We start from the raw sequence: 72,089 nt of genomic DNA on the forward strand, positions 1-72,089 counted from the left end.
TAGCAGCTATCGTGACACCAATAGCAGCAAAACTCTTGCAGCAGCAACAGCTATAGCAAAACGGCGGCAGGCGAGCTCGAGGCAGCGCGACACTGGCGAGCGGACACAGCCAGCGAGGTTGAGGGCGGCCGCGGCACGGGACGACCATGGCGGGGCGGCACCGGCGGAGGCGAGCAGCCCGGCAATAGGCACGGCAAGCACGGGGCACGCGGGGAGGCCCTGCTGCAGGGGCAAGCCGGTGGGGGCAGGAGGAGCCATGGCCGCTCGAGGCGAGCACCAACAGGGCGCGGGGGCGCGCACGGCCTGGCGGACGGCACGGCGGGGCACGCGGGAACGGGACCAGCACGGGGGATGCGGGAAGACAAGGGCGAGGTCGGGGCGAGCCATGGCGGGGCGAGGGAGGCAGGGAGGTGGTGACCACGGCGCGCGGAGGAGACAGGGAGAGGCCATGGCGGCGGATCGGCCAAGGAAACGGGAGATCGAGGGGTTCGGGAGGAACGGGGAGAGGAGAGGCTGCGCGAGGGGGAGGAGAGAGGGGATCGGGCGCTAGGGTTGTGCCTGGGGTGCTTGGGCCTGGCCTGGCCGGCTGGCCCCCTCCTCTATTTAGTTTTTTTCCCCCTTTTTTTAAAACAGAAAACATCACACCCAAAAATAAAAAGAAAAAGAAAAAGGATTTAACAAATTTAAAAGAAATTCCTTTGACTCCTTTGAAAATAAAACCCCAACTATAAGAAATAGATTGGGCCTTTTAAAAGAAATAAAAATGAAACCTTTTCAAAGAAATAAATAAACCCTTTTCTTACAAAAGATTAAAATCAAAACCCTTTTATTTAAAGAATAAAATAAAGGCGCTTCAAAGGAGAAAAGAAAAGAGTCTGTTTTAGAAAATAAACAATGGAAAAGAAATAAAGGAAACCCAAGGGGTTGTCCCCACATTTAATAAAAAGGACTTTTATTGAAAAGAAGAAGACGAACCCTTTTAAATAGGGGTTTAAAACAGGAAACTTTAGCAAACCGCAAAAACGAAATAAGAGGGGAGAGGGGGAGCTACTATCGCACTACAACTCGGTGATCACTCGAAGCACAACACTCAAAACACCACACGTGACAGACGATGCAAGATGCCATGCATGATGCGACGATGCAAACTAAATGACGATGCAACTAAATAAAACTAATCACATGACGGAAACGGAAATAAGGGGGAATCTTCCGGGGCGTCGGTCTCGGGCTGTCACAACTCTCCTACACTACAAGAGGATCTCGCCCCGAGATCCAAGAATGAAGGGGGAGAGGATGAGAAAGAACAAGAGGTAAGAATTTAGTCGCTTCTTGACAAACGAGTGAAACCAATGATCCTTGAAGGTTGCAAAGAGATGAGGAATGAAATGAGAAACAAGCAAGAATTCACGGAAAATTTCGGCAGCACTTCGGTAGGAAAATGGGACAAAAAATTCGATAAGATGGTAGAATTAGACAATATTCACAACAAACAAGTAAATAGAACAAGGGAGCACCATGAACTTGTAGAACAACATAATATACCCAAAAGAGCAACATCACAATGCCTCCGGAACAATAGAATATGAACTAGCTCATATGGAAGCAGAGAATGAAGAAAAGAATGACAACTATCATCACAATAGAATTGAAGAGCCTCCGGGCAAAAGAATTGACGTAGTAGTTGGAAAACCAACAACGAAAAGAACAAGAAAGTAGTGGGCTTATGAAAATCATCTCAACATATATGAGGTGACCACCAACCACTAAAAGAAACAAGGACAGATGAAAGCAAAGATATCACAACTTCTTACACCAAGAGGATACATTGAGAACTGGGATTAATGACAAGCACCATGATAGCACAATCCATAGGAAAAGCTTTATGTGAAATCCAACCCAAAATAGCTCAATGAAGAAATCATGGGTTGAAAATATCCCATGAACATAGAATTGGTGGGTTTAATTATCTCATTCTTGAAGGAAAAACTCTTCGAGGCTCCTACACTAACAAGAATGTTGTAATACCACCTCAAAGGATAAAGAAAGAACAATGCACTTGGAAATGCAAGAGAAGAAAACTTGAGGTACTCCAACAGGAATCTTGAAGAACACTTTGAGAATGGATTGAAACCTTGATGAACCACCATGAAGGACCTCCGTATACAAATGAATGATGCAACTATAAGAAGGTAGAAAAGAATAAGATTGAAGCCTTGCAAAGCCTTCGATGAAGCTTCACGAAGAGATACTTGAGAAAACTTGGAACTCCAGAAAAGAAAAGATAAGAACACTTGAGAAAAAGGAATTGATATCAAGAGCCATTCTGGAAGAAGAATTCAGATTACTATGAACAAGAATAAGAATTATGTTATGCTCATCCTTCATCAAGTTTAATTGATGACAAGCAACGGATTTAGCATATCACTTATTCTACTAGAAATGAATCTTGAAGAGGCAGAGAGATAAGCACCACTTGAGGCATGATTGCAGGACGCACCGGTAAGAATTCACAACTGAATGGGAATTCCAATAATGCATGGAAACACCTGAGAATGAAGAGATCATGAGCCACCTGAGAGAAAACTTGAACAAGGCACCGGATAATCAAGAGACGAACGAAGAGACAACAATTGAGAATAATTGAGGATGAAAGCTGAAAGCTGAGAACGAAGAATCTTCTAAAATGATGGCCTTCGGAGGAACGAGAAATAAAAACAACTCAGAACTGCACCGGATAGCAAGAAAGGGATTACTCATGATTGAAAACAATTGAAGATGATAACACAAAGCTAAAATGATGAATCTGCAAGAGAATGGACCAAGATTGAGAGCAACACTCCTTCAAATCTTCAGTGGAGAGAATGACGAGAAGAACATCACCAAGAATACTGAGGCACTCCAGAATAATGAAGAATGAAAGGTTGAGCCAAATATGAGAATTAATTCAAATAGGCCTTGGAGAAGGGATATGACTGATGAAATTCATACTTACGTCATAGTTGAAAAGAACAAGATAACTCCGGAAGGATTACAAGAGTGAGATAAGATCCTGGGAAAGAATATGTGGGTTATGGGCCCACTAAAAGAAATCACCGTTGAAAAGATTGCTAGAACGGGAGATATTGCACCGGTACAAGAAAACTAGATGAGGTTAGCACCTCGAAATAACTGAAGGATTGAAAACCAGAACTTCCGAAATATCTTTAACACTCCGGATAGAAAGAGAGAGGAATTAAAAAAACAAGATAGGCTGAAAGAATTTCCAACGTCGAAAAGAATTTAATGGTTAAAAAGGATATGATGACCATGGATAACTGAACTGAATTCACCGATAAGGATGATAAGAATGAATAAAGATGAACATGAAGCTCCTGAGAATCTTCACAACGAATCACCGGGTAAGAGAGAAAATAACACACAGCGGAAGCACAATGAAAAGAAAACTCTTGGATGAAAATTGAATCATTGAAGAAAAAGGGTGGGAGGGCGGGGAAAAACAAAGACAACTTGAGACAGATGAGATAACTCCGGAAAGAATTGAGAGAATGATCTGCAAAATTAGAGAGGATTGAATTCACTGAAGAGAAGCACACCGGTTGAATGGAATTGATACGATGACTCCGGTTGAAAAGGAATTGACATGATAATTTGATTTGAGCAACAGAATTAGTACTCTCATAAAAATATGAGAACACCACTTAGGAATGATCTGAAATCACCACTTGACATCGAAGCAACACGATTTTGTTGGAAGATCGTCCTATAAGTAACTACTTGAATTCCCACCTGAGAATTCCCGAAATATCTGGTCATGCAATGTGGTACACGGATACAAGGAGTAATAATCACACAACTCCTATACTAACCCATCACCTATATCACATCCGTCAACATACAACCAGAATCTCGGACCTTCATCTACTACAGACCCTCGTGATCACAACGATATAAAGTATGGCAGTACTCCCGGACAATCTGCACCAGTACCGGGGACATCGGGGTTATCTCGCCACTACTAGTATTGAAGCAATTACGAACATCCTTCATTCTGAGATACTAAGAAACCTGAATGATAACGATGTGCTCAAGAATCCCCTCGAGCTCAACTCCCCGGAAGAAAATCAAATCATACAGGAGGCACCAAGACAGAACTCCGTCACATCGGCATCATATAGATTCCAAAAATATCCGCGTGATCCTAAATTTTTTTTGAGTGAGAAGAGGAGTAGAATTAAAATATTACGTCAATATTCCTCACCAGAGCATAGAAAAGGAGAAAAAAGAATCCTACTCTCCGATATATACCTAGACTCAAAGTAGTTTTTCACTAGACTCGACTCGGCCAAGTTCGATCAATCAAGGGGGCTCCTAGGTCGGTACTGCTGTGATACCAACTTGTCACGCCCAAGATGCGACCCTATCCTCAATTTGGCACGACGGCCTCGTCAGGGATAGAAGCGCATCTCGTCGTGTCGCAAGAATGGATATCGTTACAAGTACATGTACTGAAAAGAAGAGAGAGATATATAGAATTGGCTTACACTCGCCACAAGCTACATCAGAGTCACATCAGTACATTACATAATCATCAAGAGTAAGAGCAACTACGGAAGAAAACAAACGAGAAAACAAGAACGACGTCCATCCTTGCTATCCCAGGCTGCCAGCCTGGAACCCATCCTAGATCGATGATGAAGAAGAAGAAGAAGCAACTCCAAATGAACAATCAACGCGCTCGCGTCGAGTAACCTTTACCTGTACCTGCAACTGGTGTTGTAGTAATCTGTGAGCCACAGGGGACTTAGCAATCTCATTTCCAAAGGTATCAAGACTAGCAAAGCTTACTGGGTGAGGCATGGTTAAGTGGTGAGGTTGCAGCGGCGGCTAAGCATATATTTGGTGGCTAAACTTACGATTACAAGAAATAAGAGGGGGAAGATCTACGCATAACGAACGTGTCTACTGATGATCAAATGAATGATCCCAAACACCTACCTACGCCAGACATAACCCCACCGTGTCCTCGATCGGAGAAGGAACTCACGAAAGAGACAGTCACGGTTACGCACACAGTTGGCATATTTTAATTAAGTTAACTTCAAGTTATCTAGAACCAGTGTTAAACAAAGTTTCCATGTTGCCACATAACCGCGGGCACGGCTTTCCAAAAAGATTTCACCCTGCAGGGGTGCTCCAACTAGTCCATCACAAATTACCACAAGCCGCATAGAAATCCTCAATCATGAAGCTCGCGATCTCGTTAGATTCCCTAGTGGAAAACCTCAACTCTGAGATTACCCAAAGCATCACCGGAATCCCGATGCACAAGATATTTCATCAAAGGTAAAACTAATCCAGCAAGGCCGCCCGACGTGTCGACGGTCCCGATAGGAGTCGCGTACCTCGTTCTCAGGACACGACGGATGGGTCACACTAGGAGATACCAAACCTCGGGTTGCCCCGTGGTGGCCCCGTAGTCTGCCAATTTGGACCAACACTCATGAGGAGCACTGGCCCGGGGGTTGATTAAATTTCCTCGGGTTAATTACTCCCTATGCAGTTCATTAGTTATTAGGCAAATGTAGTACCAAAGTTGGGCCTTGCCAGACCAGCTTTAATCTAAAACGAATTATCAAGGGGGTCCCCATAACAACCCCGATCGTGTTAGGAGCGCTCATTTATGGAACATAACACCGGTAGCCGAAAACTAAGGGGGCAAAGGTGGAACAAAACACCAGGCTAGAAAGGCTGAGCCTTCCACCTTTTACGAAGTATATAGGTGCATTAAATTAAATAGCATTTAAATAGGGTGATATAACAAGGAACCCATGTTATCACATGGAAGCAACTACACCTGCAACTAGCAACGCTATCAACAGGGTTAAGCAAGCAGTAACATAGCCAATTAGTGGTTTGCTAGGTCGAACAGGTTGAAGGTAATCATGGCATTGTTGAGAGGCTGATATTTAACAGGTGGTAGGCAACGAGATATAATCGAAAGCATCAAAATAACTAGCATGGCAATGATAGTAATGGTATATGGGGAAATGGTCATCTTGCCTGAGATCCCGCTTGGAAGAAGAATGACTCCGTGAAGCAGACGAACCGACGTAGTCGAACGGTCCTCACATCCGACACGCTTGCGGAACTCAATCGAGACGGAAGAAACCGGAAACAAACATCACAAATATTCACCACACGATGCACAACATGATGCATAACCTACTATGATGCATGATCAGTTCATTGATGCAAGGGTTGGCATGGCAATTCACCTCACGCAAACACTACACATTAAGTGAAGCTCGATAAGCAACGGGTTGCATATCGACGAAACTCCACGTTTAATTATTAGTTCACTCCCGTTAATTTACACGGGAATATTAAATGTTTTTAACATGGCAAGGGGTGAAGCGGTGATCCTACAAGACATCCTAGTTGGGTAACACGCGAAACATAGAGCGGAGCTACGTCACAAGAGGCATGCAACACAAGATATCATGCCATGACTGCGTCATGCATGCGGTTCAAACATCACGGCAAGAAGAGAAAGAAACAAGTGTCGCCACGACGAACAAGAGGGAACCATGGCGGCAACACGGAAACGATGCCACGACAACGTTCCTATCCCGATAACTCATCGAGATAACGTGCCAACGAATAGGGAGCGTGTGCAGGAACGATAAATAATGATGGGTGATCCCGTCTATCGGGTTCCCATGTGTCGGGGCTCAACGAGAGGAACACGTGCAACGGGCAACATAAGGCGCAAACATACATTCAACTCATACAACACATGCACACGGTCACAACACGTCTCCTCGGTATACCTTTGAAGCGTGCAAATGAAGGGGTTCGGTTCGAAGCGGACGTCGTGGAAGTCGTGGTCGTCGTGGAAGTAGGGTCTCGTCGACGGTAGTCGTTCGCTCGGCGTTGGTACACGGTCTTCACATTGGTAGTCGAACACGGGTCTTCGGCGTCGTCGAGGAAGTAGTAGCACACGACGATCTTGTCAGCGACCCACGACGGTGGGGATGGTGCGCGCGGCGACAGCACAAACAAGCAACTAACTAGCATCAGCTACCACTAGCAACTAACAACCTAGCCTATCAACTACAGCTAGCAGCAGGCAAGCAGCAAAGCAAGCTAGCAGCCGGCTAAAGCAACAGCAACAGCAATACGCAGCACAAGCTACATCTAGCCTCGGCTAGCAGCAAGCAGGGCACGCAGCGATCAAGCAACACCTAGCTCGGCAAGCATCTACAGCCAGCAACAGCAACAGGGCAGCAGCAAGAGCGACAGCTAATTAGCAGCAGGCCAAGCAACCTCAGCAAGAGCAGAACGGCACGCAGCAGCTGCGGCAGCCTAGCACCTATCGTGATAGCAACAACAGCAAAACTCTGGCAGCAGCAACAGCAAAACTCTGGCAGGAGCAGCAGCTATAGCAAAACGGCGGTAGGCGAGCTCGAGGCAGCGTGGCACTGGCGAGCGGACAACGCCAACGAGGTTGAGGGCGGCCGCGGCATGGGACGACCATGGCGGGGCGGCGCCAGCGGAGGCGAGCAGCCCGACAACAGGCACGGCAAGCACGGGGCACGCGGGGAGGCCCTGCTGCAGGGGCAAGCCGGCGGGGGCAGGAGGAGCCATGGCCGCTCGAGGCGAGCACCGGCAGGGCGCGGGGGCGCGCATGGCCTGGCGGACGGCACGAGGGGCACGCGGGAACGGGACCAGCTCGGGGGAATGCGGGAGGCCAAGGGCGAGGTCGGGGCGAGCCATGGCGGGGCGAGGGAGGCAGGGAGGCGACGACCACGGCGTGTGCAGGAGACTGGGAGAGGCCATGGCGGCGGATTGGCCAAGGAAACGGGAGATCGAGGGGGTCGGGAGGAACGGGGAGAGGAGAGGCTGCGCGAGGGGGGGGGAGAGAGGGGATTAGGCGCTAGGGTTGGGCCTGGGGTGGTTGGGCCTGGCCTGGCAGGCTGACCCCCTCCTCTATTTGGGTTTTCCCCCTTTTTTAAAAACAGAAAACATCACACCCAAAAATAAAAATAAAAATAAAAAGGATTTAACAGATTTAAAATAAATTCCTTTGACTCCTTTGAAAATAAAACCCCAACTATAAGAAATAGATTGGGCCTTTTAAAAGAAATAAAAATGAAACCTTTTCGAAGAAATAAATAAACCCTTTTCTTACAAAAGATTAAAATCAAACCCCTTTTATTTAAAGAATAAAATAAAGGCTCTTTAAAGGGGAAAAGAAAAGATTCTATTTTAGAAAATAAACAAATGGAAAAAAATAAAGGAAACCCAAGGGGTTGTCCCCACATTTAATAAAAGGACTTCTATTGAAAATAAGAAGACGAACCCTTTTAAATAGGGGTTTAAAACGGGAAACTTTAGCAAACCGCAAAAACGAAATAAGAGGGGAGAGGGGGAGCTACTATCGCACTACGCCTCGGTGATCACTTGAAGCACAACACTCAAAACACCACACATGACAGACGATGCAAGATGCCATGCATGATGCGACGATGCAAACTAAATGACGATGCAACTAAATAAAACTAATCACACGACGGAAACGGAAATAAGGGGGAATCTTCCGGGGCGTCGGTCTCGGGCTGTCACACTAATAGATCATACATATTAGAGAGCAATTTTTATTGCTTGCACCGATGCTAACTTACTTGAGGGATCTTATTCAATCCATAGGTAGGTATGGTGGACACTCATGGCAAGACTGGTTTGAAGGTTTATGGATGCACAAGTAGTATCTCTACTTGGTGCGGGAGTTTTGGCTAATATGAGGTGGAAGAAATCGTCACATGCTAAGGGATCTCTAAACATATAACATTGTTTGGAAACAAGCAAACACAATTCATTATGTTGTCTTCCTTGTCCAACATCTACTTCTAAGCATGTAATAGTTTGGTGAGTTCTCACAATTGTAAAAGGTGTCTAAGATAATATATTTATATGTGAACCTCTCTTTCCTTATTACTTCTTATTAATTGCAACAATTACTAGGGTCTATGTTGGTCTATTCTCAACAAGTTTCAATCATCATACTTGTTATATGTGAAGCTATCACTTTCCATAAGATCATCTCATGATCTTTCATGCTATCGTTCTTTTCATACTTTTGATCACGGCACAAAACAAAGCCCTTGACTAAGATACTCTTTATTATACAGCTCGCAAGCTTGAATACATCGGGGGGAACACAAGGCAAAAGACTCAAACTAAACACTAAAGACTTGTTCCACTAAGAGAAGAAATAAAAACTGAAAAGGAAAGAACCAAAACAAAGGTAAAAGCAAAAGATAAAAAGGTGATACGATACCAGGGCAACTCCCCCAAGCTTGGCACAAACCAAGGGGATTGCCCATACCAATGCTTAGTTGTCTTCCTTTGGTGGTGATGGAGGAGTTGTTGCAGAGGTCTTGAGCTTGTCTAATTTCCACTTGAGCATAAAATTCTGCTCTCTCAGATCATCATTTTCCTCCTCAAGCTTCAACACCCTTTGACAAAGTTCCTGCTTACTCTCCTGCAAGAAACGAGAAGGGATAAACAAGTTCTTGGGCTTCTTCCTTGAGTCACGGAGGCTTGACTTCTTGAACTACACATGAGTGCCTCCAGGTTGAGGTAGAGGAGCCTCCTCTTCATCGGAACTCGTTTGTTCCTTCCCCTTGGGATCACAGTCCTCTTCCTCATGAGTGGTCCAGCCATATGGTTCCAAGTCCCCATAGACCTTGGGGTTAGCAAGGTAATCCGCCACATAGCTCTCCCCCTCTGAATCCTGAGAAGACATCTTGACCTCGATCTGCGGCAGAAAACAGGCTTGAAACGAAAACAAAGGAAAACTACGCGATACGGAGATCAAAACCCTCGGGCGTATATATAATGATTTTTTCTGGACCAGAAGGAGTGCTCCGCAAGAAAACGGAGTCCGGGAGGCACACGAGGTGCCCACAAGCCCTGTAGCCGCGACCAGGGGGAGGCCGCGGCGACCAAGCTTGTGGCCGCCTCGTGCGCTCTCCGGACTACTTTTTATTTTTCTAATTTTCCATAAATTCCAAAACAGAGGAAATTTCCTACTCGAAAAGTTTTGGAGTCCAATTACTTACCGAAACACATACCTCTTCATTTTCAGGGTCCGAAACAGGCTGATAAACATCCCTTATATACTCCTCTGGAGTTATGATATTGATGATATTGGTCTCAAAATTTGTGGGAGTACCAGAGATATAATGCTTGATTCTTTGCCCATTTACCACTCTCGGAAAATTACCTTCCGTGTTATTGATTTTGATGGCACCGGAACGATATACTTCCTCGACAACGTAGGGACCTTCCCATTTAGAGAGAAGCTTGCCTGCGAAGAATCTTAAGCGAGAATTGTATAGCAGGACATAATCACCTACATTGAACTCACGTTTTTGTATTCTTTTATCATGCCATCTCTTAACCTTTTCCTCGAACAACTTGGCATTCTCATATGCCTGGGCCCTCCATTCATCTAATGAGCTGATATCAAACAACCGCTTCTCACCGACAAGTTTGAAATCTAAGTTGAGCTCTTTGATTGCCCAATAAGCTTTGTGTTCTATCTCAAGAGGTAAATGACAGGCCTTACCGTAAAGCATTTTATACGGCGACATGCCCATGGGATTCTTATAAGAAGTCCTATAAGCCCATAGTGCATCGTCAAGTTTCCTAGACCAATTCTTTCGAGATCTATTGACACTCTTTTGTAAGATCAATTTGATCTCCCTATTACTCAACTCCACTTGACCACCAGACTGAGGATGATAAGGAGATGCAACTCTATGGTTGACATCATACTTAGCGAGCATCTTGCGGAAAACACCATGAATGAAGTGTGAACCGCCATCAGTCATCAGATATCTAGGGACTCCAAATCTTGGGAAAATGACTTCTTTAAGCATCTTAATAGAGGTGTGGTGATCAGCATTTCTAGTGGGGATAACTTCTACCCACTTAGTGATGTAATCAACGGCAACTAAGATGTGAGTATATGCATGGGGTCCTCCGTAGGCTTCGGAATGACACTTCTGCAGGATTTGTCCCTGTTCATGTTCAGGCACACAACGTCTAATAACACCATCTACTGCTTCCTTATAAAGGTGAGGATCATCCAAAAAGTAGTGTCTCAAATCAAAGAAGAATTTCTTCTTTTGCTGATAGGTGAAACTGGGTGGTATGTATTTGGCTACGATATAGTTTGCGTAATCAGCATACCACGGTGCACTATGTGAAGTGCGGATGACATTCAGTTGCTCATCGGGAAAGCTGTCATCAATAGGTCATGGGTCATGAAGGACATTCTCTAGCCTGGACAAGTTATCTGCTACAGGGTTATCAGCACCCTTTCGGTCAACAACGTGCAAATCAAATTCCTGTAGCAGGAGAACCCATCTGATTAGCCTAGGTTTAGTGTCCTTCTTCTCCATAAGGTACTTAATAGCAGCATGATCAGAGTGAATAATGACTTTGGAGTCAACTATATAAGATCTGAACTTTTCACATGCAAACACGACTACTAAAAGTTCCTTCTCCGTAGTGGCATAGTTTCTTTGGGCAGTGTCTAGAGTTTTACTAGCATAGTGAATAACATTCAACTTCTTGTCAACTCTTTGTCCTAGAACAACACCAACAGCATAATCACTAGCGTCGCACATGATTTCAAAGGGCAAGTTCCAATCAGGTGGTTGAACAATAGGTGCGGTTATCAAGGCCTTCTTAAGTATTTCGAAAGCTTCCTCACAATCCTCATCAAAAACAAAAGGAACATCCTTCTGCAAGAGGTTGGTAAGAGGCCTAGAAATCTTAGAGAAGTCTTTAATGAACCTTCTATAGAAACCAGCATGACCTAGGAAACTTCGTATACCTCTGATATCTATGGGGCAAGGCATTTTCTCAATTGCATCAACCTTAGCCTTATCAACTTCAATGCCTTTCTCAGAGATTTTGTGTCCTAAGATGATGTCTTCATTAACCATGAAGTGGCACTTCTCCCAGTTCAAGACGAGGTTGGTATATTTGCATCTCTGTAAGACTCGATCAAGGTTGCTGAGGCAATCATCAAAGGAAGAACCGTAAACGGAGAAATCATCCATGAAAACCTCAACAATATTTTCACAAAAGTCAGAGAATATTGCCATCATACATCTTTGAAAGGTCGCAGGTGCATTGCATAAGCCAAAAGGCATACGTCTATAAGCAAAGGTACCGAAAGGGTAGGTGAAAGTGGTTTTCTCCTGATCAGATTGTGCAACAGGTATTTGCGAGAAACCTAAATAACCGTCTAGAAATCAGAAGTGTGTGTGTTTAGATAGCCTTTCTAGCATTTGGTCGATAAACGGCAAAGGATAATGGTCTTTCCTGGTTGCCTTGTTCAGTTTCCGGAAGTCTATCACCATCCTATAGCCAGTAATAATCCTCTATGGGATTAGTTCATTCTTATCATTAGGAACAACGGTGATACCTCCCTTCTTGGGTACGCAATGCACTGGACTTACCCAATCACTATGAGCAACAGGATAAATGATTCCTGCTTCCAGAAGCTTTAATATTTCTTTTCTCACGACCTCTTTCATCCTAGGATTTAACCTCCTTTGATGATCAGCAACTGGTTTGAATTCAGGATCAGTTTTAATCTTGTGTTGTCATAGAGTGGGACTAATACCCTTAAGATCATCAAGAGTATGTCCAATAGCAGCACGGTGTTTCCTCAAGTTTTTAATAACTTCTTCTCTTCGTGATTCGAGAGGTGAGAACTAATAATAACAGGATATATCTCCTTTTCATCAAGATAGGCATACTTAAGTGTATCTGGTAACTGTTTTAGCTCGAACACAAGATCACCCTTTGGTGGGGGAGGATCCCCAAGAAGTTCAACAGGCAGATTATTCTTAAGAATAGGATATTGTTCTAAAACAATTTTATCTATCTCATCTCTTTCATCCATATGCATATCATTTTCATGCTCAAGCAGATATTGCTCTAAAGGATCCGTAGGAGGCACGGCAATAGAGGCAAGAGCAATGATTTCATCCCTACCAGACGACTCTTTTTCATGGGGTTGTCTTCCAAACTTGGAGAAATTAAATTCATGAGACACACCCTCGAAACTAATAGTGACAGTCTGTTTAACGCAATCAATATGAGCATTGACAATGTTGAGAAAGGGTCTACCAAATATGATGGGACAAAAGCTATCTTGTGCAGTAGCAAGGACGAGGAAATCAGTAGGATACTTCGTCTTACCACACAGGACTTCTACGTCTCTCACAATTCCCACAGGGCAGATAGTGTCTCTATTAGCTAGCGTAATAGTGACATCAATGGGTTCTAACTCAGCAGGTGCAATCTCATCTTTGATTTCATCATATCGGGACCGGGGTATTGCACTAACACTAGCACCCATATCACATAAACCATGATAACAGTGATCTCCTATCTTGACAAAAACAACGGGCAGGCCAACTACAGGTCCGTATTTGTCTTTCGCGTGAGCTTTAGCAATTCTAGCGGAGTCCTCACAGAATTTGATAGCATGCCCGTCTATGTCTTCGGCTAAGAGATCTTTGATAATAGCAACACTAGGTTCAACTCTAATTTCCTCAGGGTGTGCAAGTGGTCTAATGTAACCCCTAGGTATCACAGTTGGAGCTTTAGAATAATCCTTTTTCCTAGCAGGGTAAGGTGGTTTCTCAGTGTAGGCACAAGGAACAATAGGATCATTATAGGCAATGACTTTCTCTTCAACTAGATTGGGTTTAACTATGTTGACTTCTACAGGAGGATGATACTTAAACCACTTCTCTTTGGGAAGATCAATATGAGCAGCAAAAGATTCACATAGAGAAGCTACTATCTCAGAGTCAAGTCCATACTTAGTGCTAAAATCTCTAGAAGTGTTTGTTTCAACAAAAGATTTAACGCAATCAAACTGGAAATTCATACATGACTCCTTACCTTCTTCAGGCTCCCAATCTTCAGAGTTACATTTGATTCTTTCTAATAAATTCCACTTGTGGTCAATAACCTTCTTCATAAAAGAACCGGTACAAGAAGTGTCAAGCATGGTACGATCTTCATGAGAAAGCCGAGCATAAAAGTTTTGAGTGATAATTTCTCTCGGGAGCTCATGATTGGGGCATGAATATAGCATTGATTTAAGCCTCCCCAAGCTTGAGCTATGCTTTCCCTGTCACGAGGCCAAAAGTTACAAATATAATTCCGATCACGATGTACTAAATGCATAGGATAAAACTTTTGATAAATTCCAATTTCAACCGATTGTAGTCCCATGATCCAGTATCATCACATAGCCTATACCATGTCAGCGCCTTATCCTTCAAAGATAAAGGAAAGACTTTCTTCTTTACCTCATCCTCGGGCAAGCTTGCAAGGCATAAGTATGGTACCACAAAGTATAAAAACAGTCCATAAAGTGATAAATATCAACATGAAAGCATGATGCAAAATGGACGTATCACTAGGTCACCTATATTAGAGTATTTGACTTGAGGAGTCAAGCAATAATGCTTGATCATAGGTCATACTCATCGTTAAGCACAAAAATGGGGTTACCATTTTTCGATTAAGCTTTGTAATGTTCACATATCACTTGAGTTGCTTTACCTCATGACTTGGTGTAAAACTTTATCAAGGATATGATTACATACCTTCGAATGATGTTGATGTCGTGGCATTTATGTGAACTTGTCGTTGATGCTCAAAGTTGATGAAGATCGTCTTGAGTTGGGAGCTATCCTTGTCGTTTTGGTTCACTTTTCACCTACAATGGTTAGTGATAACCCACAAGTGTAGGGGATCGCAACAGTCTTCGCGGGTAAGTTAACCCAATTTATTGCTTCGACACAAGGGGAGCCAAAGAATATTTATAAGCTTTAACAATTGAGTTGTCAATTCAACTGCACCTGAAAGATACTTGTTTGTCAACAAAATATTAGTAGCAACGGTGATATGGAAGTGATGGTGGCAACGGAAATTAAAGTGGCAAAGCAACGAAAGTAAAACGGCGGAAGTAAAGCTACTTGTGACGAGCAGGATTAAAACAATGTAGGCTAAGGAGATGGATGGTGGGTCATGCATGAGAGATATCATGTATTTAACTTGGGGCAAGGCACATAGAAAAGTAATGATCATCTAGGCATATATCAAACATTAGGCATGTATCCCGAGGTAGTCGTACGTGCTTGCAATAAGAACTTGCACGACATCTTTTGTCCTACCATCCCTCTGTCAATGGGGCCAAATGGAACTTATGGATATTAAGGTGCTCCTGTCAAAGCGCACCGGAACAAAGCATTAACAATCAATGGATACATGGAATACTCAAACTATAGCCCATCCCCTTTGGTGTCCCAAGTTGTCACCATTGGGATCGCCGGTTCCGGACTATAATAGGTGCATACTACTCATAGATAGGATCTAGAACACAAATATATTCATAAAAACATAATGAATTCAGATCTGAAATCATGGCACTCGGGCCCAAAGTGACAAGCATTAAGAGTAACAAGTAGTAGCAAAGATGATAAACACCATAGTCGATGATAGGCAACATGCCCCCAACAATCCGACGAATTATTACATGGTCTAACTCATCCAATCTATCCCATCTCCTTCGCCTACAACAGGGAATTACTCACACATGATGGGAGAAGCCATGGAAGGATGATGGAGTGGTGATGGTGATGATGATGGCGATGATTTCCCCTCTGTGGAGGCCAAAACAGCCTCCAGATTAGCCCTCCCGAAGAAGAACCGAGGGTGACGGCGGCTCCGCGTCGAGAACTTGCAAAACGACTTCTATTCTAGAATTTCCTCGTCACGGGTACAAATAGGAGTCAGAGTAGGGCACCAGAGGGGTGGGACCCACCCAGGCGGCCTCCCAGCATGGCCAGGGGGCAGGCCGCGCCAGCAGGGGGCCTAGGGGGCCTATGGCTCCCCTCTCGCCCATCTTCTCGCCCATGGTCCCTCCCGATGCATGGATTTTCTCTATTTTTTCTGGGAATTTTCCAGGACATCTAAATATCCATTTTCCTGCACACAAGAAAACCATAGAGACAGCTCTGCTGAAAACATCGTCAGTCCGGGTTAGTTTCATTCAAATCATGCAAGAATGAGGCCAAAACAATAGCAAAAGTGTTTGGAAAAGTTGATACGTTTAAGATGTATCAACTCCCCCAAGCTTAGCATATTGCTTGTCCTCAAGCAATTCAGTTCAACGAACTGAACGCGACAAAGAAAACTTGACAAACTCGTTTGCTTCATCAGATGTATACAAGCATGCACTACGAACAAGTCCAACAAGTATTGAAGTAATGATACAAAGACAATGCACGAAGCAATCCTTCAATCATGTGAAGAGTTTCAAACAACTAAGAAATAATAATATCTAACTGAAAATCATAAAGAGATCACAATGCACATGACTTGGATATACTAGAGTGGTATCTCGCTAGCCCCGCGCGGGTGAAGCAAAACATAAATGCAGACGCTCCTTCGGAGTATTAAAGGAGACTAGAAATAAATATTTCAGAATAAGCAATATCACAATCATGCAGAAGACAATGTGGTGCTTTTGGACAATGCACATTACACTTAGAATTACAATTATGCTCTCTATAGTTTGTGCTTTTATGAGAAGAGGACGACTCAAACAGAAAAGTAAAATAGATAGGCCCTTCGCACAGGGAAGCATTGATTCGCACAGGTGCCAGAGCTTGAGTTTTACAACAGAGATAAATCAACATTTTGAATGGCATGCTTTCATTGCCAACGTAAAAACTAAGAGATCTCAATATGTTCCATGCTAAATACATTATAGACGGTTCCCGAACAAAAAAGTAAAGTTTTAACTCCCCCTCCACCAATCGATCACATTCCACGGCGGGCCGAATCCACGGGTACCTGACACGTCTCTAACGTATCTATAATTTTTGATGGTTTCATGCTATTATCTTGTCAAACTTTGGATGTTTTGTATGCCCTTTTATATATTTTTTGGGACTAACTTATTAACTCAGTGCCAAGTGCCAGTTCCTGTTTTTTCCATGTTTTTGACCCCTTTCAGAGGAGGGTTTTGAACGGAGTCCAAACGGAATGAAACTGCCAAAAAGATTTTTTCTGAAACAGAAAAAGATCGGGAAGCCGGAGAATCAGGGCAGGGGGCCTGCACGGACCCCACAAGCCCTCATGGCGCGGCCAGGGGGACCCGTGCCACCCTGGCTTGTGGGCTCCCTGGACCACCTCTGCCCTAGGTTTTGCGCCTATATATTCCCTAAAATCCCAGAAAAAATTAGGAGATCATCGAAAGTACTTTTCCGCCGCCGCAAGCTTCTGTCTCCGCAAGATCCCATCTGGGGCACGTTCTGGTGCCCTGCCGGAGGGGGGATTCGGATACGGAGGGCTTCTTCATCAACACCATGACCTCTCCGATGATGCATGAGTAGTTCACCATAGACCTATAGGTCCATAGCTAGTAGCTAGATGGCTTCTTCTCTCTCTTGGATCTTCAATACAAAGTTCTCCATGATCTTCATGGAGATCTATCCGATGTAATCTTCTTTTGCGGTGTGTTTGTTCAGATCCGATGAATTGTGGATTTATGATCAGATTATCTATGAATCTTATTTTGAGTTTCTTCTGATATCTCTTATGCATGATTTCATATCCTTGTAATTCTCTTCGAGTTGTGGGTTTTGTTTGGCCAACTAGATCTATGATTCTTGCAATGGGAGAAGTGCTTGGTTTTGGGTTCATACCGTGCGGTGACCTCACCCAGTGACAGAAGGGGTAGCGAGGCACGCATCGTGTTGTTGCCATCAAGGGTAAAAAGATGGGGTTTTCATCATTGGTTTGAGATTATCCCTCTACATCATGTCATCTTGCTTAAGGCGTTACTCTGTTTGTCATGAACTAAATACACTAGATGCATGCTGGATAGCGGTCGATGTGTGGAGTAATAGTAGTAGATGCAGAAAGTATCGATCTACTTGTCTCGGACGTGATGCCTATATGTATGATCATTGCCTTAGATATCGTCATGACTTTGCGCGGTTCTATCAATTGTTCGACAGTAATTTGTTCACCCACCGTGATATTTGCTATTTTGAGAGAAGCCTCTAGTGAGCACTATGGCCCCCGGGTCTACTCCACACCATATTTTCAGCCTTACACTTTTTACTTCGTTGCACTTTCCGCCTTCAGATCTCACTTTGCAATCAATCTTGAAGGGATTGACAACCCCTTTAAAGCATTTGGTGCAAGCTCTTTTGTGTTTGCGCAGGTACTATGGACTTGACGAGATTCTCCTACTGGATTGATACCTTGGTTCCCAAACTGAGGGAAATACTTACTGCTCCTGTGCTGCATCACCCTTTCCTCTTCAATGGAAAAACCAACGCAAGCCCAGTCTCCGTCAACGTGTCAATTTCTGGAGTTGTTATCTGTTGACGTAGAAGAAGAATTTCTGGCGCCTTTGTCGGTGAGGATCAAGTCAATAACTCATCCAAGTAAGTGTCGCAAACTCATCTCTTGCATTTACTTTTTTGCCTCTCGTTTTCCTCTCCCCCACTTCTGAAAAACAAAAATTTACAAAAAAATCTTTGCCTTTTTTGTTTGCCTTTTTCGCTCGCCCTTTTCTTTCGCTCTTCTTCCGTTCGCCTGTGTTGCCATGTGCCTTCAATATGCTTGCATCTTCGCTTGCTGAAAATCTATTGATATGGATCCTCATCCACTTGCTAATCTCTTTAAGAGATCCACTTATGTGGAACCAATTGCTAGTGAGTTGAGTGCACTTGACTTTCTCTATGGAGTTTTGCTTGAGATGCGTGAATCTGAAAATCGTGATGAAGAAATTTATGAAATGATTCACGAGGGCTCCTTGAATGAAAAGCATGATTGCAATGATTTCATTATAAATTCTATTAATGACAATCATGCTAAAAATATGCAAAACCCTAAGCTTGGGGATGCTAGTTTTGCTATGTCCACTACTTGATGCAATGATCGTGATTGGGGTAATAAATTTTCTTATGATATTGAATTTTTTTTCAAACCTCATGATGAATATGATATTTGCAATAATATTGAAAGTGGGTTTGGAGAAGTCATGACTTTAGTTGATGATAATCCCACTATTCTTGAAGAGCGTCAACTTTGCATGCATGTGGATCATGAAAAGAATATCCTATGGGATAGCTATATTGTTGGATTTGAATATGATCCTACATGTAATTGCTATGAGAGAGGAAAATATTGTGGTAGAAACTTTCATGTTACCAAATTACCTCTCGTTATGTTGAGATTGCTATTGTCTCTTTCTTCTTCCTTGCATATGGTAACTATTGGTTGTCTTGACAATCTGTTTTTCTATAAAATGCCTATGCATAGGAAGTATGTTAGACTTAGATGTGATTTTAACATGCTTTATGATGCTCTCATTGTGCTTCAATTCTTGTCTTTTGTGTGAGCATCATTGAATTATCAATGCCTAGCTAAGGGCGTTAAACAATAGCGCTTGTTGGGAGGCAACCCAATGAATTTATTTCTTTTTCTTTCTGTTTTGTTGCGTCCACACTATCATAATTCTGTTATGATTGTGTCTTTTGTGTTTATTTTTGTGTTTGAGCCAAGCAAAACCTTTATGACTAGTCTTGGTAATGGTTGTTTGATCCTACTGGAAAAAGACAGAAACTTTTCGCTCACGAGATGATTTCTCATTTTTATTCAAAAAGAGCGTTTGAGTTGGTTCTTTTTTCTGCTGGTTGATATGCCTTTTGCCCAGGCAGTCGTAATTTTTCAGAACTTTTGAGGTACATAAGTATACGAAGTATACAGATTGCTACAAACTGGTCTGTTTTTTATAGATTCTGTTTTTGTTGAGTTGGTTGCTTGCTTTGATGAAACTATGGTTAGTATCGGGGGGTACTAGCCATGGAAAAGTGAGAATACAGTAGCCCAACACCAATATAGATAGAATTCAAGTTTTATACAGTACCTAAAGTGGTGGTAGTTTGTTTTCTTGTGCTAATGATATCTCGAGTTTCTGTTTAAGTTTTGTGTTGTGAAGTTTTCAAGTTTTGGGTGACGTTCTCATGCACAAAGAGATAAGGAGTGGAAAGAGCTCACGCTTGGGGATGCCCAAGGCATCCCAAGCCAAATTCAAGGACACCAAAAAGCCTAAGCTTGGGGATGCCCTGGGAACACATTCCCTCTTTCGTCTTCAATCCATCGGTAACATTACTTGGAGCTATATTTTTATTCACCACATGATATGTGTTTTGGTTGGAGCGTCTTGTATCTTAGGAGTCTTTTATTTTTGTTGTGTCACAATCATCCTTGCTGCACACCTTTTTGAGAGAGAGAGAGAGACATGCACTCATCGTGATTTTGCTAGAATGCTCATAGTGCTTCACTTATATCTTTTGAGCTAGATAATTTTGCTCTATGTGCTTCACTTATATCTTTTAGAGCACGGCGGTGCGTGACTTGGTAGTTGGCTTATGCTATGAAAGTAGTCCCAAAGGTTATAGGTACCCAAAGAGGATACAAAAACCTCCATCTTCATGTGCATTGAGTAGAAAGAGAAGTCTTGATTCCTCTCAATTAGTTTTGAGACGTGGATTCGGTAATATTAAGAGTTATGTTAGTAGGGTGTTGTGAATCTAGAAATACTTGTGTTGAAGTTAGTGATTCCCGTAGCATGCACGTATGGTGAACCACTATGTTAGGAAGTCGGAGCATAATTGATCTATTCATTGTCATCCTTTGTGTTGAGGTCGGGATCGCGCGGTGGTTAACACCTACCAACCCTTCCCCTAGGAGTATGCGTTTAGCACTTTGTTTCGATTACTAATAAAAACTTCCGCAACAAGTATGTGAGTTCTTCATGACTAATGTGAGTCCATGGTATAGATGCACTTTCACCTTCCACCATTGCTAGCCTCTCTAGTGCCGCGCAATTCTTGCCGGTACACAAACCCACCAAATGCCTCCCTCAAAACACCCACCATATCTACCTACCATGGCATTTTCATAGCCATTCCGAGATATATTGCCATGCAACTCCCACCGTTCCGTCTCATGACTTGTGTCGTCACTCTCATATTGCCATTGCATGATCGTAAGATAGCTAGCAAGATGTTTCAACGTCATACGCCAAGCTAGATCGTTGCACATCCCGGTACACTGCCGGAGGCATTTCCTATAGAGTCATCATCGTTCTAAGCTTTGAGCTGTGAGTAAATAAAAGTGTGATGATCATCATTATTAGAGCATTGTCCCATGCGAGGAATAAAAAAAGAAAAAAATAGACCTGAGAGCCCAAATAAAAAAGAGAAAAAGAGAGAAGGGACAATGCTACTATCTTTTTCCACACTTGTGCTTCGTAATAACACCATGTTCTTCATGATTGAGAGCCTCTCGTTCCGTCACCACCATATGCTAGTGGAAATCTTCATTATATAACTTGGCTTGTATATTCCAATGATGGGCTTCCTCAAAATTGCCCTAGGTCTTCGTGAGCAAGCAAGTTGGATGCACACCCACTAGTTCTACTTTTGAGCTTTCACATACTTATAGCTCTAGTGCATCCTTTGTATGGCAATCCCTACTCATTCACATTGATATCTATTAATGGGCATCTCCATAGCTCTTTGATACGCCGAGTCAATGTGACCATCTCCTCCTTCTTGTCTCACAACCACAACCACACTCTATTCCACCTATAGTGCTATATCCATGGCTCACGCTCATGTATTGCGTGATAGTTATAAAAAGTTTGAGAAAGTAAGAGTGCGAAAACAATTACTTGGCCAATACCGGGGTTGTGCATGATTTACATTAGTTGTGTGAGGATGATGGAGCATAGCCAGACTATATGATTTTGTAGGGATAACTTTCCTTGGCCTTGTTATTTTGAAAGTTCATGATTACCTTGCTAGTCTACTTGAAGTATTATTGTTTTCATGTCAATAGCAAACTATTGTTTTGAATCTTACGGATCTGAACATTCATGTCACATGAAAGAAGTTGCAAAGGAAAACTATGCTAGGTAGCATTCCACACAAAATTTCATTCTTTATCACTTCCCTACTCGAGGACGAGCAGGAGTTAAGCTTGGGGATGCTTGATACGTCTCCAACGTATCTATAATTTTTAATGGTTTCATGTTATTATCTTGTCAAACTTTGGATGTTTTGTATGCCTTTTTATATATTTTTTGGGACTAACTTATTAACTCAGTGCCAAGTGCCAGTTCCTGTTTTTTTCATGTTTTGACCCCTTTTAGAGGAGGATTTTGAACGGAGTCCAAACGGAATGAAACTGCCAAAAAGATTTTTTCCGAAACAGAAAAAGATCGGGAAGCCGGAGAATCAGGGCAGGGGGCCTGCAGGGACCCCACAAGCCCTCATGGCGTGGCCAGGGGGCCCGCGCCACCCTGTCTTGTGGGCTCCCTGGGTCACCTCTGCCCTAGGTTTTGCGCCTATATATTCCCTAAAATCCCAAAAAAAACAGGAGATCATCGAAAGTACTTTTCCGCCGCCGCAAGCTTTTGTCTCCGCAAGATCCCATCTGGGGCACGTTCTGGTGCCCTGCCGGAGGGGGGATTCGGATACGGAGGGCTTCTTCATCAACACCATGACCTCTCCGATGATGCGTGAGTAGTTCACCATAGACCTACGGGTCCATAGCTACTAGCTAGATGGCTTCTTTTCTCTCTTGGATCTTCAATACAAAGTTCTCCATGATCTTCATGGAGATCTATCCGATGTAATCTTCTTTTGCGGTGTGTTTGTCGAGATCCGATGAATTGTGGATTTATGATCAGATTATCTATGAATCTTATTTAAGTTTCTTCTGATCTCTCTTATGCATGATTTCATATCCTTGTAATTCTCTTCGAGTTGTGGGTTTTGTTTGGCCAACTAGATCTATGATTATTGCAATGGGAGAAGTGCTTGGTTTTGGGTTCATACCGTGCGGTGACCTCACCCAGTGACAGAAGGGGTAGCAAGGCATGCATCGTGTTGTTGCCATCAAGGGTAAAAAGATGGGGTTTTCATCATTGGTTTGAGATTATCCCTCTACATCATGTCATCTTGCTTAAGGCGTTACTCTGCTCGTCATGAACTCAATACACTAGATCCATGCTGGATAGCGATCGATGTGTGGAGTAATAGTAGTAGATGCAGAAAGTATCGGTCTACTTGTCTCGGACGTGATGCCTATATGTATGATCATTGCCTTAGATATCGTCATGACTTTGCGTGGTTCTATCAATTGCTCGACAGTAATTTGTTCACCCACCGTGATATTTGCTATTTTGAGAGAAGCCTCTAGTGAACACTATGGCTCCGGGTCTACTCCACACCGTATTTTCAGCCTTACACTTTTTACTTCGTTGCACTTTCCGCCTTCAGATCTCACTTTGCTATCAATCTTGAAGGGGTTGACAACCCCTTTAAAGCGTTGGGTGCAAGCTCTTTTGTGTTTGCGCAGGTACTCTATACTTGACGAGATTCTCCTATTGGATTGATACCTTGGTTCCCAAACTGAGGGAAATACTTTCTGCTCCTGTGCTGCATCACCCTTTCCTCTTCAAGGAAAAAATGAACGCAAGCCCAGTCTCCGTCAACGTGTCAATTTCTGGCACTGTTGTCTGTTGCCGTAGCAGTACCGTCCATACAAACAACAATCCTGGGGGAGTTTTGTTTCATTAAATTTGATTTGACTCCGAGCATGGAACCGGGCATCCCGGTTATTAGCCACTTTCTCGTGAATGACAGTGAATCAACACATATCTTGAGAATAACCTACTTAGCATGGAAGATACTGACGGCCCCTAGTCACTACATGAGCGATTCAGGCATATAAAACAAAAATATTTATTTGAAAATTTAGAATACGTCACATGCAAATTTACTTAGAACGGCACATAAATACGACATATAGGTAGGTATAGTGGACTCATATGACGCAACTGGTTTCAAGGAAATTTTTATTTTGAATTTTCTGGAATTTTTCTGACAACTTCACTTTTGAAAACAAAATCGAAATACTAAAAGCTGCAAAACTTCCAGTAAGCTCGAAACAATATTTAAACATATGAAGTTTCAAAAACATTAAACTTTGGTACAACAAGGAGGATGAAAGATAAAGGAAATGAAAACATACCAAGCTTCTCTTTTTACTCATATAAAACATATTTGTTAGCAAGCTTGATCAAGTCTTACTACCAAATAGGTGTTATATTTGAGCAAAAAGTTTCACTTCATATAAAGCAATCATGGTACCTTTATTTCAATGGATATTGTCCCCACCATAATGGTTTTGTATTTATGGTGCACATGTAGAGGACAATCCCACTCTCCAACCTTTACGGTCTCAATATTCTTAATAGAATCAAGGCCATGCCTTTTATCAATCTTCTTCAGAAAATATACCGTGTGCTCCTTCTCATTAACATTGAAGGTCACCTTTCCTTTATTGCAATCAATAATAGCACCCGCGATGTTAAGAAAAGGTCTACCAAGAATAATAGACATGCTCCCATCCTCGGGCATGTCAAGCACAACAAAGTCAGTAAGGATCAAGCAATTAGCAACTTCGACGGGAACATCCTCACAAATACCTACAGGAACGATTGTTGACTTATCAGCCATTTGAAGAGAGATATCTGCTGGGATTAGTTTATCTAGACAAAGCCTTTTGTAAAGAGAGAAAGGCATAACACTCACTCCTGCACCAAGATCACATAAAGTAGTTCTGACATAATTATTTTTTATGGAGCAAGGAATGGTGGGTATACCTGGATCACCAATCTTCTCACGAATCTTGCCACTGAAAGAGTAATTAGCAAGCATAGTATATGTTGCCTCATTAGGAACTTTTCTTTTATTAGTGACAATATCTTTCATATACCTTGAGTACGGAGGCAGCTTAATAGCATCAGTCAAAGGAATTTGAAGAAAAAGAGGTTTCATCCATTCACAAAATTTATTGTAATGCTCTTCTTCTTTAGTTTTGAAGGACTTGCCTGGGAAGGGCATTGATTTTTGCACCCATGGTTCTCTTTCCTTCCCATGTTTTCTTGCAACAAAATCTTCTCTATATACCTTTTGCGCTTGTCTGGTGCTTCTTCTTCTCGTATCTCAGGAGGATCAATCTTCTCATTATCTTTATCAGGTTCAGCACCATCCTTAGTTTCAGCATCAGAAATAGATATACTATTAGGATCAACATTAGGTTCTTCCTCGGTTATGGGATCATTAGAGTTGTCAGATTCCTTATGTTTCTTCTTCTTCTTCGGGGAGCTAACAATGTCTTCTTCCTGCAATTGAGAATCTTGCTCGATCCTCTTTGGATGCCCCTCTCGATAAAGGGGGTCCTGGGTATGTGTACCTACTCGGGTCTTTATACCATATGCCTGCATATCAACTTGTTTGGCATTGTTAGCAAGCAAATATTTTTGTACATTAGAATTTTGTTCAAGCTGAGTTTGAACCATATGAAAGTGCTTAACAAGACCTTTAACATCATTGACAGTTCTACTTAAAACATCAATCAAACTTTTGATAGCAAGGGAATTATCATGCAATTGGCTTTGAATCTGCTCATTAAAGTGATTTTGCTTGACAATGAAATTATCAAGCTCATCTAAACATTGATCAGGAGTCTTACCATGAGGGACGTCACTTGCATTGAATTCTAAAAGAGAGTGTACCTCTACCATAGGTGGGTGAGTGATAGGCTCACATAATTGCTCAATAGGAGGTAGATTATTCACATCTTCAGTTTTAATACCTCTCTTTTTCATAGACTTCTTGGCTTCTTGCATAACTTCTGGGCTCAAGAAAAGCATACCTCTCTTCTTGGGTGGTGGTGGTGGTTCAGGAATGGACCAATCATCATGGTTCTTAGCTATCTTGCCCATTAATTCTTCGGTATCGTCCGATGTTCTTTCCCTGAAAACACAAACAACACAACTATCCAGATAGGTTCTAGATTCATCGGTTAGACCGACACAAAATATATCAAGCAATTCATTCTTAGGAATTCCATGTACCGGTCTAGCCTTAAGCAAAGTGCAATACCTCCCCCAAGCTTTAGGGAGGTGCTCATCCTGCAACTGTTTAAAGTTATAAATTCTTTGTAAAGCAGCATGTTGCTTACGAGCAGGAAAATATTTAGCAACAAAGGATTGAGCTAAATATTGAGGACTCTTAATAGAACCACATGGTAGTGCATCATACCATGCTTTAGGGTCTTCCTTCAAAGAGAAAGGAAGTAGCTTAGTAACATAATAATTTCTCTTCTTGTCCTTTGTAGTGAATAAGCCACCCAACTCAGTGAGTTTGGTAAGGTGTGCAATAGCATCGTCATCTTCTCTGCCATAAAAAGGGTCAACTTCAACTGTGGATATAAGTGAAAGATCAATAGAGAAATCAAAATCAGCATCCTCAATGCAAATAGGAGATGAAGCAAACTTAGGATCAGGAGTAAACTTGTTCTTCATAGAATGCTTTTCAAGCAGCTTCTTAACAGAAGCAGGGTTAGAGTCAGCACACTCTGTAAGTTCCCTGCATAAATCATCATCAAGTTCAATATAATCATCATCAAGAATTCTTTCCTTGAGACTACTCAAGTCTGGGTAACCAAAAGATCTACCAATGGGGTAGCGTGTAGGAGGAAGTTCAATTCCAGACTGCTTAGCAACCTTAGCAATCTGAGACTCAATAAAATAACCAAGTAAACCAGGATCATCAATAGAAGTGGAAGCACCATCAACATTATCAGGCATAGTAACAGGCTCAGTAGAAGTAGCATGTGGTGGTGGTGAGGCAAACTTACTTATAACGAAAGGTGAATCAAGCGTAGCGCTAGTGCTGAGAACAATACCTTTTCTCGTAGTGGATGGTAAAATTGGAACCTGAGATCTCCTTTATTACCCATAGTGGATAAATCGCAGCAAGTAAAATAACTCCAAGTAGACTTGTAAATAAAGCTATGGTCCCCGGCAACGGCGTCAGAAAAAGGTCTTGATAACCCACAAGTGTAGGGGATCGCAACAGTCTTCGCGGGTAAGTTAACACAATTTATTGATTCGACACAAGGGGAGCCAAAGAATATTTATAAGCTTTAACAGTTGAGTTGTCAATTCAACCGCACCTGAAAGATACTTGCTTGGCAACGAAATATTAGCAACAACGGTGATATGGAAGTGATGGTGGCAACGCAAATAAAAGTGGCGAAGCAAAACGGCGGAAGTAAAACTACTTGTGACGAGCAGGATTAAAACACTGTAGGCTAATGAGATGGATGGTGGGTCATGGATGAAAGATATCATGTATTTAACTTGGGGCAAGGCACATAAAAAAGTAATGATCATCTAGGCATATATCAAACATTAGGCATGTATCCCGAGGTAGTCGTACGTGCTTGCAATAAGAACTTGCACGACATCTTTTGTCCTACCATCCCGCTGTCAATGGGGCCAAATGGAACTTATGGATATTAAGGTGCTCCTCTCAAAGAGCACCAGAACAAAGCATTAACAATCAATGGATACATGGAATCCTCAAACTATAGCTTAGTGTTCATAGGCAGTGTAGTCCTTGCATGATATGTAGGTACAATGCGTTCATGCTTAATGTTCATGCTTACTAATGAGGGTGTTCATAGGCATGTTTTGTGTTTGATGTTGAAGTTAGATTGGTGTTGGCATTGGCATGGGCATGCTATGTTGCATGATTAGGATGTTCATAGGCAGGGTTTTGCTTTTACGTGCCAACCAAGGACGAGGACGATCCCGCCATGCTCATCATCCCTCCCAAGTTCAAGGAGGTGATGAGGGAGTGGCTGGCGGTGAAGCTCTCGCGCGTCATTAGGATCTCGGTGAACAACTCGTGCGAGTTCTGGGTCCAGGTCCAAAAGTTCGAGGGGCAGATGGTGCTTGGGGCAGTACTTCTGCCGTCGTCACGGAGTCGCCCCCGGTGACCTCATCGTGTTGTGCATCTCCGACCCACGCCTCAAGGTCCACATCTACAACCATGATAGCTCCATCGGGTGCAGCGTGCGTTGCAGCAGGCAGATCTGCATCGGTGATCGTGCTTTCGCACTCTCAACTTAGTTAGCATGAGCTTTCAATTAGTTTGAAGTGGTGGGAGAACTTATTGTCAAACTTTTAATATTTTGTCCATGCTTCAGCACCCCATGGTGAAGCACGGGGCATGGGATGCCCATACTGTTTAAAAACTTATATGTGTTAGCAGTATGGATGTTTAGTTGCTATTTTCATGCTTGTTTATCCGTTGTTAGCTGTTGTTTACCTGCTTGTTTATGTGTTGTTTGATGCTTTGTTAAGTGCCATGTCGTTGTTGTGTCTAATATGGTGCCAAGGCCATCATATTTGAATGAGGTGAGCAAAACATAAACATGCATGCAACCAAATAGTTGTGATTTACATATGCTCATCCATTAGAGCATTTTCAATAGAAGATGTATATGCAAAAATAACTAACTTTTGCATCTCCAAGGGTTGAAAACACCTCTCCAACAATGGTGTAGATGCAAAAAATAAAAATAAAATACATCATCGCCTTTCGGAGACGTAAACTATAACACCTCGCGGTGCAAATTTGCATCTCCCCTACACGAGATGTAAAAACGCAACCGCCCGCCAATTGCCCAACTATTGTCCCATTCTCTTTCGCGTGACCAGCTGCCACCCGCCCAACTCCGATGTCGACCGGATCGCACCAAATTGCCACTGTCGTCGCCCGCTCGATGGCGAGGGGCCCACCGCGACTTCGCCCCCGTATACAGCCGCCTGCCTCGCCGGCTCCGAAGTTCCTCCGCCGTTGGCTCTCAATAAATTCTGCTGTCTGTCGTCGCCTAATTGAGCCCCGTCGTCGCTCCTCCGCCAGCCCCCGACTGTCACCTTCCCTCCGCCAGCCCATGGTCGTCGCTCGAGTCATCCCGCCCCACCCCGACGTGCGACGGCGTCGCTCCGACCTTGCCGTTGCCCGACCTCGCCTAACAACCTCGCCGCCCCTGTGTCATCCGCCCTTCGCAGCCGCCCGACCTCGCCCAACAACATTGTCGCCCCCGCGTCGTCCGCCCCGTCGTAGCCGCCCGACCTCGCCACCTCCGCCCCGCCTGATCTCTCCCGACCCCGCCCCTCAAATGAAGTGCTAGTCGAAATATAGTTTTTACGTCTCCATTTGCATTTTCTATTAGAGTAGCTATTTTACATCTCCGTTTTGCATCCGTGTTGAAGACGACCCTATTTTGAAGATGCAAAAAACACTTTTTAGAGATGTAAATTTTTACATCTTCTGTTTTACATCTTCAAATTTGCATCTTTCATTGAAGATGCTCTTTAGCACAAATGCAGGCAACCAAACAGCCAATCCTAAAATGACCATTGATACAATAAAGACAACCAAACAACATATAAATATCAATTCCTTACCTGTTTTCCTCAACCAGGCTGGCTGGAGATGTGGCTGAAATGCACGCACTGTTCACTCGGGGCAACCAAACACGCCCTAGAGAATTCGGCCCAGATCTCAGATCCAAGGGAGATCCGACCGCGGGGGAAGTGGCCGATGTGGGGGCACGACCCGCTCGACCGACGCCTAGCGCCGCAGCCCCGGTGCAGACCACGGAACGCCGAACGACCGACGCGACGGACCCGTGCCACGGCAGGTCCATCCATGCATCCATCCAACAAACCAACCACCGCGGAGCCTCCCGCGCCCGGCGCGCGCGGACGGGCACGGCGCCCAAATTTCCGAACGCGAGCGCGCGCAACCCGGGACCGCCCGCAAGGGCTCCCCCCCGCTCACGCCGCCCCGCTCCAACCCTTTTCGCCTCCACCCGTGCCTCCCACAACCAGAGACCCCACCCCACCCCACCCCACTCTCCTCCCGCTCCGGAGGGCGATCTCGGGAGGAACGGCGGGCGTCCCGCGGCGAGGTTTGCGCCCCCAAACCCTACCCCTCCTCCCCGTCTCGCCACCCCATCCGAAGGTTCTGGCCCGGCAGCCACTGCGCGGGAGGCTGGGGGGCGAGGCCAGGCACCGCCCCGCCATGTTTCCTCCCAGATTCGGCTCCCCCCCCTTTCGGCGCGGAGCTGGAATCCCCGTTGATTCATCCTCACGATAGACTCGCCGTTTCCAAGTTTCTGTAGCGACTCTACTTCCTCTAAAGTGGTAGTACCAAGACGACGGAATGGAACCCTATTTCCCCGCTAAGTCGTTGTCAACTCTGCCGAATTACCCCGCAACAACGCGCATACGTCCTGTGTATTCCTTCTGGGGGCCGAGAGCGGGAGGATTCCGTCTCAGAAACCCTCGATCTCATCCAATTTTGCATCGATTGGCACTTAGCTGGCTCGATTTACCCCGAATGTTCTGTTAGCTTCCTAGCCTCCTAGCACATGGCATTGCTTTGCTTCCGGTAGTCGATGGGACAACCGTTTTTACAATGAACAAACCTTAGCCCTTTGTTCTGGCTATAAACCATGCTTATGTGCATTTACTGCCTTCTTTCCCAACACAGTGTGAATACATCGCTCACATTGTATTTTGTTTCCGAAATGATCAATGCAGTTGTATTATACCGTTGTCCGCGACGATTCTGCTGTTAATTTTGGCAAGTTGGTGACTACCTGGAAGCTGCAATGACTGAAAACACCCAGGGCAGTGGCCGACGAGCCTTTGGAGACCTGACGAATGTCCTTGGCAAGCGGCCAGCCTCATGCGATCTGGAGAAGAGTGCAGGTGGAGTCAAGATTAGTCGGGTTGAAAAGGTCGTTGACCCTAGGAAAGAGCCTCATGAAAAGGCTAAGGCCAATGTTGGGGCATCAGGAAACCTTATTGAAGTTTTGGTCGATGGTATTGGCAAAGAGGACTTTGCAAGGACTTCAATTTTCCGTGGAGCCAAGGTTCAGCACATGGCTGCTCAGGCAGCTGGGCTACTATCCAAGGATGATGATGATGTCAGGAATCGTTCTCTATCGTTGGATTCTTCTGGCCTCAACGACAAGGCGGAGTCTTCCTTGGAATCAGAGGGTGGCTGTGCAGGGGAAGATGATGATGACACTGATAGTGAGTTGCTGCCATTTGCCAGTGAGGCTAGTAAGATTGTAATTAATGATAAGAATAATGAGGGTGAATGTCTGACTCAAGAGGAGATGGTTGTATCACCAGGAAATCAGAATCCAGAGTCTTCGTTTGACGCTGCAGCTCGTGATGACATGACATGTACAAATGTCCAGCATCCTCCAATGGGGGTTGGCGACTTGGAAAAATCATGCGCTACAAAGTCTTGCACTTGCTCTTTCTGTCTTAAGGGTATGATTACATGAATTTCTTGCTTCCACATGCATTGTATGTGTCATTATGATGCCATGTGAACATACACCTTATCTCTTTATTCCTGTTTGAACAGCTGCTTTTATGTGGACTGATCTCCATTATCAGGATGCAAGAAGTCGGCTTGGTGGTAATTCTCGGCATATTCAACTCTCTCTCTCTCAGCAGTACATGTAGTGTGGTTTCTTTGTTTGTTCACTATTGATCATGTTACTAATATTGATTCCATCTCTGTCAAACCTTTCTTTAGCATTGAAGAAGAGCATAAAGTTTGCTAGATCGCTAGAGGCAAAGAGGCAAGGAAATGAATTCAGTGCAGACAGATACTCGCAAAGAGCCGCACAGATGGGATTCGAACTATCTCAACAACAGAGATCACTCTTTCTTCATACTGAAAATGCCCTCGTTCGTGAATCTGCCCAGCTTGTAAGTTGTTTTACACCCACAATATTCCATCTTAGTCAAAACTATGTCGATGGTATCTTGGCATCAATTTGTATGGTGTCACTGCGGTTAGTAGCAAAAAGTTGTGGTTGTCAACAGTTTACTCTCGGTGCAAATGTCTGTTTGCTTGCACTGGTAAATTTTGGGGGACCATTGGTTTGTTAGTTTGTGGAGGATGAGTGATGAATTTAGCCTTGCTGTGGCGCTCAGTAGTTTGGCCTTCAATTTATCGTTACATTGTTTGGGCCAACACAAAAGGCAAATACTTCTATCTTCACAAAATATTTTATGACCAGCTAAAAACCATAGTTATTCTAAAGATGCTCTTGTACTCGATATTTCTTAGTGCCTATCTAGGCATGTTAAGTAGGTAGTTGGTGTCATTTTTTTTGCCACATATTAGTTTATTTCCTGTAAACTATTTTTTTCTCACATATTAGTTGCCATGTAACAACAGATTTAGACATGCATCATTGTCGACGATGGAGGTATTTTTTCTGTGTTCCCCACAGCTATGTGAGCATGATGATGGTGAGGTCTATTTATTTTGCTTTCTTTAGCCCTCTCCCTCATGCCCGTCTACCTTGGTCTTGTGGGAACCTCCATGGTTTTGAGTTTGATCGCATTCTTCTTACCGGCAAAAAAGATAAGCATCAAACTTATTTCATGGTCATCGTCCAGCTGACACATCAAGTGGCACTCAACACACCAAAAAGCGAACTACTTTGTCACTCATCTTAGAGCAGAACCACTTGGTCGGTGCCCATGTCTTGAAGCTAGGGATCATAGGTTGTTGATCCATTTTCATATTTAACAGATAGCCCTCTCGTTTGCCATGTTTCTTGATCACCCCGAGAACTCATGCCACCTCAAATCGTCGATCCTTCATGACATTTCTGCTCTTTTTTGAGACATGCTGCTGTGCTACGCTTGCTTGTTGTCGGTGTTTAACTCATGCCACCCCAGACTTGGTGTATGAAAGTAAAAATGTACCAAATTGTAAGCATATCCCCGCGAGGAACTCTGTATTGAAGCTTTGCATGTTGTATGGCATCAATTCTGTTTTCGTACCAACAGCTTGCAGTCTGCTGCTGAATATGCACAGTTTTTCTCTAAGAGCATCTCCAACAGCCTTTGTATGTTTGGCTAGGATTGCTAAAAACTGGAAATATAGCAACTTGGCCCAAAAATGTTGCTCCAACAGCCTTTGTATAAGTGCCCCCCCCCCCCCCCCCCCACACACACACACAAATTGTTTTACAAAGCTTGCTATATTTGCACCCACACTTGGTATATTTGCAAAGTGAAGAGGCACTTGCTATAATTCTTAGCAGCCCAGTTTTTGTGGTCCCCTACATCCCTTTGTTCCATTGACAAGTGGACCCCACCGCCCCTAGATTCCTGCTGCACTGGGCCTGGCACAGGGCCCCATGTGTCATTGAGAGGCTTGCTAAATTTTATAGCAATGCTGTTGGAGCAAAAAACTGTTGGGGTTGCTAAATCTTCTCTTTCCTCTTGCTATACCCAGTTTTTAGCAAGTCAGAATAGCAATGCTGTTGGAGATGATCTAACTGTATAGTATTTACTTGAATCACATGCGTCGGAGTTCCCTAGCAAAAAGGGATCTAGAAGGCATATGTTTGCATCATAGAACTATAAAGCTATTAGAAGCATTACAGTGGGGTAGTTACTTCCAGTAAATTAACAACCACCCTAATTATTTCAACCTTTTCTAATGATACATCACCCACATAGTTCTCTTACATTATACATAATTACATAGTATGTCAGCACCTACAATTATTATTAGTCAGGACCTATATACCATTGGAGTAAATGCAAGCATGTTTAATTGACTCTTTTTTCTGCTGGTAGCATGTTCAATTGACTCTGTTCAGAGTATATATCTGTTGAAGTTTGTCTGTATTTGTTAAATGATATCTACTCCCTCTGTTCCTAAATATAAGCCTTTTTATATATTTGAATACGGACTACATACGGAGCAAAATGACTGAATCTACACTCTAAAATACGTCTATATACATCTGTATGTAGTCCGTATTGAAATCTCTAAAAAAGCTTATATTTAGAAAGGGAAGGAGTATAAAACAAACCTCCATTTGAAAATTAAATCGACCATAGGTTTTGAGAGTCTTTTGCTAGATGTAAACAAAACCTACATGCTATATGTGCAAAAATGTTAGTGAACGAATGTGACTTGTAGACATAATTTACACCGTGAGTTTTCTCAAGAGCATGGGTCACTTCCAGTAAGATACAGTTTTTTTTTTGCGATACACTGAGATATAGCTATAAAAAGCTAATATATAGCTAAAAATATGCAAAATAAAAGTGCAGATAACTTTCAACCTGTAATAATGAATATTTTTCTTCCTTCAACAGTAGAAAATGAATACCAATGCTTACAAAACTGAACCTGAAATGAAATCAGTGTGAATTGGATCATGCCGATAGGCTTAGGGAGCGACCACCCCATCACATTTCCTCGCAACCTCATCTTGATGTCCATGCTATCCTCTTCTTCCTTAAACCAGTGCTGCTACTCAGTTTCCTCCTACTTCTCTATCGGTCTTGCTGCACCAGCACTACTAGGCCTCTTCCTTTTCCTCTGCCAATAGCTGAAATGGCCATCATCGTCGCTTCTGACACACCATTTAATTATTAAGCATACCATGACTAATCCATTGTCACAGTTTGAGATTGATCATGTTGTTGCATTGATAAAAATAGTCTTTACATTTGGATTTAAGAAAAATGACGACACTACAAATATTGGGTTGCAACAATAGCAATAAAAGATGAAGATGTCTTAATGTGTATGGAAATCTGATTAATCTCCTTAATATCCTCGTCTGAGTTACACCACGCCGCCTCGTATAAGTTATAACCTAGCTTTACCTGATGATGTTTACCTGGTGGGAGTTTCACTATCTTCCTAAGCATGGCCCGGGTAGCAAATTCTCTATTCAGATATGAGGGCTGATGGAATCCATCGTGATCGGTAATGGAATAGTCCAAACAAAACTGATAGGATTAAGGTGGAAGAGAAGAGCAAACCTGAGGCTGTAGCTGTAGCAGCCAAAGACCTCTCACACCTCCATCGCTGGTCAACGACGGGTCAACCGTGCTGGCGCGTGCTTGAGTGAAGGGAAGAAGATGCAGGTCGACGGGAGACGAGAAGCCGCAGCGGAGGGAGCAACAGAGGACAGCCACATGGAGGATTGGCTTCCCAGATGGAAAGATGGGCTTAGCGTAGCTGGTCGCCATCGCCTCTTTTGATACGTGACGACAAAGTGGAAGACATGCTTCACACCGTCACTTGCCGCTGCCTCCTTCAGTTTGTGACGGTAGAGAGGCACGAACAATCATCACCAGAAGCTTGGGCTAAGGCTGACATAAAGAGGGGGGCGACCACGGGGCACCCGGTGGTTGCGTGAACAGAGGGAGTCGGTTGTTTTGGGTTCGCGAGAAAGAGATCTGGAGATGGAGACGGCCAGGTCGGGGGAGAAGTGAAGAACGTGGGATTTTTTTTCTCTAGCCAGAACGTGGGGGCTCTTTGCTTTGATTTTTATTTCATGACCAGGTGGAGGGAGTAGCACACGAGGCGGGGGGTAGCAAGCGAAGTAACCATTACGACGACGACAGACTCCCCTTTAATAGTAGAGATTGGATGGTGTATGTTATTCCCTCCATTCCAAAATACATGTTGTAGTTTTAGTTCAAATTTGAACTAAAAACCATGCCAAGTACATTATTTTGGAACGGAGGGAGTACCACCTATCTTTTCATCTGTATTTGCTAAATCATATACTAGCTGTAGAAACAACAAAGAAGTACATGGTGTCTCACACAATGTAGTCACAACAATCACAAGTATGGGGTGTGTATGTCAGGTCTTATAGCGAAGGTTGTCGTACACCGACAAAATTGACACTTTGACGTTTTTTTTGAATAGGTTCGGTCGCCTTGTCTGATTGTGACCTAGTTCTATGTAAGGAAAGGCGTCGAGGGAGGTTTGAGTGCTGAGTCAGCTGTCAGCTCTTTCGTGGACGAGCGACTTGGCATGGAGTTACTCTTGACACCATTGGTCTCAAGGCGAGAAGGATTCCTTGGATCTGAACTCCCTCCTTGGAGCTCTCTCCTTGAGTTGATAGGTTGGAAGGGTAGATAATCTTTGGTCCACTAGTCTATGAAGGCTGGTCAAAGATGGAGGGCCTCGTCCACTACCCATGTAGCATCCTTCTCATCCCTCCACCTGTCCACCATGACGGGATCTGGCTATTTGGGCTGATTCTTGACTTGGGTTCTTTTGGCTTCTCGTTTTCTCTTTGACTTTATCTTTCTACTTGCTATTCTCTTTGACTCTCTGACCATGATGATTTTGCCATGTAGGACTGGGTGGGACCCCTGGATAGAATTAGCTATTCCTGTGACACTACTTTATGCTTATCATGGCTTTTCTTAACTATTTTGACCCATAATCTTAGGAGTCAAAGCACAACATCTTTCATATGTTGTTTACTCCCTCCGTCTCGGTTTATAAGTCATCTTAGGTTGTGCACCGCAACCAAGATGGAGAGGAAAACAAGAGAAATTAATGTGAACTTGCTAATTAATACAATTGCATGCAATGAATTGACCACTGCATGTCGTGCTAGTTAGTATCAAGTCATCAAAAACATACACGCCTCACGTCTCTTGTTGGTTGATTTCTTTATTCAAGTCAAAAAACAAGAAACGAGGTTAAAGTTAATGCATCGTGCCTTAGTGTTTTGGGATTATTTGGTTTTCGTAAGATGACTTATAAACCGAGACGGAGGGAGTACTTGACATCTGTTCGGAGCTGTATGTGAAAAATGATTGAATCTTTTGAATAAGTAGTTTTTGAAAATGGAATTTTGCAAGCAAACAGCCACTTGCACGAACTGTCTTCTTGGACATGTTTGAATTTTCGCTCCTCTAGTACTGGATTCATTTTTTATGGGCTCTGCTAGGAGCTCTGTTGGTGCATTAAGTATGGGCAAATTGTTATAAACTTAGAGTACAGTGATAATGCAAACTGATAAAAAACAAGGGCTGTACATAAACTAAGGATCAAATCTCACGTGCCTCTTTTAGGGGCTTAATTCTCTCTAATCATTGCTGCTATCCCTGCTGCTTCAGAGCTTTTGTGCTAAAAGTTCTTCCGCGTCCCTCTTTCCATGTGTGCCAGACAACATATCCGGCAATGACAGCCTGTGTCTTCTGCTCCTTATTCACCTGTCCACAACTCACTTTTTTCCACCAGCCCTATTGATCTTGCTTGTATCGCACAATGTCATCTGAGGCCTTTCTGAAGTATCCCCTCCCCTTTATCTCTCTATAGGAAAAGGGCGAAGAGAAATTTGACTACCTTGCCGGTGTTGGCTCCGGTAGCTCCTCCCCTCCACGGGCCTCGGGCTCGTCGGAGGGGGTAGAGCTGCCGGATCTGCCATGCGGATTTGTACAACTGTAGTCTAGGTATAAGCTATGTAGCTAGGTGTGGGCTTGCCATTTCCTTGTCCCTAATGGCGATGGCAGTGACGTTCAATAAGTGTGCTCCTGATCTGCTCACGGCATGTCGGTTTCCGGTGTTGGTGGTGTTAGATTTGCGAGCTAGGTGTCCGAGTAGGGTCGCGACGGCGGTGGCAGTGACTTCGGCGTGCTTTTCGTCCTCCAACTCCGTCGACGTGGTCACGTTTGCTCCGATGCCACCACGTAGTTCGGGGGAAATTGTACAGGAGTGTGGCCGGCGGGCGTCGTTGGCATGCTCCAGGTGCTGGGGGTTTCGATGCTGGGTTCGAGGGTGCCGGTGGGCGGTGCTGCTCTTCTATGTCGACATGGTCGATTGGATCGAGCGGTGCGGCGACACGGTCAAGCTCGGGGCCTTCCCTGGCCGACGTTCCCCAAAGGAAGTGTTCTCGCCGTCCGTGGCGGGATCCATAAGAGGTCCACAAAGCAGTTTATCTGTGAGGAAGCTTGCCGGGTCAAGGTTCTATGGTGTTTCGCCTCCTTCTCCGACGGCGGCGGCTCATGGAGACAAGTGTTGGTGTTTCTGTGGAGGGGTCTCCAAGGTCTTTTTTGTAATTTTTCTTTTTATGGGGTCCTTTCTGCAAAGTGTCAAGACAGCTGATGCTTCTGGAGCATTCTGGCTGGGTCTGCGTGTGGTGTGTGATCATGTATCCTGGTTGTTTTATTGAATGACACGTGGTACCTTCTAAAAAAAAGTCCTTTTTGAAGTAAAGTGCTGCCACACCTCCTTAGAGAAGGGACATTGCAGTGCAAGATGAGCAGGAGATTCCAGGACTTGATGATATAAGCAACAGCACGGGCCAATGCTGCCAGGATTGTGTGCGAAAGTTTGTTCACTGTCCAATTCCTGTTGTTCTGCAGCAGCCATAGAATTTTTTTGACCTTGTTTTCAGCCTTGATCTCCCAAAACTTTGCCATGTGTTTCTGAGTAAGAGGAATAGAGCCTAAGTACTGCGCTGTGTGCAGATTTGGCAGAAGAGAACATATTTGGCTCACATATCAGTTCAAAGAACCGAGTCCCTAGAGGAATCCGGTCCCCTGTAGCTTGGTCCAAAGGTCGCAGAGCTTGTCGAGTTGAGCTTCAGAGGAGATCCTGTTCAAACCTATCATCATCTATTGTCTCAAAGCATTAGATTCTGAGGAGAGATTTCTGTTAGACTTTTAGTTTTGGTCGCGTTAGGTATATTTACATCATTAAGTTATGTGGCATAGCTTGATAATGTGAGTTAGCGCCTCTTGTGCCCTGCTAATCAGTGTTCCTTTTGTCTTTGAAAATGCCATTTGGTCTAGCTGTAGGGTTAGCATACAAACATATGAGCTAAAATATGCTGTTGCAACTCCGCTTGAACTTTTTGGAGGCTATTTCATTTAAGTTCAGTTCGAATATTTTTGGTAGATCATGTAGCATCACTACCTTGCCTGAAAGAAATTTTCTGCTCTGTCGAGATTTGATAATCCTAGTCTTGATTGTGTGGTAACTTGTTGCGCTAGGACAGTGTACTTATGTCATCAACTTTGTTCATTTTGTTTCAAGACCAGTTAACTGCTATTTCAACTATATATCTGCATATTCCCTTACTTTGGATTGGAGTATTTCATTGCTTGATTGCATTGTCAGTATATGATCATGTGCTAATGTTCTCAAAACCCCTATTTGTGCAGCATTCAGCTGTTGTCAAGTTAAAGGACCTGAGAGACAACTGCAAGAAAGATCTAAAGATCTGATCATCAATTCTTTGCGAAGGCGAGTCCTGCATGATTGTGCTCTGGTAAACTTGTTGCCCTGGGGTGTAGTAGGATAAGCCGGATTCTTTTGAATCAAGATGTGTATGGTGTCTGCCTGCCAAGTGCCAACTAGAAAGTTAGGGGGTTATCAAGTAGGGAATTCGGGCGTAGTGATTACTCCTAACTTAAACATAGGCCAACATCTTAGCCTCTGAAGATCGTCTAGGAAATGCTTCTGTAAAAATCTTAGTGGGGGAGTCAGGAACTGTAGGTTTGTGACAGGAGTCCATTCAGTAGCTCAGTTGTACCTGGCTGTGAGATCGCACCATTTTGTTTCCTGCTCTCCAAAGAGCCAAACGGGAAGTGGAAATAATGTACTTAGTTTTGATTCGTTTTTCGGTGCTTGCCGCTGATGTTTCCACCGTCTCTTGCCGCATCACGTGACAACTTTCAATAGTTTGTTATTTTTAGGTGCTGCCGTTGATGATTGATTGCTCAGTGTTTGTTCCCCTACATAACTTATTTTTTTCTGCCCGTCAGAAATCTTGAAACGGGTAAGATCTTTGTATTAGTGGTTTTGATTCTGCAAGTGCGTTGCCGCCTTCTGTTTCCGACGCGAGAAATTGGGCATAAAAGTTATCCATATGCTAGATTGGATCTGCTAGGAGCCACAAAATCGCCGTCGGTGCCGTGACTGGATGCCGTAATCTCGCGGCGTAGTGTCCACCATCCCATCAATCATGTGAAATGCGACACTGCGGAACGGCGATCCACTTCCGCCGGTCGTGGCCGCGGGCTGTTGGTCCAAGTCCAACAACCATCCCTCGCTGGCCGGAGAGGCAATGAAATTTGTTATTTGTCCCATGATGATGACGATGATGATGAAATCCTCTTGCCAGGACAGAAGCTGTTCCGCGAACCAGGCCCCGGAGCTTGCATTGCACCACGCAAAAATTCAAGTGCACAAACTGAAGTGCAAAAAAAGGGGGCGGTAGGCCAATCACCCCTGATCGATGCTGCTGTTCCTTTGCGTTAAGGCCAAGCAACTCACGCATATGTCTTCTCCCCAATAAATGCGCAGATGAATGAATGATCGAAACGGTCGCAAGGCATCGTCGTTGCTTGCTGTGATGTGGCGCATTGAAAACCCCCAACGGATCGACCAGACCATCCACGATCCATGATCCGTCCCAAGCACTGATGATCAGTTAAAGTTGTCAACTTGTAGTACTAGTACTGTACCCTGCGTGTGGCGTTCGTGCCAAGCTACCTGGCACTGGCAGGCAGCATATATATGTCGTCAGTGCAAGAACGGCCCCAACCAAATGGGCACATCACGTCGATCGATCCTTCTGCTCGGCACGCGCGCGTGCCAAGCGCGGTTGTCCATATCCACATGAACTTTGCCTATATGTTGGCTGTTGCTGTTACGTAGTACGCTAGCCGTCCCCATCATGATCTTGGCCAACAACTCGATCACGTCCATGCGCAAGGTCACGACCCATGAGACGAGCGTCGTCGGCCGAACCAACACTCCAACATGGTATTATTTTTGGCAGATACACACTTCAGTGGGTGGTGGCAAAAGCGCGAGATCTGCCTGTCACTTCGCCGTTGCCGCGAGCATTATGTTGAGGCGAGCATAGACTAATGGCGCGCTTTCTCTTTTTCCCGGGGAAACTTCGTTAAACAATCGGGCAGGCCATGCGTGCGTGCGTGCATGCCGGCGAGGCCAAGGAATTTGGTCGCGGACAGACAGCGCCCCCCAACATTCTCACCAACTCTTTTGAGATAAGAAAACCCACTGGATCTATCTACTGCGTACTCACAGCTGAATTCCGGCAACCTTTCCAGTTTTTTTTTTTAAAAAAAAATTCGGCCAATTAGCTGCCAAATAGACACACTGGCATTCGTTGAAATAAACATGGGTGTACACTGCATATACGTCAAATTTGACGCAGCCTTCTCTCGATGGGCTTAACTGTGGACCTGTCCTGGCTATTCATAGTACCAAGATCAAGAAGCACGATCCTGCGAACCGGGGGAACAGTCCCATACATGTCGAGCTCAACACTCGAGCAGAAAACGATGCCAGAATTTATGTCGCTTTTTTATAAAAAAATATATCTTTCATGGCGCTTTTGTGCTTGAAAAAACAACCAATCTCACGGATGCACACGAGCAGCAGCAGTGCAGCACTAGACGGACAGAGCCACGAGCGAGCAATCAATCAATCATGGAGGACGCCGAGTGCATGCATGCGCGTGCGGCGCGGTGACCTGGAAGGCGTGTCTTTTCCCCGGAGTCTCATACGGTCGATGATTGTTCGAAGCATCCGCGCCGACGAACGTACCAACCAAGGAGGATCTAAAGCCGACGCATCAAATTACCCCGTACGTTTGTACACATGTCCGATCAGTGATCGGACACATGTCCGATCAGTGATCGGACATGAGAGGAAAAAAATGATTTAACCGGATTCTTCGTGTCATTTTTATATATACGTCTAAATTGTCCACAAATCCTCATATTCATATTAAATATAACAAGAGTATGAGGGCTCGCGGACGCGGTCAGACAGTCCATCACGTAAAACGCGACCCCATTCTGAACCATCTTCTTGTTTTTTTATTCATTATTTTCTTTCTCATTCTTTTTCTTCATCAATTATGTATAAATGATCAGACATATGAAAAAGAAAAAAAAATACAATTGTACGAACAGATAAATAGAGAAAACGTTCGATCACTGACCGAACGCGTTTACAAGCGTTTAAAAAATCATATTTGTTATATCCGGCTGTAATGCTCTAACGGGCGCCATGTGCGGCGAGCTCCACGCTGTCTGTCGTCGTCCTCGTCTCGGGAGCATCGGTGTGGATCGGATTGATGCGCGCAGTTTCTTTCTTCTAGGTATGGGAAGCTAGCCATAGCCAGCAATAATCCAAGCAAACGCGCGCAAGGGAACAAAACGCTGCGTTGCCCGCCCGTCCGATCCATCCCATCCATGCTATATCTCCACATCTATATACGTCGTGTGTGCACTGTAGGCTAGCTATGGACCAGACAAATGTCGAGTCTATACGGCCGGCCTCACCTATAAAGGTGCCATCTCTGGGCTCCAGCTCCAATGCTACAATGGTGTTGATGTTGGTGTTATCTTCCGAGCGTCGATCCATGCCTGTGATCCATCGAGCATCGTGGGCGAAATAATGGCGGTGGTTGGAGCAAGGAAGGAACTCGTGGCGGTAAAAGACATAACTATAAGCGAATCATTTTATGGTTGGATACTCACAAAAGGACAGTGGCATTCCAGACTCATCAATGTTTACGTCTTAGGCCTTGTTTGAAATTACTCGGATTATATAATTCACTTTTCATATTTTATTTTATTTTTTAAACATGATAAATTATGATATAAATTATAAAAATTAGATCGATATATTATTAAAAACTCACAATCTATCCTATCCCAGTTAAAATCGGATTACGGATTGCTAATGATCCATTATCCTTGTAAAGTTGGAGATAATTACATTTCTACCACCGTCATCCCCATCTTTAAAAAAGAAAATAGAGGACAGACATGTTATTATGCAATGTAAAACCTGTATTACATTCTATATAATCTAAACTTCAAACATGCCCACCTAAATTATTTTTATAAACCAGATTATATAATCTATCTTCATAATCCAAATTATCATAATCTATTATGATTTCAAACAGAACCTTAGACTAGATAAACATGTACTCCCTTTGTTCCTAAATTTAAGGCGTTTTAGCAATTTAATCTATACCACCAAAACGTCTTATATTTATAAACAAAGGTAGCTCTTCACCAACGTAGCTCCACGAAACCTGTGGATTGGCTACACGATAACTTGCCAGCCACCTAATCGCCACCTAACTTGATCCACTAAGTCTCGTTGTTTTTTATTTCTTCCCGGCCCTGGCTGGAACACGGAATGAAAGTTGTGCAGTCTCCACCGCCTCATGCACCGACACGCCGTACCAACCTATCATCACCACTTCAACAGCACAGGATCCTTAAAATGCAGGCAGACTGACTTTTGTTATCGGCTCTCAGGGTGGTGGGATCATAACTACCTAGCTAGTAGCACATTGCTGTCGAGAAACCTACCATCACTACCTCATTTTGGACCTTAATTTGGTCGCAAGTCTCATCCCTGGGGAAACATTCCAACTTTAGATAGAGCCATCGACTTCCTACTCCTAGACGAGGCGACGATCGATCGTCCCTAAAATCTTGACGATCCCGACGTGTTTTCCAAAAGCAGGTCTCCGTCGATCGGTTTTGAACATTGAACGCTTCAACAATCAACACCCACACCCACAGTGGCAGGGCCAGTCCACTGTGCACAGCAAGTCCACTAGAGCGACGTCCTCTGCACTCTCCTCCAGTTTTCCTCCTCGGTCAGTTACTGAGCTACTATATTCAGTTATCCACACATCACGCGGAGGCTAGATATGGAGATCGATCTACACATTTATGCTGGCCATCCACTGTAATTCTGGAGTCTGGACAAGGTGCTGCGTTCACCGGGAACTGAACTCCGATTCTCCGAAGTACAGCGAACATGCACGTGAATGCATGCGGCAGGAAGCTCGCTCACTGTCACCGGACACGTCGCATCAGCGCAAGCACGTCCGGCTCCTTTGCAATCTGACATTTCCAGCTCTGTAGTAGCTGAACTTGTGATGTGACTGGCCGATGGGCCACCCACCGTGGGGTGAGCCTCGCCAGAGCCACAACAAGTGAATAGAGTGCAAGAGCTTCGAACACGCTTACGGCTCTATCTAGTACAGTAGTTAATGGGCTTCGGCGCATCACGTACGGATCTGGTCGGTCTTTCTTTAGACGGACGCACGGACCGACGTCGACGTCGCCGGTCGACCTCGCCGCCCGATCGGTCCGACGGCCTCAGGGGGCCTTGCTGTTGCGTGACGTTACGACGTCCGCCCGTGCGGGTGACCGCGGTCCATAATTCCGGTCGCTTTGAAGTTTGAACTATGGCCGCCGCCAGGCGCCGGGGCCAGGGCCGAAAGCCACGCCGACGGCAAGAGCTAGCGCCACGCCGTTGCCCGTCAGTGGCGCGCGGGCCTGTTTCTTATTACAGCCTCCGTCAAGACAAGTCGGTCGCATGCGTGGACGTGGTATTTCTGGAAGGATTCCACTGGCTGGCACTGTTATTGCTAGTGGCAGCCAGACGGTGCGTGGTAGAGTGGGCCAGCGGCAACCCCTTTTTTGGGTAGATCTGGATCACACGATTCTTTCTTCGTGGCATGAGACGGCCGCTTCTGTTTCGCTCGTAGCTTACGATTTCGTAATGGGTTTATTCTCTTGGCTTGTCGTGTAACGAAAATGTTGATTCTATAGCGTAGGGAAATTGTTTGTGCAAAGACATTGATCCTTGCCAGAAATACTCACCCTGTCCGGAATTACTTGATGCGGAAATGAGTAAAAATAAACATATTTAAAACTTAAAATATGTCTAGATACATCTATTTCTTTGACGAGTATCTGTTTGTGAATATGTCCAATCCTTCTATACTTATATGAATTTATAGTTATTCTGATCCAGTTATCTCTGAACTCTTAGTTCTATGAGAAATTAATTATTTGATAAAGGGTGAATTTTATTAGCTTAAAATGAAACGGCAAGGGGATACACGCACAATTAGCAACACACCCGGCCTCTTCAAAACCGTTTCAGTGTTGAATTCTCAAAGATGGAGTATGTAGAGTATATTGTATGTATGGCCATCTTTCATGAGAGAGAGTATGTTGATCATCTACTTTTTAGTTGCATTATTGCGAAACATCTATGAAGGATTGTTGTTGAAGTCTTTCTGTTTGTTTCCTGTGATAGTTTCTCTGATTACGTGCTTTCTGTGATAGTTTCTCTGATTACGTGCTTTCTCGGATAAAAATAGTAGTACAAATCTGTTTTTGGCATGGAATGTATTGCTTCCATTTGGAGTTTATGAACGATGCTAAATGATTTATTTTTTCAAGGAGTAGTGTGGAAAGGTATCCAGATTCTTCTCGGAAAGGCAGGTGTGTTGTCTCATCAATGAAGGATTTTATGCTTGGACACTCAAGCAAACTTACTAAAGGAATGCTTGCTACTACTAGACCGAGGAAGAGGAGAGCTCCCTAGGATTGCCCGGAAATGAAGAATAACGTGGGCGCAAGGATTGATCAACAAGGTTTCTGTATGAGGGTCCATTCCAGCTAACGTTGATGATTTCTACAATAAATAACCCCCTTTGCTGGATTTCCTTTTGTTCACCATGTTGGTTGTCCTTCTAACTCTTCCGGTTTAGCTACTTTGGTTAAGCTCGAGAGATGTTGAAAGGATCGATATGGTTGGCTAGAGGGGGGGGGGGGTGAATAGACAACGACCACTTTTTAATTAATCTTAACAAGTTAAGGTAACCACTATACGAGTTCACAAATAATATGACAAAGAGGTGACCCCTATAGAAGCTACCAACAAGACCTATTAAGACAAGTAAGATATAGTCACAAGTAAAAGCAAATACAAAGTAAAGGTTAGAGATAACCACAAATGGAACCGATGGAGACGAGGATGTGTTACCGAAGTTCCTTCCCTTTGACAGGAAGTACGTCTCCGTTGGAGCGGTGTGGAGGCACAATGCTCCCCAAAAAGCCACTAAGGCCACCGTATTCTCCTCACGCCCTCGCACGATGCAAGGTACCGTGATTCCACTATAGGTGCCCTTGAAGGCGGCGACCGAACCTTTACAAACAAGGTTGGGGCAACTCCACACAAAGCTTGGAGGCTCTCAACAAGACCACGAAGCTTCACCACAATGGAATATGGCTTCGAGGTGACCTCAACCGTCTAGGATGCTCAAACACCCAAGAGTAACAAGATCCGCAAGGGATAGGTGGGGGAATCAACTTTTCTCTTGGTGGAAGTGTGGATCTAGGCCTTCTCAACCAATCCCTAAAGAATCAACAAGTTTGATTGGCTAGGGAGAGAGATCGGGCACTTTTAAGCTTGTGGAGCAACAATGGAGCTTAGAGAGGTAAGAGATAGGGTTCCTCAGCTAGAAGAACCCTTTATATAGTGGGGGGAAAATTCAGACCGTTTTCCCACTCTCTGCCCGAGATCCAGCGGTACTACCGCTGGGAAGGAGCGGTACTACCGCTGCCTGGCGGTACTACCGCTGGATGCAGCGGTACTACCGCTGGGGCTTCCAGCGGTACTACCGCTGGCACCTTGGTAGTGCATAAGCACTACTACCGCCGGGAAAGTCTTCGCAAAAGGGTCCGTCCACGAACTACCGCTAGGTAGGTGGAACAAGGCACCTGGAGCGGTACTACCGCTGACCAGGGGGCGGTACTACCGCTGGCTAGCGGTACTACCGCTGTCAAGTGGCGGTACTACCGCCAGACAGCGGTACTACCGCTGGCTGCAGCGGTACTACCGCTGGGGACCATTTTGCAGAGATGCTCAAGACGAATTAGGCGAGGGCCGCTCCAAACAAAGAAGGGGAGAATTGTGAAGTGTGCGTGTGTAAAGATAGATTCCACCCAAACCTTTCCACTACGGATCCCCTCTTAATAGTACGGCTTTCCTATGACTCAAATAAAGAGAATCGTAGAGAGCGCCGTGTTTCCGTTCCATAAGAGAGGGGACGTGTCGTCTTGTGCCGTTGACGAGTGTTACCTGAAACCTTGACACACACGATTAGTCCTGTACGGTACTGTCATCAATCACCAAAATTACTTAGGCATAAACTATGCCTCAACAATCTCCCCTTTTTTGGTGGATTGATGACAATACCGGATTTGCATAGATAATAATATGAGAAATAAAAAGATAGAGATATATGACATATGACTCACAGCATATGATGGAAATAAATCTAATCTCTCATAAGAAAGATCATGTCTCACATAAGATAGCAAACGAAACAAACCAAGTTCAAAGCAAACCATACGAGATAAAGCAAAGCAATGCAAAGTTCGAAATGAAAGCAAATCCTAGACTCTCTCCCCCTTTGGCACAAGACACCAAAAAGGGGCACACCTAATGCCACAGGTAACTACTCCTCATCTTCAGGATCACCAGACTCGTCTGTCCCCTCCTGGTCGGTCTGCTCCTCCTCTGCTGCCTCATCGCCAGACCACTGGTACCCCTGAGCCTGCATCCAAGTGGCCTCCGGAGTGATGTCGTCCTCGGAGCCGCTGGAGATGTCCACATCCAAGGTCCTGAGAACACGCTTATGCCTCTGGCGGCTCTGCTTCTGAGCCACATGTGTCTGGTACTGTCCCTTGGCCTGCATACAGAAAAGTGTCTTCATCTTGTCCTGCAGTTTGATAGCCCAAGATGGCATGACAGACAAGCGGGGCTGAGAGGCAGGTCCTCTGCCAGCAGCGGTCTCTGTATCAGTGTCCATGTGCTGAGAAGATGAAGATGGGTTGGCCCACTTGTCCTTGACGCGCAGCTTGATTGGGTCATGCACAATGTAATCAGACTGTGTGTAGAGCACCTCATCCGGAAACGCCTGTTGCCACTTATGGCTGATGTATGCGAACAGGTAAGGCCCGTAGATAGGAACCTTACGGTTGATGATGCAGTTCCAGAGCTCTGTGAACATCACATCTGCAATATCTAGTGGAGCAGACTCCTGAGACATAGCTTCCTCACACAGTAACATCATCTCAGCCAAGTAGCCATGGACCTCATCGAAGTTACCACTCCGAGGGAAGAGGGTGTTGCGAAAGATGCGATGCATGATGTCCAGGTGCTTGGGAAGCACCCCCTTCCTCAGATACAGTGACTGCAGTCTGTCCTTTGCGAGGGCCCTATCAGTGGGGGCTGGAGCGTGAGGACGCAGCCCAAGAGGAGTGTCAGCACCCTGAAAGTCAATGTGAAGGAACTGCATGAACTCTGCCCAAGAACCAGTCATCTTCTTTGACCCAGTCATCCATATCATGGAGCGCTGTTCATCATGGGAGAAATGGACTGTGACATAAAACTGAGCAACTGCCGTGGGATCAAAATCCGTCTTGAAGGAGATGATGTTTTTGATGCCCAGCTTGTCAATCAAAGCGAGGGCATCACCAAAGTACTCCATGTTGCGCTGAAGATGTCCCAGATCAATCCACTGGACAGAGACAAAGTTCTTCTTGAAGTTGGCAATAACATCTCGATAGATCCTGCAATGGTCCTTTACCCAGACATGGTCAACACCATCAATCTCCTCCCTTTCCTGGAGATAGTGGTCCTTGGTGCGAAATTGCAGAAAGTCCTTGGGGGACATTGTACGGACATTCACCCTCTTATGAGCGACCTTCTTGAAGGACTACTTCTTGGGAGGCAGGCCAGACGTGGCAGACCCCTCGGGCGCCTCTGGGTTGCGAAACTGTTTGGAATGCGTTTCCCGTGGGGGGTTCGAACGGCGAGCAAAGCCACCTGTGACACAGACCACAAGGCAAGAAAGAGGCGACAAGAAGAGTCAAGGCAATGAATCTTGAAAACGTGAAACAAGTAAACACGGATTGCTAAGCAAAAACAAGCAGAAAATACACCGTGAATGCTCTGGCGGTAGTACCGCCACACCTGGCGGTAGTACCGCTGTGGGTCATAGCGGTAGTACCGCTACCCCTGGCGGTAGTACCACTGGGGTCCTAGCGGTAGTACCGCTACCCCCTGGCGGTAGTACCGCTGAGGGTTTGACTTTCAGATCTACACATATAGAACTCGTTTTCGATGGCATGGACTGAATATGAACACTAAGACGTACACCCCAGCCCTACTGTCATGAGAAACACATAGTAACACGAGGTACAAACATGCCTAGGCAAGAGAGAGCACATTTTAGATCTAATCCAAAAGTTGAAGTATTCGATCTAAGACGATGAAATCCTAAACCATGGCAGCAATCATAACAACAAACCATGGGACCTATACTCCCCTCAAATATTTCCTTCATGCCATCCAATAACTAGCCATAGGATCAACAAGATGAATCCAATCCCCAATGCTCCTAACCCTAGAACACGAAGAACAACCAAATAGAAGAAGGGAGGAGCTTTTGTTACCGGGATTCATGGCTTTGGAGGAGAAAGAAGAAGTGAAGCATCCCTTCCACACCAACGGGGAGAAGGAGCTCCACGAAGTGAGATCCAATCGGGGGGTTTTCGGTCTAGGGGAGGGAGGAGCCGCGAGGAAGAAGAAACAGATGGGAAATCGGGCTCCCCCTCCCTTTATATAGCCCAAGGGGTACGGACAGCGGTAGTACCGCTGGGCTGGTGGTAGTACCGCTGGGGTCCTGGCGGTAGTACCGCTCCCCCTGGCGGTAGTACCGCTCCCCTTTGAAACCCTAGAAATTTTCTAGCCGGCCGTGGTAGATTTTGAATCCTGGCGGTAATACCACTACCCCTGGCGGTAGTACCGCTGGGGTCCCGGCGGTAGTACCGCTCCCCCTGGCGGTAGTACCGCTGTACATGTTTCAACACGGCTAGGAAAATGGGAAACTTGGGCACATGACAAGTGAGTAAAAAGGGATGACTTCCAAGAAAATGTACTGACTAGTCATTGTATATCCTCTCCTTTATACGCAAGAGAGGATGAAGGGGCGGTGGCCGTGGCCACCTATGTTTGAGACAATGGTATGACACCGCGAAGAATTATCCTTGGGTTCATGACCAATGCTCGTCTTTGAAGCACAAGTACCATTTGACAATGGCTAAAGTGAAAGACTAGATAGATTTACGCATAATGGGGGGAGGGAGAGTTCATTGAGAGAACAACACTCCCCCTATGTCCATGCCTACATCTAGACCAAGATGAAATGTGAAGTGAGGTGCAATATGCCTAGTTTCAATCCACATTACTCGAATCAATGATATTTAGCTCATGCCTTAACTCCCGGAACCTTGCTTCATCTAGTGGCTTGGTGAAAATATCTGCAAGTTGCTCTTCAGTGTGGATGAAGTGAACCTCAATATCACCTAGCTTGATATGTTCACGGATGAAGTGATGACGAATATCAATATGTTTGGTTTTGCTATGTTGCACTGGGTTGAGGGAAATCTTGATGGCGCTTTGATTGTCACATAGAAGAGGCACTTTGTCACAAGTGACACCATAATCCTTTAAAGTTTGCCTCATCCATAGCAATTGAGCACAACAACTTGCAGCCGCCACATACTCAGCCTCGGTGGATGATAAGGAGACGCAGTTCTGCTTCTTTGAAGACCAACTTACCAAAGAGCGACCAAGGAATTGGCATCCTCCAGACGTTGACTTCCTCTCCACACAATCTCCAGCCCAATCTGAGTCAGAATAGCCAACTAGATTGAAGTTTGCTCCTTTGGGATACCAGAGGCCAAAGTTTGGGGTATGAGCCAAATATCGAAAGATTCGTTTGACAGCCATGTAATGACTTTCTTTTGGTGCGGATTGAAACCGTGCACATATCCCTACACTCAACATAATATCCGGTGTAGATGCACAGAGGTAAAGGAGGGATCCAATCATGGAGCGGTATACCTTTTGATCCACTGCTTTACCATTGGGATCACTGTCAAGCTTGCATCTGGTTGGCATGGGAAACTTGACCGGTTTGACATCTTCGAGCTCGAACCGCTTGAGCATGTCTTGAGTGTATTTGGCTTGTTTGATGAATGTCCCTTCTAGACCTTGGTTAATCTCGAACCCGAGGAAAAACTTTAACTCTCCCATCATGGACATCTCAAACTTCTTAGTCATTAGTGCAACAAATTCTTCATTGAATGAAATGTTAGGAGAGCCAAAGATAATATCATCAACATATAGTTGGCATATGAACAAATCCCCTTTAACCCTCTTAGTAAAAAGAGTGGGATCAATCTTCCCAATTTCAAACCCACGATCTTGTAACAACTCAGTAAGGTACTCATACCACGCGCGTGGGGCTTGTTTAAGGCCATAGATTGCCTTATTGAGCTTGTACACATGATTGGGGAGCTTGGGATGTTCGAATCCCGGGGGTTGTTTGACATATACTAACTCATTCAAGGGACCATTAAGAAATGAACTTTTCACATCCATTTGCTGTAATTTGAAGTTATGATGAGAAGCAAATGCAAGTAACATGCGGATAGATTCTAGACGAGCAACAGGAGCAAAGGTTTCACCGTAGTCGATACCCTCGACTTGGGAGTAGCCTTGAGCCACCAATCTTGCCATGTTTCAAATCACAATTCCATTCGCATCTTGCTTGTTCTTAAATATCCATTTGGTCCCAATGACATTATGTTCCTTCGTTGGTCGAGGCACTAAATCCCATACTTGGTTGCGCTCGAAGTTGTTAAGTTCTTCGTGCATGGCCATAAGCCAATCCTCATCATCGAGCGCTTCCTGTACCTGTTGAGGTTCACAATACGAGACAAACGCGTGATGCTCACAATAATTCCAAAGCTGTTGACGAGTAGATACTCCCTTTTTTAAACTGCCAAGAACATTCTTCATAAGGTGTGATTTGACTCTCAGCTTGTTCGCATTCTTGGCTGCTCGACGCTCCAAGAGTTCTTCAGTAGATAACGGAGGTGCGTCGCCTTGTTTCGCTTGTTTGCCCTTGCGTCTTGAGCCGGTTGTTGGAGCTCCAGACGGGAATTGTGAGACAGTCTCCTGATCATCTTGTCCTTCGACTTGAGCAAGTTCACTGGTTTGGTCTTGTATTAGTGGTTGCTCTTGATCTTGATCTCGTGCTGGTTCAAGGTCTTGGGGTAGTGCTTGAGTGGGCATATCACCATTGTTAGGCAATTGATCTTGACTGAGAGCTTGATCAACTTGTTGAGAGTCTTCTCTTTGTTCATCGGAAGCGTGTGGGGCTTGTGGGGGTGATGGCTCCACTTGAGTAGAGCATTGTCCTTCTCCTTCGGCCACAAGGGGTTCCTCAATGGGGAGTATTTGACCAATCCCCATTCTTCTTATGGCTTCGGGAGGAATTTCATCACCTATATCACAAAGACCACTTTGCTCCACTTGGGAGCCATTATTTTCGTCAAACTCCACGTTACACGTCTCCTCAATTAGTCCGGTGGACTTGTTGAGGACACGGTAAGCATGAGAGTTTGTAGCATAACCAACAAAGATACCCTCATGTGCTCTAGAATCAAATTTAGCTAACCGAGCTCCCTTTTTAAGAATGAAACACTTACAACCGAATACCCGGAAGTACTTGAGATTGGGTTTGTTTCTAGTTAGAATCTCATACGGAGTCTTGTTCAAGCCTTTGCGGATGTAGAGCCGATTGGACGCATGACATGCTGTGTTGATGGCCTCTGCCCAGAAGTTGTATGGAGATTTGAATTCTGCCATCATTGTTCTTGCAGCGTCTATCAAGGTCCGGTTCTTCCTTTCTGCCACGCCGTTTTGCTAAGGGGTGTATGGTGCAGAATATTGGTGCTTTATTCCCTCATCACCTAGAAACTCATGTAGGGTGTAGTTCTTGAACTCGGTGCCGTTGTCACTCCTAATCATCAAGATCTTTGCTTCATGTTGACGTTGCGCTTCATTGGCAAAGTTGATGACCGTTTGTTGAGTTTCACTCTTCCTTTTGAAGAAATATACCCAGGTATATCTTGAGTAATCGTCAACAATGACTAAGCAATACTTTCTGCCTCCAAGACTATCAAATGTTGGAGGACCAAACAGATCCATGTGAAGAAGTTCCAATGGCCTCTTAGTGTAGATAAGAGTTATTGGACGATGAGCAGTTTCATGAATCTTTCCTTCAATGCAAGCACTGCAAACACGATCTTTAGCAAAGCTCACATTTGTTAGTCCACGAACATGGTCCCCTGTCAGAAGACTTTGCAAAGATCTCATATTGACATGAGCTAAACAGCGATGCCAAAGCCAGCCCACGTCAACTTTAGCCATTAAACATGTCGCAGTCTTAGTGGGTCGCTTTGAAAAGTTTACCACATAGAGACCATTTTCGACATGTCCAACATAGGCTACTTTAAGAGTCTTGCTCCTTAGGAGGACCACAGTGTCAATATTAAAGAATGTGGAAAAACCCATGATTGCAAGTTGACGAACGGAAAGTAAATTGTAGGCAAGAGACTCAACAAGCATGACCTTCTCAATGGACAAATCTTGAGAGACGACCACCTTACCAAATCCCAATACCTTTGACGAGGATGCATTGGCGAATTGGACATGGGTGGGCATAGATGGAGAAGGATGCACATCCACCACTAAGTCCTTGCTTCCGGTCATATGATTTGTTGCTCCACTATCGAGCAACCATGACACCCCACCGGAAGCAAACTCCTGCAATAGATCAAGGCTTGGTTTTAGGTACCCATTTTTAATGGGTCCTTTCATGTTAGAGAAAGGGTCTTAGGAACCCAGATAGCCCATTCAATATCTTCATCGTAGGAACCAATAAATCTGGCATAAATATGCCCATCACTAGCACAACATAACACATAAGAGGAATTGAGTTTGCCGGCTGTGTTAGTAGGAGCGGTTTTGCCCTTCTTGAGGTTCCCATAGTCCACCTTGTTCCTGTTCACCTTCTGAGTCCCCTCACCCTCCTTGACAAAGATGTCCATGAGGGTGAGAGATCGTTTGTTCTTGTTCTTCCTTTTACCTTTTGACTTGGAGGTAAGTCCAAGTCCTTCCTTTCCTACAACACCCTTTTGAGTGCTCAAGAGATTGTTCAGACTCTTCTCACCTTGTCTGCATGACACAAGGCCCTTCTCAAGTTTCTCCTTTAACTTGGCATTTTCCTCCACAAGATGAACATGCTCACAACAGGGATTAGTTGCACAAGTATTATCAATTAACACAAAGGGAGGACAAGTAGAGATCTCCTTGGTAAGCTTTGCTTGGAGTTGATCATGAGACTCTTTCAGAGCGAAATGAGCACCTTTCAAGGCTTTGTGGGCCTTGTCAAGTATGTCAAACTCTTCTTTGAGTCTGTCACGGCCAACCTCAAGAGCATACTTTTCAGATTTAAGCATGCGAGTAAGAACAACATCATGATCTAGTTTCTTTTTCATTTTAGTGCAGTCATCGTTATATGACTCCTCAAGAGCCAAACGAAGAGTGCGCTCTTCTTCTAGAGTACTAGATAATTCAGCAATTTCATCGGCATAGTCACGGCTATGTCCATGAAGCTCGGAGATGGTCTCCTCCTGAGACTCAATGAGGTCAGTGGCCTCACCCAGTTGTTCCAAGAGGGCAACAAAATGCTTCTTGGTTTCTCCCTTAATAGTGCATAGAAACTTATCAAGATCATGCTCATTAAGTTCTCCAACATCACTATCTTCTACACAATTTAACAATGAAGGAGCAGAAGCAATGTTGGTCTTAATGATAGGAGTTACCTGATTGGTACCTTTTGCCATGAGGCACTTGGTGATGTGGTTCTCGTTGGGGGCGTTGAAGAGAGACACCTTCTGGGAAGGGGTAGTGGCTATAGCAACAGTTGCCGTTGCCACTGTATCATCATCATCATCATCATCAGAAGGATACTCCTCCAGGGCCACCATTCCTTTTGGGTGAGGTTTCTTCACAAAGTTGTTCTTGATTGGAAATGATTTGGTTTTGTCTTTGCGAATGAGCTTGCCTCTGTTGTCTTCTCTCTTCTCATAGGGGCATTCTGCCACGAAGTGACTCACGTTGCCACAGTTATAACATGTCCTTACTCGTTGTTTGGGTTTGAATCCACTTGAGTTGTTCTTGTTGAAGGTTGGTCTTGAGAGTTCCTTTTATTTCCCCAGAATTGCCTTGATGCAAGAGCCATGTGCTCATGATAGGCATACTTTGTGTCTTCCGGGCAGCTCTCCTCTTCCTCATCTTCTTCTTCTTCTTCAAGCATTGCTCTTGCTTTCAACGCAAGTTTGGGTGAAGTGGTTTTTGATCGGACACGAGCAAGTGCATTGTCGGCTGTTTCGTTCATGATTGACATTGCAATGAACTCATCCAACACTTCACTGGAAGACAAGGAGTGGAAGTCTGGCCGCTGACGAATGACAGATGACATGGCTTTATTGAAAGGCATGATGGCTTTGAGAAACTTGCGCTTGACCCAAGTGTCATCCACATCCTTACTCCCATGGTCCTTTAGTGCCACAGCAATAGCCGTCACCCTCCGATAGAGATCACGAGGGTCCTCTTCTTCCTTCATCACAAACTCATCGGCCTGATCAAGTATCACTTCATAGTTGGATCGTTGAATACTTGAGCTTCCCTTGTACAACACCATAATATGCTCCCAACAATCCTTGGCCAATGTGAAGGGACGTAAGTGGGGAAGATCTTCAGGTGGCACAGCAGACTGGAGAATAAACAACGCAGAGTGATTATATTGATTGTCTGCATCTTCTCTTGGAGTGAGGTTGCTTGGGTCATGGGGGTAATATCCTTGCTCGATAATTCTCCACAAGTTTGTTGAGCTGTGATTCAAATGAGACTTAATAGAAAATACCCAGTTAGCAAAGTCACCTTTTACAAGTTTAGGAGGAGGACCAACAGGATTAAGACGAGGTGCGAGAACGGGTCCTCCATATGTCATGGGAGGTGGAACCGAAGCACGTGTTCCCATTCCATCTTTTTCGTGAGGTGAAGCAGGTTCCATACCTTTAGCCGCTTCCTTAGAGGAGTTGGCCTCCGAATCGGAAATGGTGGGTTTAACCACTAAAGCCGGTTCGGGTGAACTTTTAAGACCATCAATTAATTCTTTAAGCATGGTTTTGACTTCGCTCGTCAAGGACGTCTTGAGGGCAGCCATAGCCATATTCAAGTCGTCCCTTGTGACCGAAGTCAAGTCCATGTCCTCGGGTTGCCCACGGTTAACTTCCTCTCCGCCTTCCATACTCTTCGGGTGGTTAAACCCTTAATAAAGAGACGTGGCTCTGATACCAATTGAAAGGATCGATATGGTTGGCTAGAGGGGGGGGGGGTGAATAGACAACGACCACTTTTTAATTAATCTTAACAAGTTAAGGTAACCACTATATGGGTTCACAAATAATATGACAAAGAGGTGACCCCTATAGAAGCTACCAACAAGACCTATTAAGACAAGTAAGATATAGTCACAAGTAAAAGCAAATACAAAGTAAAGGTTAGAGATAACCACAAGTGGAACCGATGGAGACGAGAATGTGTTACCAAAGTTCCTTCCCTTTGACAGGAAGTACGTCTCCGTTGGAGCGGTGTGGAGGCACAATGCTCCCCAAAAAGCCACTAAGGCCACCGTATTCTCCTCACGCCCTCGCACGATGCAAGGTACCGTGATTCCACTATAGGTGCCCTTGAAGGCGGCGACCGAACCTTTACAAACAAGGTTGGGGCAACTCCACACAAAGCTTGGAGGCTCCCAACAAGACCACGAAGCTTCACCACAATGGAATATGGCTTCGAGGTGACCTCAACCGTCTAGGATGCTCAAACACCCATGAGTAACAAGATCCGCAAGGGATAGGTGGGGGAATCAACTTTTCTCTTGGTGGAAGTGTGGATCTAGGACTTCTCAACCAATCCCTAAATAATCAACAAGTTTGATTGGCTAGGGAGAGAGATCGGGCACTTTTAAGCTTGTGGAGCAACAATGGAGCTTAGAGAGGTAAGAGATAGGGTTCCTCAGCTAGAAGAACCCTTTATATAGTGGGGGGGAAATTTAGACCGTTTTCCCACTCTCTGCCCGAGATCCAGCGGTACTACCGCTGGGAAGGAGCGGTACTACCGCTGCCTGGCGGTACTACCGCTGGATGCAGCGGTACTACCGCTGGGGCTTCCAGCGGTACTACCGCTGGCACCTTGGTAGTGCATAAGCACTACTACCGCCGGGAAAGTCTTCGCAAAAGGGTCCGTCCACGAACTACCGCTAGGTAGGTGGAACAAGGCACCTGGAGCGGTACTACCGCTGACCAGGGGGCGGTACTACCGCTGGCTAGCGGTACTACCGCTGTCAAGTGGCGGTACTACCGCTGGCAGTCCAGCTGTACTACCGCTGGCACCAGCGGTACTACCGCTGGGGACCATTTTGCAGAGATGCTCAAGACGAATTAGGCGAGGGCCGCTCCAAACAAAGAAGGGGAGAATTGTGAAGTGTGCGTGTGTAAAGATAGATTCCACCCAAACCTTTCCACTACGGATCCCCTCTTAATAGTACGACTTTCCTATGACTCAAATAAAGAGAATCGTAGAGAGCGCCGTGTTTCCGTTCCATAAGAATGGGGACGTGTCGTCTTGTGCCGTTGACGAGTGTTACCTGAAACCTTGACACACACGATTAGTCTTATACGGTACTATCATCAATCACCAAAATTACTTAGGCATAAACTATGCCTCAACAGATGTGAATAAGCATTATGTCTTTTTTGCCTCGTTTTTAATAAAAATGGTTGAGAGAGAGGGGGGAGGGAGGGAGGGAGAGAGAGGGAGAGTGAGAGAGATAGATAGAGACACACACAGAGAGATAGATAGATTTCATTTGTTCATGGTGGAAGTACTCGTGTGCTAAAATGAAGGGCAACAAATCGAATACGAGTGTAACCTTTGTTGTTAGATTGTTGTCTTTCTTGCTCTATTTCTTGATGAGACTGGCGAGCATAAGAAAATGCAGCTATCTATGTTATTGTGCCAATCAATGTAGAGGCCGAAGGTATACCTCTTTCCCAAGAGAGAGAAGAGAGAACAATATTCTTATGCATATCCGTAATCACTAGAATTTATTATTGGACAACACCTTAGAGATACAACCAAACATGGCTAATTACCATACCGACAAGTGGCCAACATCCATATATAACACTTCTATTAGGTTGTATATGTGTAACAAGGGAAAGGACAATCTTTAAAGTTCTATGACTTGGGACAAAAATATATATGCAAGTGTAACTCAAGTCAAAAGGGACGAGTAACAAATATATGAGTGCTACATTTTCTTCTATTTTAGAATCATTCTTGAGGAGGTCGATGCAATCCGTAGAACACACCTCTCGAGGTGCAACCTGCATCCTTTATTGCTACATGGACATTGTCCACACCTCCTCGCGGCGAGGTTTGGTCCCACAACACTGCAACACCCTGCCATGTAGCATCAATAGGCCAGCAACCTAGCTTCTGATGAGACACACACAAACGTTACAACCACATAACCCCTTCCATAGTTTCATAATTTCTTGCTATAAAATCTAAACCAAAACAGTTGAATCTTAGGACGAATATTGAGATATACTATAGTTGAATGTAAACAAGATGCCCATCGAAGAAAAGTGAGATGAACAGATATCTACATGCACATAGTCACATGATGTCACGACCACAACTATCACACCGCAAAGGGATGTGAGTAGTAGAATATCTTGCCTAACCGCAGGCATGTTTGACGCATACACATGATGAAGACACCACTACCATGGGTACAAGAACAACCTCTATTTCCTTCATATTTGACCAAGGCATGATGGTAAAGAAATGTGACATGTCTTGATGTTGTACAAAAAGTTCTCCACGTCATTTCGGTCCCATGATAAGTTAGAGATCAAGCCCCGAACATTTTGAACTCAAATTTTATCCGTTGAGTCAACACTAAATTCAAATGCTGATAACTTTTGCATCCAGACATTGAACGAGGTGATCTTGCACTTTTTGAAAGATAAGACAGTGCACTCCCAACATATCCAACCATGAGCCCAACATGTGTGAGGACGTGATGCAAATTCCAAAAACGAACAATCCAGTACCATCGAAAAAACAAGTTAAAAGGTGTAGTGGATGTGTATCTTTCCATTTGGCCACTACTTATTGGTCCTATATATACTAATCAATCTTGTAATGTTTTGTCTAGTTAAAAGTTGGTCATCACGGTGACATTGTGTACTTCATTTCTGTCCAACAAAAAGGCCAAGGCCAGTTTCGGGACTCACTTTATTATCTCATTGACACATTTGATCTGCATCTATGTTCACAATATTTAGGTATCTTATATCACATTCTTTGTTGTTCCTTTCTTGCAAGATTAGACATGTGTGGTTAGATTGACCATTCTTTGGTGTTAGGAGATCTTTCCCAACCGTAGGCTCATGATGATGATAACACTACCATGGATACAAGCAAAACCTCCACTTCCTCCATATTTGACCAAGACAAGGTGGTCAAGAAATGTGTTATGCTTTGGTGTTGTACAAGAAGTTCTCCCATGTCACATCGGTACCCTAAAGAAGTAGAGATCAAGTTCCACACACCTTGAACTCAATTTTTAATGATAAAACAAAAATGAATTCAAATGTTGATAACTTGGACGAATGGTTAAAAAGAAAGTAGTCACATAGTTTGACCTATATTTCATACATGAGGGAACCCTCCCTAACCGCATTAGTTGAACAAGTGTCCACGGTGGTCAACTCATAAAAAGGGACTCACTATCGAGGACGATATTGTTTATGCTTAAACAGACAAAAACTATTACCCATACACACCTCACCTAAACCTATTCCATGACACAAACTTGATGGTGGGAACATGCCACAAAGCTAATAGGAGATCATCTTAATCCTGGGTGGTGCGCCCACCCCCCGGGGCGCGTTGTGTGAACTTGTCGTGCCGATGGATGTCTACCAATGCCCATCTTTCTCTATATGATGCCATTTGCCCTAGTAAAAATCATAAGAAGACTTTCGAGACGAAGCGTCACCATCTCGAGGCGAAACCTGGCCAGGAGCACTTTTGCTCTCCGATAGAGCGATTTCGATGGGGAAACTGTTGGAAATATGCCCTAGAGGCAATAATAAATTTGTTATTATTATATTTCCTTGTTCATTATAATCGTTTATTATCCATGCTAGAATTGTATTGATTGGAAACTCAAATACATGTGTGAATACATAGACAACACACTGTCCCTAGTGAGCCTCTAATTGACTAGCTCGTTGATCAAAGATGGTCAAGGTTTCCTAGCCATAGGCAAGCGCTGTCACTTGATAATGGGATCACATCATTAGGAGAATGATGTGATGGACAAGACCCAAACTATAAACGTAGCATATGATCGTGCCCGTTTATTGCTATTGTTTTCTGCATGTCAATGTATCTGTTCCTATGACCATGAGATCATGCAACTCCCGGACACCGGAGGAATACCTTGTATGTATCAAACGTCGCAACTCCGAACGCTGTGAAAATCAAGTATGATTTTTTTCTGGATTTTTTGAAAAATACTGGGACAAAGAGTCTGTCTGGGGGCCACACCAGTGGGCCACAAGCCCTAGGGGCGCGGGCACCCCCTGGCCGCGCCACCCAGGCTTGTGGGGCCCACAGGCACCCCCTCGACTCTTTCTTGCTCTCATACGCTTCTCCTACCTCCAGGAAAAATCGTTTCGCAGCTCAAACCCGTGTTCTTGCTCCTCTTGCTGGGATTTTCGATCTCTTTGCTCAAATCACCGTTCTTCGAACTGTTTTGGGTAAATTACTCCTTGGTAATGACTCCTCCATTGGTCCAATTAGTTTTTGCTCTAGTGCCTTATACTCCGCGTATTTTTGCTGCCTTGGTAACCATGTTCTTGAGCTTTGCATGCTGATTCTAGCTGGTCCCAAGTAGTTTTGATGCGTAATATGGTCTCTAGGCACTTGTTGGAGTAGTTGCTACAAGTTTCGTTGAGCCTTATTCACTTTTCCTTAGAATCACTAAAAATTTCAGAGATAGAAAAGGGAAAGATGAGGAGGTTCTTAAGAGGCTCGTCAAGCCGTGACCCCAAGGATGATGGGAGTGAGAAGAAGCCCAAGTATCCGGTCCCTCGAGTCACAGAAGTTCGAGCGTGCGAGTGGCCAAGCGATGTGTTCTTACGCGCCGCTGAAATATATGATGACTTTTATCACTTGGTGGAGAACGCAGGCCTTACCGCCTTCGTTGAAGATAAGTGTCCGCAATACCTCCTCCTCGCTAATATCTTCGTACAAAGCTTTAACTTCTATCGGAGGAAGAATCTTCCTATGGTTGAGTTTAAACTTTATGATATCCCCCAGCGCATGTCACTCCAGGATTTTTGCAATGTTTGCAAATTACCTTACGTTGGGGATATTCATGAACCTCGTCCACGGGACTTGGAAGCTTTCATCGATACAATCACCGTAGGAGAGGAGAGAGGAATGTATTGTGCTAGAGCTGCTAGCATTCATTTTCCCGTGCTTCGGTACTTCTCATTATTTGTGGGAAAATGTTTGATTGGCCGTGGGGAAGCTGGGTCACTTAGTTCCTCAGATCTTGCGGTCTTTCACGAATCCCTTTATAACGATAAAACTTATAGCTTGGCGCTATAGTAGCTCAACGGTTGAACCTGAACCGTTCTAAAGGTGTTGTCTATGGAGGTATCTATGCTACTCGTCTTGCTAGACACTTTGAGATACCTATTAGACTGGACGAGGAAGAAGAGATTCTTCTTCCTGAGAGCTATCTAGATTATGATAGCATGGTTCGCCATGACTTTCTTGATAGAGATATAAATAGAAGGATGATTTATAACCTGGTATTTAGTCAGGGTACTCGTGAGACTATTACTTTGCGTGCTCCTTCTTTGTTCAATCTTCATGCATGCAGGTACACTATTATGCCCTTGGACATCTACGCATATTGGGGCTTGGCCCAACCAGAGGTGCCCATGCCTGAGCCACCAGTCGAGTACCAGACGCCAGTTTATCAGTGGGAGCCAGAGGAGCTCACACAGCAGTGGCATCCTCAGTCCACTCCAAAGTACCCCGGAGCTGGTTATTTCCCTCCTTGGGAGTAGACCAACTTAGGCCAAAAGCCTAAGCTTGGGGGAGTACGTGTTCTCACCGACTTTACATTCTTGCTTATGCTTTCACTTTGTTAGCCGGTGTTCACACTTTGCCACTGTATGATCCATGCTAGTTTATTTTCTTTTCTCGTTTTCTTTTCATGTGTCTGTCTAGTTTGAGAAAAATCAAAAAGATTTTCTTTTTCTTCTTTTGCTTGTTGGGAGCTTTCCCGTGTAGATAGTTTTCTTTTTCTTTGGGTCAAGGTAGAAGATATTGGTTACACTGTTTAGTGGCTCTTGCATGCATACCTATTTAGCTTTCAAAGAGCCATATTACTTTGTCTTCTCCTTTGTGTTTGCCTGCAGATTCCAGCTTTAGTCCAATGCACGAGCACTCTTATTATTGTTCACATCATTCAGTCGTGCAAGTGAAAGGCAATAATGACGATATGTGATGAAGTGACTGAGCCTGGAAAAGCTGGTATGAACTCGATCTATTTTGTTTTTGTAAATATGACTAGCTCATCATGCCTGATTCACCTTTGTTGTGAGAGAAACATGTTTGCAATGACAACTTAAAGATCATAGTTGCTTATGCCATGCTTACTTAGCTAGGAGCTTATAATGGTTTGTCTTGGTTGCCAACATGAATGTTGAGATGACTATGATGTAGTATGATAGGATTGTATCCTCCTTTGAATGTTTCAAGTGGCTTGACTTGGCGCATGTTCACGCATGTAGTTGAAACAAAATCAACATAGCCTCTATGATGTTCATGTTCATGGTGATTTATGTCCTACTCATGCTTGCACTCAATGTTAGTTAATCTCAATGCATTTTGATGATTGTTGTCGCTCTCTAGTTGGTCGCTTCCCAGTCTTTTGCTAGCCTTCAATTGTACTAAGCGGGAATACTGCTTGTGCATCCACTTCCATAAACCAAGAGTTGTGCCATATGAGTCCACCATACCTATCTATGTGTTGTATCTACCTGCCGTTCCAAGTAAATTTGCATGTGCCACTCTCTAAATCTTCAAGAAATAATCTGTTTTGCATGCTCGAACCGCTCATGTGGTGACAGAGGGCTATTGGTATCTTCCATGCTAGGCATGTAATCCTCGATATGTGTTTATTCACTATCATTCACGAGAAAGGGGCCGGTAATTGGAATTCCCAGTTCCATGCTCAAATCAAAAAGATAATTACAAACAAAACTCCGCCAGGATTGTTGTTGGTATGGACAGTACCCGAGGATTCGGCTAGCCGTGGAGTGTGATTGATTGGTGGTTGGGGGAGTCAAAACTTTACTTTTCTGTTTGGGAACCGCCTATAGCATGTGTAGCGTGGAAGATGTTGAGAACTCTTAGTCATTGCGTTGACAATGAAAGCATGCCACCGAAAATTATTATCTCTGTTTTCAAAGCTTGACCTCTGGCACCTCTGTAAAGCAATGCTTCCCTCTGCGAAGGGCCTGTTTATTTATGTTCCTGTTGAGTCATCCTCTTCTTACAAAAGCACCAATTAGAGAGCACCTCTGTCATTTTTATGCTTTGCTTTTAACTGTGTTGAGTATGACTGTGACTGGATCTTCTTTGCCATGAATTATAATGTTTAGTCAGCCCTTGGTCTTTGAAGGTGCTCTGCATTTATGTTTTGCGGTCTCAGAAAGTGCTAGCGAGATACCATCTATTCGTACTTCTTCATCTTGTTTTGATTGAAGTGTTAACATTTGGGGCTTATTATTATTTTCTCTCTAGTTGATTATGCCATTGATATGAGTTTACCGTGAAACCTAGATGTCATTTGCTTATGTGGTTTGCTTGTGATCTTGCTGAAACTCTGGATATGAGTTAGACATAGTTGCAACAACAAGATCAAACAGAGTTCGTCAAAGTTTTTCTTTTGTCTCTTTCAGTTTGTCAACTGAATTGCTTGAGGACAAGCAAGGCTTTAAGCTTGGGGGAGTTGATACGTCTGCGTCGTATCTACTTTTCCGAACTCTTTTTCCCTTGTTTTGGACTCTAATTTGCATGATTTGAATGGAACTAACCCGGACTAACGCTGTTTTCAGCAGAATTGCCATGGTGTTGTTTTTGTGCAGAAATAAAAGTTCTCGGAATGTCCTGAAAATTTATGGAGATTTTTTCTGGAATAACAGAAAAATACCTGCGCAAAGATCCACCTGAGGGGGCGTGCCAGTGGGCCACAAGCCCACAGGCTGCGACCACCCCCCTAGGCCGCGCCGTGCAGGCTTGTGGGGCCCATGTGGCACCGCCGCCCCCAAACTCAGCTCTATATCTTCCGTTTCGCCTGGAAAAAAAAATCAGAGAGAAGGTTCCATCGCTTTTTGTGATACAGAGGCATGCTAGCAGTCCCCGGCAATGACACCAGAAAAGAGCTGCTTCCAGTTGCTCAACAATTAGCAATTGTCTTGCAATGGCCCACCAGCATGTGGGATTGCGGCAGTTTTCGAGGGTAGAGTATTCAACCCAATTTTGTTGGTTCGACACAATGGGAGTGAAAGGATATTCTCCAGTATTAGCAGTTGAGTTGTCGGCTCAACCACACCAGAAAGATTAGTATCTGCAAGCAGGGTAAAAGCAACAAAGGTAGTATGATAGCAACGGTGATAGGAAAGAATCTGTTGACGGCAGATTATTCTTAACTGAAGTATCAATGGCGCCAGAAAATTATTGTAGCAGGTAGCAGAAGTGTAATGAGTAACAAGAGTGGCAAGGAACAAAAATAGTGACAGCAGTAGCAAGTAGCAACAATAGCAGCAACATCAACAGTAAGTAACTGTAGTAGCAAGTAGTGGCAGCAGCAGGAGGATAAAGCAAGTAACAGTAGCAGCAACAGTAGTAACAGCAGCATAGAAAAGCAAGTAACAGTAGCAGCAGAGCAAGTAACAATGGCAGTGGGACAAAATCGTAGGCAATGGATCGGTGATTTGTTGGATGACATTCATCATGCAACAGTTATAACACGGAGAGATATGTGGCTAGCTCCCGTTCGTCAATGTGATGTAGGCATGCATTCCGTGTGTAGTTATACGTGCTTAGGGAAAAGAACTTGTATGACATCTATTGTCCATCCCTCCCATGGCAGCGGGGTCCAAATGGACACTACGGGATATTAAGGTTCTCCTTTTAATAAAGAACCGGACCAACGCATTAGCACTTGGTGAACACATGAACTACTCAAACTATGGTCATCACCGGGAGTGGTTCCGGTTATTGTCACTCCGGGGTTGCCGGATCATAACACATAGTAGGTAACTACAACTTGCAAGATTGGATCTAAAACACACATATATTGGTGACAACATAATAATGTCAGATCTGAAATCATGGCACTCGGGCCGTAGTGACAAGCATTAAGCATGGCAAAGTAGTAGCAACATCAATCTCAGAACATAGTGGATACTAGGGATCAATCCCCGTCAAAACTAACTCGATTACATGATAGATCTCATCCTACTCATCACCGCCCAGTGAGCCTACGAATAGATTACTCACGAACGATGAAGAGCTTCATGGAATTGGAGAGGGAAGAAGGTTGATGATGATGGTGGCGACGATCTCCTTGATCCGGAGCCCAAAACAGACTCCATATCTACCCTCCAGGGCAAGAACGGGATGTGGCGGCGCCTCTGGATCGTGAAATGCGATGAAATCTTCTCTCTTGATTTTTTCTGGGACGAAAGGGAATAAATAGCACTGGAATTGGGGGCGGCAGAGCCACGTGGGCCCCACAAGCCTGGTGGCCGCGACCAGCGGGGTGGCTGCGGCCATAGGGCTTGTGGCCCACTGGCCCGTCCCCTCCGGTGGATCTTTGCGCATGTATTTTTCATATTTTCCAGAAATTTTCTCTGTAAATTTTCAGGACGTTCCGAGAACTTTCATTTCTGCACAAAAACAACACCATGGCAATTCTGCTGAAAACAGCGTCAGTCCGAGTTAGTTCCATTCAAATCATGCAAATTAGAGTCCAAAACAAGGGCAAAAGAGTTTGGAAAAGTAGATACGATGGAGACGTATCAACTCCCCCAAGCTTAAAACCTTGCTTGTCCTCAAGCAACTCAGTTGACAAACTGAAAGAGAAAGAAAAACTTTGACAAACTCTGTTTGATCTTGTTGTTGCAACTATGTCTAACTCATAACCAGAATTTCAGCAAGATCACAAGTTAATCACATAAGCAAGTGACACATAGGTCTCATGGTAAACTAATATCAATGGCATAATCATCCAGCGAGCGAATGATAACGAGTTTCAGATACCAACAATTCAAACAAAACAAGCATGAAGCAATATGAATAGGTGGTATCTCGCTAGCTCTTTCTGATACCGCAAAACATAAATGCAGAGCACTTTCAAAGATCAAGGGTTGACTAAACATTGTAATTCATAACAACGAAGATCCAGTCATAGTCATACTCAATATCAATCAAAAGCAAAGCATAAAAATGACATAGGTGCTCTCTAATTGGTGCTTATATAAGAAGAGGATGACTCAACAGGAACATAAATAGACAGGCCCTTCGCAGAGGGAAGCATTGATTTGCAGAGGTGCCACAACTCAAGCTTTGAAAACACAGATAATAATTTTGGGTGGCATGCTTTCATTGTCAACGCAATGACCAAGAGTTCTCAATATCTTCCATGCTACTCATGCTATAGGCGGTTCCCAAACAGAAAAGTAAAGTTTTAACTCCCCCACCACCAATCAATCACACTCCACGGCTAGCCGAATCCTCGGGTACCGTCCATACTAACATCAATCCGGGGGGAGTCTTGTTTTACAGTTATGTTTTTGATTTAAGCGTGGAATTGGGCATTCCAATTACCAGCCCCTTTCTCGTGAATGACAGTGAATAAACACATGTCGAGGATAACATGCCTAACATGGAAGATACCAATAGCCCCCTATCACCACATGAGCGGTTCGGGCATGCAAAACATATTATTTCTTGAAGGTTTAGAGAATGGCACATGCAAATTTACTTGGAACGACAGGTAGATACCGCAAGTGGGTAGGTATGGTGGACTCTCATGGAAAAACTTTTGGGTTTATGGAAGTGGATGCACAAGTAGTATTCCGCTTAGTACAAGTGAAGGTTAGCAAAAGACTGGGGAGCGACCAACTAGAGAGCAACAACAGTCATCAAGATGCAATGAGTTTGACTAACATTGAGTGCAAGCATGAGCAGGATATAAATCACCATGAACACGAACATCATAGAGGCTATGTTGATTTTGTTTCAACTACATGCATGAACATGCGCCAAGTCAAGCCACTTGAATCATTCAAAGGAGAATACCATCCTATCATACTACATCATAGTCATCTCAAAATCTATGTTGGCATTTAAGACAAACCATTATAAGTTCCTATCTAATTACGCATGGCATCAGAAACTATGATCTCTAAGTTGTCATTGCAAACATGGTTCTCTCTCAACAAAGCTGAATCTGGGACGACAAGCTAGTCATATTTACAAAAACAAAATAGACAGAGTTCATACCAGCTTTTCAGTCTCAGTCACTTCATCATATATCATCATTATTGCCTTTCACTTGCACGATCGAACGACGTGAACAATAACAAGAGTGCTCGTGCATTGGACTAAGCTGAATCTGCAGGCAAACACAAAGGAGAAGACAAAGTAATATGGCTCTTTAACAAATGAACAGGTATGCATGCGAGAGCCACTAAACATTGTAACCATGGTCTTCTACCTCGACTCAAAGAAAAAGAAAACTATTTACACGGGAAAGCTCCCAACAAGCAAAAGTAGAAAGGAAAATCTTTTTGGGTTTTATCAAAAGGACACAAAACAAGAAAACAAGAAAACGAAAATAAACTAGCATGGATAATACACTGGCAAAGTGTAAACACCGACTAACACAGTGAAAGCATAAGCATGAATATAAAGTTGGTGCAAACACGTACTCCCCCAAGCTTAGGCTTTTGGCCTAGCTTGGTCTACTCCCAAGGACGGTCCCGGCGAAACCCAAAATCATAATGGGGGTTATACGGGAGCACTGCAGCCACTGCCTGAACAGCCGCCTCATGGAGACGAGCAGCCGTCGCCTCCCTCTCATACTCCTCTGCCTCTCCTCTGGTTATGTAGTATCTCTGTTTTACCTGAAAGTCAAAGAAAGCAGGAGCAGGAAGGGTAATATGGAAAACACGCTGCCGGTTAAATATCAATCGGTATAGGAGGGATTCATCATCCCTCTCAAGGAACTGGTAGTGTGTCAAGGCGACGCGATCAAGGAAAGCTGTATGGAGCGGGGGATCTCCTGCGCGGATGGGTACTCCAAGAAAATTTGCTATGCGAGTGGCATAGATGCCGCCAAAGAAATCCCCATCAATAGCATTCTTATTCAGCCTCCTTGCTATAATAGCTCCCATGTTGAAGCTTTTGTCACCCGTCACTGCGCTCTTAAGGATACTAAGGTCGGATGCGCATAGGTGACAATGTTCAACCTTGCCGTTAATGCATCTACCTATGAAGAGGGCAAAGTAGTGCAAGGCATGGAAATGAATGCTTTCTATGGTAGCTTGCGTGATGTCTCTAGTTTCTCCAACAGTTATACTAGAGACAAAATCTCTAACCGAAGACTTAGCAGGATCATTAAGATTACCCCCATCGGGTATCTTGCATATCCTATTGAAATCCTCCAAATCCATGGTGTAGGATTTATCATACAGATCAAACAGTATGGATGAGTCACGGCCAACTGAAAATTTAAATCTACGCACGAAAGAGGCAGTGAGCATAACATACTGTTCACATTTATCTGAGAGGAATTCTTCTAACCCGGCATTGCGGACAAGTGTATCAAACTCATCCTTGAAGCCTGCTTCGATCATAAACTCATTAGAAGGCCATTCACAGGGTTGTACCGGTGCGTCCCTTAGTCGATAAGGATCGGGCTCCTGAATAGAAAGATGGGGACCCTTCTTACTTGAGGAACCACCATGAAACTTCCTCCTGAACATAGTTTCTTTTTGCTGAAATTTTTGAAGTTCAAGAGAAAAGTGAATAAAGACCAACCACACCTTGTAGCAACTACTCCTACTAGTGCCTAGAGACCGTATCACGCGTTAAAACTACTTAGGACCAGCAAAAATCAACATTTCAAGCGCAAGAACAGGGTCACCAAGGTAGCAAGAATACGCGAAGGATAAAGCACTACAGTAGAAACTAATTGGACCAATGGAGGAGTCACTTACCAAGGAGTATTTTCCCCAAAACGGTTCGGAGAATGGTGCTTTGAGCAAGGAGATAGAAAATCACAGCCAAATGAGCAAGAACACGGGTTTGAGCTGCGAAACGATATTTTTTGGAGGTAGAAGAATAGGATGGGAGCTGGAATGAGCGGAGGGGGTCCCTGTGGGCCCCACAAGCTTGGTGGCCGCGGCCAGGGGGGGAGGCCGCGACTACAGGGCTTGTGGCCTACTGGTGTGGCCCCCAGGACAGCTCTCAGTCCCAGTACTTCTCAAAAAATCCAGAAAAAATCATATCTGATTTTCAGGACCATCGGAGAACTTTATTTTCGGGGTACTTTTCTCTCGGACGCTAAAACAGAAAACAAGAACTAAACTAAGTCTATCATTTTCCTTCTAAGCAACAGAAAGTGAAAGCTTAAAACAGAGGTATGTGACTCCTCGATTCATCCATTTCATGGTCATCGAAAGAAATCCGTCAATGGGGTTGATCAAATCCTCATGACAAAACCTTTTCGAATCACAAGAGGAAACGGAGGATTGTCGAATAGCCACTAAGTCACCTCAATGGGGATATGAATCTCCCCAACAAGCAAATCATACTTCATCTTAACACGAGGAATAGGGCATTCAAAGCTCCCAATAAGAATCGATGAAGTTTTTCGATAGCATTGATGCAATGTACTTGATATCGTTTCTTCGGAAAGTGCACTGTATGCTCATTACCATTGACATGGAAGGTGACATTTCCTTTGCTGCAATCTATAACAGCCCTTGCGGTGTTTAAGAACAGTCTTCCAAGAATGATCGCCATGGCATCATCCTCAGGAATATCCAGGATAACAAAGTTCGTTAAGATAGTAACGTTAGCAACCACAACAGGCACATCCTCGCAAATGCCGAAAGGGAAAGCAGTTGATTTGTCGACCATTTGTAGAGAAATTTCAGTGGGTGTCAACTTATCCAGTTCAAGTCTACGATAAAGAGAGAGAGGCATAACACTAACACCGGCTCCAAGGTCACATAAGGCAGTTCTTACGTAGTTTCCTTTAATGGAGCAAGGTATAGTGGGCACTCCGGGATCACCAAGTTTCTTAGGAGTTCCACCTTTGAAAGTGTAATTGGCAAGCATGGTGGAGATCTAAAGATCTGGTATCTTCCGTTTATTGGTCACGATATCTTTCATGTACTTGGCATATGGAGACATTTTGAGCATATCAATTAACCGCATCTGCAGAAACACGGGTCTCAACATTTCAATAAAGCGCTCAAAATCCTCATCATCCTTTTTCTTGTATGGCTTAGGAGGAAAGGGCATAGGTCTCTGAACCCATGGCTCCCTTTCTTTACCATGCTTCCTAGCAGTGAAGTCATTCTTATCGTATCTCTTAGGTTGTGGGTTATCAGGGTTAACCGTAGGTTCCATCTCCACATCCTTATCATTGCTAGGTTGAGCATTATTATGAACATCGCTGTGCATATTGTCACCAGGTTCATGTTCATCATCAGATTGTGTTTCTGCATCAGACGCAGAAATATCATTTGGTTCTTCAGGTGTGACAGTATTTGGTGAACTGACATGTAGGTTTATGTCATCCTTCTTCTTATTCTTAGGATGACTGGGTGTATCAGCATTAATTCCTTGAGAATCTTGATCAATTCTCTTAGGATGGCCTTCAGGATACAAAGGTTCCTGAGTCATTTTGCCTCCTCTAGTAATGACTCTGACAGAGTTGTCATTTAATTCATTCAGCAAGTCATTCTGAGCTTTAAGTACTTGTTCTACCTGAGTAGTAATCATAGAGGCATGTTTACTCAGAAGCTTTAGATCATTGACATTTCTGTCTACACAAGCGCTTAAATGACTAAGCATACGAGTCCTTTGTTCCAATTGTGTGCTAACATAATCATTGAAACTCTGTTGTTTTGCAACAAAGTTGTCAAATTCATCAAAGCATAGGCTAGCAGGTTTGTCAAAAAGGATATCACTCTCATTGAATCTACACAGAGAATTCACCTCTACTACTTGTATCGGGTTATCAAGACTATGGATCTCTTCGATAGGCGGTAGATTTTTGACATCTTCAGATCTAATGCCTTTCTCTTGCATAGATTTCTTGGCTTCTTGCATATCTTCGGGACTGAGGAATAGAATACCTATTTTCTTAGGAGTTGGCTTAGGAGGTGGTTCGGGAATAGTCCAAGCATTATCGTTGATCAAGATGTTATTCAGTAGGATCTCAGCTTGTTCTATAGTTCGTTCCCTAAAAACACAACCGACACAACTATCTAGGTGGTCTCTAGAAGCATCGGTAAGTCTGTTATAGAAGATATCAAGTATCTCGTTCTTCTTAAGAGGGTGATCAGGCAAAGCATTCTGTAGCTGGATGAGCCTCTCCCAAGCTTCTGGGAGACTCTCTTCTTTGAGTTGAGAAAAGTTGTATATTTCCTACAAGGCAGCTTGTTTCTTATGGGAGGGAAAATTTCTCACAGAAGTAATAGACCATATCCTGGGGACTACTCACACATCTAGGAGCAAGAGAAGTGAACCAGGCTTTAGCGTCATCCTTTAGAGAGAAAGGAAGCAGCTTAAGGATATAGTAGTAGCGGATCTTCTCACTAGTGAAAAGGGTGGCTATATCGTGCAGTTTGGTAAGATGGGCTACGACCGTCTCAGACTCATAACCATGGAAAGGATCAGATTCGACTAGAGAGATTATCTCAGGGTTGACAGAGAATTCATAATCCTCATCGGTGATAAAGATAGGTGAAGTGGAAAACTTTGGGTCGTATTTCATCCTAGCTTTCAGAGATTTTTCCTTCCACTTGAGAAGTAACTTCTTAGCGTCATAGGCATCCTTACACGCAAGAAAATCCTCAGCTATCT

The 72,089-nt window shown here is 44.2% G+C and overlaps 1 protein-coding gene across 2 annotated transcripts; it reads left to right on the forward strand.

Annotated features, from left to right (window-relative positions):
* The first annotated feature begins 29,940 nt into the window (after nt 1–29,940).
* On the forward strand, nt 29,941–39,571 carry LOC123401911. Of its 2 annotated transcripts, XM_045095775.1 has the most exons (6): nt 29,941–30,042; nt 30,677–31,174; nt 31,277–31,420; nt 31,518–31,571; nt 31,692–31,867; nt 39,119–39,571. In XM_045095775.1, the coding sequence occupies exons 2-6, from the start codon at nt 30,748–30,750 to the stop codon at nt 39,179–39,181; spliced, it is 864 nt and encodes a 287-aa protein (XP_044951710.1). In that variant the 5' UTR covers nt 29,941–30,042; nt 30,677–30,747; the 3' UTR covers nt 39,182–39,571. The 2 variants fall into 2 exon arrangements, with proteins under 2 accessions (XP_044951710.1, XP_044951709.1); XM_045095774.1 differs by having other exon boundaries at nt 30,677–31,420.
* The last annotated feature ends 32,518 nt before the right edge of the window (nt 39,572–72,089 follow it).

This window comes from Hordeum vulgare, chromosome 6H, assembly GCF_904849725.1.
Source record: "Hordeum vulgare subsp. vulgare chromosome 6H, MorexV3_pseudomolecules_assembly, whole genome shotgun sequence".
NCBI lineage: Eukaryota > Viridiplantae > Streptophyta > Magnoliopsida > Poales > Poaceae > Hordeum > Hordeum vulgare.

Coding starts and splice junctions, on each gene's coding strand:
- LOC123401911 (XM_045095774.1), top strand. CDS start 30,748: ATGACTGAAAACACCCAGGGCAGTGGCCGACGAGCCTTTGGAGACCTG. Junction 31,572..31,691: donor TGCAAGAAGTCGGCTTGGTG/GTAATTCTCGGC, acceptor ACCTTTCTTTAG/CATTGAAGAAGAGCATAAAG. Junction 31,868..39,118: donor TTCGTGAATCTGCCCAGCTT/GTAAGTTGTTTT, acceptor CTATTTGTGCAG/CATTCAGCTGTTGTCAAGTT.